The sequence below is a fragment of the Xenopus laevis genome, chromosome 2L (genome assembly GCF_017654675.1).
Source record: "Xenopus laevis strain J_2021 chromosome 2L, Xenopus_laevis_v10.1, whole genome shotgun sequence".
NCBI lineage: Eukaryota > Metazoa > Chordata > Amphibia > Anura > Pipidae > Xenopus > Xenopus laevis.
This window is the reverse complement of record NC_054373.1, coordinates 183,285,589-183,341,760: the sequence shown is the minus strand read 5'-3', so window position 1 is coordinate 183,341,760 and position 56,172 is coordinate 183,285,589. Positions and strand designations below refer to the sequence as shown.

Here is a 56,172-nt window from a genome sequence, read left to right as displayed (position 1 = left end):
AACTGGGGGAATGTGGGGAGAGCGGTGACATGTAGGAAGTGCTGAATGGAAAGTGAAAGTAATTGTCTGCCCCGCCTCTATGCCACTGGCATAGAGGAGGGGTAGGCAATACTTGATTGACAGCTGATATTTTTAAATGAGTTTACAACAGCTATGAATGCTTTAATAAAAAAAAGAAATTGGATTTCATATTTAATTTAAGAAGGACTTTTATTATACAGATTTTTATGTCTGGGTGACAGGTCCACTTTAAGAACCTCTACAAGAGGGATCCCTTCTCCCACAAGCATTACCTCATGGTTGTAATTGATTATAAAAGTACATGATGGTATGGTTGTGAATAAATATTGCCTTTTTATTCATCTATATGTTTTGATTACTCGTAAAATTGTGATTACTTATGGGTTCATGTTTGGTGGACCAATTTTTGTAAATAAAGTCCCAATTTTTGTAAATATATTTCAACTAGGTTGTTTATGGACATCCCAAACGGTGTAGCCTTCAGACATTGGTACTTTAATTAGAAATACATTCTGGAAGGTTTAAAGGTCTGGACTAATGGATTTGGATCTCTCTGTTCCCAGAATTTCTTATCCAAGTGAAGAAGTTGCTCTGAAAGGTTCGGTGTTCTGTATTTTAAACATTTCTGTTAGATGGGCCAGTGTGTTTGAGCCTCTAACACTAGAGTCCCTGCGCGGGTCCATTTTTTGGAACCCGTACCCGACCCGTACCCCCAAACAGCAACCCGGACCCGCATTCTTACCCGCTTGGACCCAGTACCAGACCCGCAAGTACCTTATCTGCAACCCGGACCCGCTGACCATCAAGAATCAGGAAGTGCTGTCATTGTACACCGGAAGTGACATCATCAGAAGTGGGCGTGATCAGGGGGGGAAAAGAGTAAAACAGGAAGTGCTGTCATTGTAAACTGGAAATGACATCATTGGAAGTAGGCGTGATCAGAAAAAAGGAGTAAAAATCTCTATTAAGAAAACCCACGACCCTGCAGAACCGCCGATCTGCGTCTATACCTGCACGAACCCACAGGTTTTTTCAGGTAACCCGACCCGCTGCAGGACTCAAACACTGAGAAGGTTGGCAAAACTGGGTATTTTCTTGGATAACCACCAGGCAAAAGGATATACTTGTATCCATGGCCTGAACCTGATCTTCTCTTCTTATAATACTTGTATTATATAGTGAATAAAGTACCCCCTCTTGTAAAATATAAGGATATTATAAGTTACCGAGGAGTTTCATGACCATATAAAAGTACGAGGCCGAAGGCCGAGTGTTTTTATACAGGTCATGGAACTCCGAGGTAACTTCTAATATCCTCATATTTTACAACTGGGGGTACTTTATTTATTATAATACACAAATTTTAGTGAGTCATGTGACAGAAATGACATCAGAACTCACCGTTTATAACTGATGACATCAGAACTCACCGTTTCTAACACTATTCACAGCAAATTCATGGCTTTTGTGTATTATAACTGAATATCTTCCCTAGTGATAAAAACTCTCCACTGACAACTTCTAGGAACCTTTATGCGCAAGAGTCTCCGGGGGAAGAGAATAGGGTGACACAGGAATATCAGGTAACAAACTGCAGACAAACTGTAGGCCTCTACTACTCATTGCAATAATAATAATATTGAATAAGGCCTTTTCTATGGAATTGGCAATTGTATAACATACAAAGTTAATTTAAAGGTGAACCAGCCCTTTCAGTCAGCCTCAGAAAGGTAAGATGGTGGTGCTGCACGGTTTTTGCCCCAGCCCAATGCATTTTTATTTTGTAAAAGGAAAAACCTTAGCAGTTGAATTCACTGGGGGTGTTATAACACATTCCACGCTATTTCCACTAGTGGGCAATGGTCAGCTGTGTGTGATGATTCTTATCTGCTTTAAAGCTTCATTTGGTTTCCCTGCACAGCTTTAAAGAACAAGAGAAATTAAACCAAAGAAGTAGCTAGAAATATTGTACATTGTGTTTTGTGCTTCTGTACCAGCCCAAGGCAACCACAGCCCTTTAGCAGTAAAGATCTGTCTCCAAAGATGCCCCAGTAGCTCCCCATCTTCTTTTCTGCTGATTCACTGCACATGCTCTGTGCTGCTGTCACTTACTGAGCTTAGGGAGCCACTCACAATATACAGTACACATAGAATAGAAATGTCACAATATAAGGCTGATTAGTAATTAATACACATAATTACTACATGGCAGCACAGAAACCAGTGCAATTAGCATCAGAATTGAATAATCAGCAAACCTGTAGCATCAGCTTATATTACAGCCAGGGAAGCTCATTTTCTGCTGGATAATTAGTGACAAGCCCTAAGCTTAGCTTCTCAACAGCCAATCAGAGCCCACTGAGCATGTGAGTGTCACAGACACTTTCCAAGATGGTGACCCCCTGTGACAAGTTTGAAGTCCTGGATCATTGCTGCTATTGACAAGCTCAAACTTTAGCCTCGTGCAATAAGTTCACTATATAAAATAGGACATTTTTAGCCACATTCATTTTTAGGGTTTAGTTCTCCTTTAAGGGCTGTTGTTGCCCCCCACTGACTCCTGCCTTCAGTTTCAGATAGAGATGTTCAAAATTCAACTTAGAAACAGATGCAGAACCACTTTTAATAAAGGCCTCCAAACATTTACAGTGAGGTTACAACCCGCTGCAGCAAGAGAATCATTTACCTGCAGCTGCTTTATGTTCCTATGGCCAAATGCATTGGCAACAAATAAGAGAAGAGTGAATTCCAGCCAGATCTTTACACCCTCGATCATTCAGCAGAAACAGCCTCTTTGCATCTATTCCTTCCTTTTATTGGAAAACAGACGTAGAAAACGGCAGATGAGAAAGACGTGCTTCAGCAGAGGTCGGAATGCGACAAAAAGGGGGACAAAACCAAAACAGTAACAGATATAAAAATTCCTTTTTTATTGGCCTAAAGAGAACGCTGAGCTTTTACATCGGTTTTGTCTCTCAGACAGTGAACAGAAACAACACAAGCTTTTATTCCACCAAATAAATATAAAAAATAAAGAATGGACAGATTTCTGCAAAGCGAAGGTTTTGTCCTGAGCTCCATATAAATACACATGATTGCGGAGAAATTAAACTATAAAGGTTGGTGAAGGTGTATCCCCCCACCTGAAAAAGGGAAACGTGTCTGTCGCAGTAGGAGCTATTCTGGCCTTGCACTGAATCATTTTCCCGGCCAAATTCTGGGATTTTCGTGCAATGATGTGACCCGCGAGGCTCGACTGCCTTGTCAGAACCATGTGATTCTCAGCCGTCCCACACACTGGTTTATCAGATATGTGTTTTATAGGCAATAAAGTCTGTTGTAATTAATGTTAATTATACTAAGCCGAGGCCCAAAACACAAACAATCAATCACGCAGTTCATAGGAATGTGTGTGGCCTCTTTTCTGCACACAATTCCTGCACATTGTAACAAAATGACAGATGGAATAACTACTTCTAATAGGTGGACCCCTGGAGTATTTCAGGACAAAACCTTAGCGTTGGCCCTTTCGCTGCCCGTGGCTCCTCCCATTGAGGACATTAGAAGAGCAAAGCGCTACAAGCTCCACCCCCCGAGGCAGGGAAAGAACGCACATTCCTTTACTGTATCACCTCTGGGGGTTCCCTCTAAGCATAAGAAAGGCCCTGGGTCCAAAGCTTATTTGGTCTTCTTCTCCATGGCCAAACTGTCATGGAGCTTGGAGACTTCTGGCTCAAACAAGTCCATCACTAACGTGCCGTTCTCATCGAAGAATCTGGCAATGGATTTGGTGAATTCCGCATCTCGATAGGCCTTGGTTTTCCCATTAATGTAAGTAACCTTCAGGGTGTACTTGTCATCAAACCTGCGGGTGACAAAGGTAGTAAGATCTGATGTCAAAAGGCCAAACACAGCAGCTCTGCAATTTAATTTTAGGTATGTACATCAGGACTGTTGGGGGGGTCTCAATGGTGCAGGTGGAAAGTGGGCCTATAGCTAAAGGTTCTCTTTCTCCTTGAAGCTTGAGAAAATCTGCTCAAATGAAATCTATCCCTGTTCATGCAGTTCACACCAGCTAGGCATACGAGGACGGGAACGGGAACATGGAGGCCATTAAACACTGATAAGTAGTCTTGTGATTGGCACTCGCATGTGTAGCTGCAGAAGGGCACATGCACATTCCCCACCCATCAATTTCCACATTTTCTGTTCTTAAGCCAGATGTTACCGTTTGAGGTTGGAGGAGAGATGCCAGATATCGTCAGGGTCCATTCCCGCAGGATCCTTTCTGTGAGCCACCAGGAATATACTCTTCTCTTTATATGAGGTATAAACGGTCAGGATTCCCATCATCAAGAAATAAGTGCAAGGGGGTTAAGGAAATGATTTGTAAAGTCTGGGCACCCAGAGAGCAATATCTGTCTATCTATCTATCTATCTAGTTATATATACGTCTCTATATGGCTGCCCACAACAGGATACAATAAGTTCCCCATAACAAGTTAATATATAACTGATTACAGATAAATAGAAACATTGGGTTAACAGTCACCCTGCTATAGTTCCAGGGGTACCCAGGGTACAAATAATCACTCACCCCAAATCTCCCCCTAACTGACCTTCAGACTGGGCCCCCTTAGCTCATAACAAGGTTACAGATATATAGAAACATTGGGGTGTCACCCTGCTATAGTTCCAGGGGTACCCAGGGTACAAATAAGCACTCACCCCAAATCTCCCCCTAACTGACCTTCAGACTGTGCCCCCTTAGCTCATAACAAGGTTACAGATATATAGAAACATTGGGGTGTCACCCTGCTATAGTTCCAGGGGTACCCAGGGTACAAATAAACACTCACCCCAAATCTCCCCCTAACTGACCTTCAGACTGGACCCCCTTAGCTCATAACAAGGTTACAGGTATATAGAAACATTGGGGTAACAGTCACCCTGCTATAGTTCCAGGGGTACCCAGGGTACAAATAAGCACTCACCCCAAATCTCCCCCTAACTGACCTTCAGACTGGGCCCCCTTAGCCCATAACAAGGTTACAGATATATAGAAACATTGGGGTGTCACCCTGCTATAGTTCCAGGGGTACCCAGGGTACAAATAAACACTCACCCCAAATCTCCCCCTAACTGACCTTCAGACTGGGCCCCCTTAGCTCATAAAAAGGTTACAGAAACATTGGGGTGCAAGGATATGATATGACGCAGAAGGCCAGGACAGGTTTGGATTCGGGGAACGGGTGCAAATAATCCCACACTAAGGCGACAACAGCAAAGACGCAGGAGATGGTGCAGATAATGAGTCGGCCATCAATAAGACAAAAGTTTTCCACATACTTGTATTTCTCCAATAAAACCTGGGATAAAAGAAGGAAGAGACTTCCATTAGTGGATTGAGTACTGGGATTAGTGTAAGGATTCTGTGTTGTGCTGGATTCATAAATATAACCCATATACACTCAAATCTGAGTTGGATAGTGAGAACTGGCAGTACATGGAAGTCAGACTTCAGAGATACAGGAGGGGAAGAGAGAGACGTGGATGGGACTGGAGAAGACAGAGCAGGAGGGCAGCAACTTAGAACGGTCTCTCTATATCTGCCAGGCACAGAAATGCTCAGTGGAGAAGCTGTGTGCATGGGCAGTGTAATTATGTGACACCCAGGAGGATACTGGGAGCTCGCGGGAGAAAGAGTTTCATCAGAAAGCTCGCCGATGACATCATACCTTTTTGGCTGCATCATCCAAAGAGTTTTTCACAGCGGATCCGTCCCATTTGTCAATTTTTACGGGTTTATCATCGATCTTCCACTGCAGGGACAAAAAAAAGGAGAAACTATTATCCCCATTGCAAATATACAACCATTAACTCTTAAAATCCCGAGAAGCAAAGATGATTTTAACCCACAAATAAACAATCTCAGACTTTCCCAGGTGGATAAGCAACAAGAACATCAGCCAATCAAGTCTCTGGTTTGTTGCTCGGGCAGAGTTATCTTAGAATTCTATAGTTTAAAAAAAAAAAAAAAACCTCCCTGTTTCTAATTCCTGCCTGTGTCTCAGATTTATAGATATGGAGGAGAGTGTTTTACTAAGGAGTAAATTAGCTTTAAGTGCCTTCTCCTTCTCTCACTATTACCCTGCAGAGGAGATGGGACCAAGTGCAAAATGAAAGTGTCTTCAGTGCCACTGTTCTGCCACTATACTGGGCTCCAGTTAAACACCAGTATACATTCCCTGTGCCCTGTCCATGGTGCTGAAATGCTCAGGCTGAAAGTGTGGGCACTTCTCCACCGGCCCGAAAGCCCAGAGACTACACCATGTGCCAGAAGCATTAAAGGGACACTGGCTGCCCACCCCCTCTTGAACAAGCCAGCAACCTACTGGCCAATGTAGAGTTACAAATTGGTCCAGCCCTGGCTCAAACACATACGGAATGTGAAAAGTCCCATTATCCATCGTAACAATTAGACCAGAGATTGTCTACCCAACAACCTCAAAATTTATATACCACTTGTGTAGTATAACTGAAGAATATGATACATGGAATTGGCACTGTATTTATCTGCTGTGTGTTCTGGGGTATTATACATGGAATTGGCACTGTATTTATCTGCTGTATGTTCTGGGGTATTATACATGGAATTGGCCCTGTATTTATCTGCTCTGTGTTCTGGGGTATTATACATGGAATTGGCACTGTATTTATCTGCTGTATGTTCTGGGGTATTATACATGGAATTGGCCCTGTATTTATCTGCTGTGTGTTCTGGGGTATTATACATGGAATTGGCCCTGTATTTATCTGCTGTGTGTTCTGGGGTATTATACATGGAATTGGCACTGTATTTATCTGCTGTGTGTTCTGGGGTATTATACATGGAATTGGCACTGTATTTATCTGCTGTGTGTTCTGGGTATTATACATGGAATTGGCACTGTATTTATCTGCTGTGTGTTCTGGGGTATTATACATGGAATTGGCACTGTATTTATCTGCTGTATGTTCTGGGGTATTATACATGGAATTGGCCCTGTATTTATCTGCTCTGTGTTCTGGGGTATTATACATGGAATTGGCCCTGTATTTATCTGCTGTATGTTCTGGGGTATTATACATGGAATTGGCCCTGTATTTATCTGCTGTGTGTTCTGGGGTATTATTCGTGGAATTGGCACTGTATTTATCTGCCGTGTGTTCTGGGGTATTATTCGTGGAATTGGCACTGTATTTATCTGCTGTGTGTTCTGGGGTATTATACATGGAATTGGCCCTGTATTTATCTGCTGTGTGTTCTGGGGTATTATACATGGAATTGGCACTGTATTTATCTGCTGTATGTTCTGGGGTATTATACATGGAATTGGCCCTGTATTTATCTGCCGTGTGTTCTGGGGTATTATTCGTGGAATTGGCACTGTATTTATCTGCCGTGTGTTCTGGGGTATTATTCGTGGAATTGGCACTGTATTTATCTGCTGTGTGTTCTGGGGTATTATACATGGAATTGGCTCTGTATTTATCTGCTGTATGTTCTGGGGTATTATACATGGAATTGGCACTGTATTTATCTGCTGTGTGTTCTGGGGTATTATACATGGAATTGGCCCTGTATTTATCTGCGGTGTGTTCTGGGGTATTATACATGGAATTGGCCCTGTATTTATCTGCTGTGTGTTCTGGGGTATTATACATGGAATTGGCCCTGTATTTATCTGCGGTGTGTTCTGGGGTATTATACATGGAATTGGCTCTGTATTTATCTGCTGTGTGTTCTGGGGTATTATACATGGAATTGGCACTGTATTTATCTGCTGTGTGTTCTGGGGTATTATACATGGAATTGGCCCTGTATTTATCTGCTGTGTGTTCTGGGGTATTATACATGGAATTGGCTCTGTATTTATCTGCTGTGTGTTCTGGGGTATTATACATGGAATTGGCTCTGTATTTATCTGCTGTGTGTTCTGGGGTATAATACATGGAATTGGCACTGTATTTATCTGCTGTGTGTTCTGGGGTATTATACATGGAATTGGCTCTGTATTTATCTGCTGTGAGTTCTGGGGTATTATACATGGAATTGGCTCTGTATTTATCTGCTGTGTGTTCTGGGGTATTATACATGGAATTGGCTCTGTATTTATCTGCTGTGTGTTCTGGGGTATTATACATGGAATTGGCACTGTATTTATCTGCTGTGTGTTCTGGGGTATTATACATGGAATTGGCACTGTATTTATCTGCTGTGTGTTCTGGGGTACCAGTAAACCCCCGATTCTCTAAAGAATCGTTAATGAAAGAATGGTAACAACAGTGAGGCAGCAAAATGCGATGGGTGCTGATTCACTCGGCATCCCCAGGCAGCAACTGGCGACGCTAATTTGTGGGGATGTAGAGTGAATCTGTGCCTATTGCTTGTTATTACCTATCTGCTATTAGAATTCTTAAATTTTGAGTTTATTGGTAGTAAAGTGTTACTGAAAAATTTCTTTATAAACAACATTTTTTGTGAAAATGTTCTCCTGTCCTTGAATGAGTTCTCCCTGGTGAGCTGTACTTAAAATCTTGACTTTAACATCAGATGAACGCTGCACTCTTGAAAATGCAACATAAAGTTGACCATGACCAAACACAGGCTCAGATAGGTAAATGCCGACTTTATCCAATGTTTGTCCTTGTGATTTGTTGATTGTCATGGCAAATGCAGCCTTAATGGGGAATTGTCGTCGTTTAAGTTTAAAAGGTAATTCCTGGTCAGAACTGGTAAGGTCAATTCTGGGAATCAAAACAGTATCACCGCTATGGGATCCTGTAAGCACTTCTGCCTTGATAACATTTTGTCTCATGCTCTTCACAACCAACCGTGTACCGTTACATAAACCTTGCTTAGTGTTAGGGTAGGGGCACACGGCGTGATTTCGCCGCGATTCTGCGCTGGGCGAGTTGTCGCTGCGTTTTTTAAGCCGAAATAGCTTTGCTAACTTTGGCGCTGGCGTCAATGCAAATCGCGGCGAAATCGCTGCGCTAATTCACACGCGGCGATTCTTTTTCTACTGTCGCCCGGAAACGCTCAGCGAGGCAACTTCGGACGACAATAGAAAACGAATCGCCGCGTGTGAATTAGCGCAGCGATTTTGCCGCGATTTGCATTGACGCCAGCGCCAAAGTTAGCAAAGCTATTTCGGCTTAAAAAACGCAGCGACAACTCGCTTAGCGCAGAATCGCGGCGAAATCGCGCCGTGTGCCCCTACCCTTAAGGTTTCTTAACAGCATGACTATTGTTCCTACTTTGAGTATAAGATTGTGTTGTGGTAATCCAGCATTGTTGATAGTGTTTAAATATTCTAATGGGAAGTTAAGTTTCTCACTTTCGTCTTCAGAATCAATACAGTCAGTACTCAGAAAGACACAGCTTTGTCCAGGAAGTAATGCAATCACTTGGTTGTTTATCATGTCAACATCAATATTTTTTGGAGATAATATAGCCCGTTTTGCTAAAAATGGCCACCCACGCAGGTACGCAACCGGTTCCCCTCCTAGAGTGACGCTAGCGCCGCCATTAGACAAACTTGCAAAGGAGTAGCAAGATGGCCGACGCTTATACAGACTTTAGTGGGCGGATGACAAACTCGCAGAGGAGTAGCAAGATGGCCGACGCTTATACAGACTTTAGTGGGCGGATTTGGCAGTGGGCGGATGACAAAGTCGCAGAGGAGTAGCAAGATGGCCGACGCTTATACAGACTTTCGTGCAGGTACGCAACCGGTTCCCCTCCTAGAGTGACGCTAGCGCCGCCATTAGACAAACTTGCAAAGGAGTAGCAAGATGGCCGATGCTTATACAGACTTTAGTGGGCGGATGACAAACTCGCAGAGGAGTAGCAAGATGGCCGACGCTTATACAGACTTTAGTGGGCGGATTTGGCAGTGGGCGGATGACAAAGTCGCAGAGGAGTAGCAAGATGGCCGACGCTTATACAGACTTTCGTGCAGGTACGCAACCGGTTCCCCTAGTGTGACGGTGAGCGCATCTGCCTCCCTAGATCCTAACCTTCCAGCGGTCGCCGCCTGAGTGAGCAGGAAAGAAGAGGCGGCGGGAGGCAGAAGGAGACGGTGAGCGCATCTGCCTCCCTAGATCCTAACCTTCCAGCGCATCTGCCTCCCCGATCCTAACCTGTTCTGATCCTAACCTTCCAGCACATCTGCTAATCGAAGGCCGCATCTATGTCTTTCGGCTGAAGTTGCGCGCGCATCTCATAGATCCTAACCGAAGTTGCGTGCGCATCTGCCTCCCCTCCACTCGGGACATAGATAGGCCTTCGGTTAGTATATAGGATAATACATGGAATTGGCCCTGTATTTATCTGCTGTGTGTTCTGGGGTATTCTACATGGAATTGGCACTGTATTTATCTGCTGTGGGTTCTGGGGTATTATACATGGAATTGGCACTGTATTTATCTGCTGTGTGTTCTGGGGTATTATACATGGAATTGGCTCTGTATTTATCTGCTGTGTGTTCTGGGGTATTATACATGGAATTGGCTCTGTATTTATCTGCTGTGTGTTCTGGGGTATTATACATGGAATTGGCACTGTATTTATCTGCTGTGTGTTCTGGGGTATTATACATGGAATTGGCGCTGTATTTATCTGCTGTGTGTTCTGGGGTATTATACATTGAATTGGCACTGTATATATCTGCTGTATATATAAACATATATTATGTTTAGACAATTTAATAATTTTTGCTTTTTGGTGTGACTGGTCCTTCAAAGAATCTGATTTTCTATTAATAACTAAAAACGGACGTTTCAGACGTGGAAATAAAATAGACAAATAATAGAAGAAAAAAAACCTGATAATTATCCTTTACTTATGAAATGTTCAAATTTGCACACCGACACATGAAGCACAAATGAAAAGTGTGGGGGAGATTGGTGAAGCCTCCATTGCTTCCCCCGAGCAGTGAAACTATGAAGCAGAATGAGTGAGCAGATACCTGACTGGGAAAGCGAATCAGCAGACAATCCCGGCTCTAAATAATCAGCACTTTATGCCCCAGCCCATAAATAACCCACATTATGGCCATTTGCATTGGCAGTAATAGGCCTTTCCCGGGGAACACGGAGCTTCGGGGAGGATTAGAAGCATTCAGATGCGTCTGCCCAGGTAATGAAAGCGCCACTAAATTTTCTGCCGTCGCTTTCTTCAAACAACGCAATTTATTCTGATTACATTTAATGTGCCAGGGAAGGTTTCCGTCTCGCTGCCGATACCTGGCTCGGGGCCACAATTAAACAAGTGACTGACAGACTCACACATGAGACTTTGCTGTGAAATCACTTAGCGTAAAGAGGGGGAAAAGGGGGTGCTACAAATGGACACAACACTGGGAATAAATACACAGTGCTACGTTATATGTTGGCGCTATATAAATACATGATAATAATAATAATAATAATATGTTCTGCATGGAGGTGTCTTTGTTCAACCTCATTCATTATTATTATTATTATTTATCAGGGGTTTCTCTCTCTTTTAATGGGGTTGAAGGGGAACAGGCAACACAATGAGATTGCTCCACAGGCACCTCATTTCTGCTCTTCCCTAGCGAGGGATTGATTCGGTGGTGAACAGCCGGCACCCAAAAAATCCTGCCCATAACCATAACAGCTGTGCAGGTAATTAGTACAGGGAGAAAATAATCATCTTGCCAAGTCCTATGGGGAAAGACACAACAGGGCAACTTAGGGAGCTTTGTGCCTCTGTTAAGCTCCCCATAGACGCGACGATTCTTCTTGCCGAACGACCGATTTTAGAAAAGTCCGACCAATCCTTCGAAATTATCGTGCGGTCAGTGGTATTCGAACGATCGTACATCTTACGATTTTTCGGCCGACATCTGTCAGGAAATTGATCGGCCAGGTTTAAAAATCTTTGTGGGTCCCAGTACAATCTCTCTATGTTTGCAGGGCCAAGCAGGCAGCTCCCCTTTGTTTTCCTGGCAAATTGGTCTTTTTAGTTGATGGTCAATTCGTACGATCGTTCCGAGAAGATCGTGGTCTCACGATGAGGATCGGATCTTTTAAAAATCTCAACATCTATGGCCAGCTTTAGGGATGCACTGAATCCTTCTGCCTGGTCAAACCAAATCCTAATTTGCATATGCAAATTAGGAAGGGAAATCACGTGACTTTTTTTCACAAAACAAGGAAGTAAAAAATGTTTTCCCCTTCTCACCCCTAATTTGCATATGCAAATTAGGATTCAGATTCGGTATTCGGCTGAATCTTTCGTGAAGGGTTTGGCGGAATCCAAAATAGTGGAGTCGGTTCATCCCTAGCAGTGTCGGACTGGGGCCCACCAGAAAACCATAGACCATGAACTCACTTTCCAAACTATTATTCATTCTTTTCTCACTTAACCTCCTTATTCTCCTAGTTTTTTATATCTACTAAATATATTCTTCCATTATTATGAATTTATTCCCATGAAGAAATAGGGAATGAGCATGAAATAGGCCAAATGTTTAGAAGCAAAAGGGTCCACTTACACCTGGGCCCACCGGGAGTTTTCCTGGTCTCCCAATGGGCCAGTCCAACACTGATCCCAAGTCTCTGTAGGTGGGGGGAAAATGCTTCAAATTGCCCCAAATGTCCCTCCATTGATAATACTCAAATAGAGAGGAAGGTGCCCAGATGGTGGATGGCAAGTTTGAGACATAACAGCCCATGAGACAAATGTTGTTCATTTAAAGGGGTGGTTCAATTTTAAATTAACCGTTAGTATGAATAAGACAATCTGCAATTGGTGTTCATTTTTTATTATTTGTGGTTTTTGAGTTATTTAGCTTTTTATTCAGCAGATCTCCAGTTTGCAATTTCAGCCATCTGGTTTCTAGGGTCCAAATTCCCCTAGCAACCGTACGCTGATTTGAATAAGAGACAGGAATATGAATAGGAGATGCCTGAATAGAAAGAGGAGTAATAAAAAGTAGCAATAACAATACATTTGTAGCCTTACAGAGCATTTGTTTTTTAGACGGGGTCAGTGACCCCCCCATTTGAAAGCAGGGGGAAGCGTCGGAAGAAGAAGGCACGTAATTAAAAAGCTATATGAGATAAATAATGAAGACCAATTGCAAAAAACAGCTTAGAATTAGCCACTGTATAAGATAGCAGTTTGCGGGAGCCTCTGGGACAGTAGAGATGCAGGGAGTTGGTAGGAGTGGAACATATGGGACAGTAGAGATGCAGGGAGTTGGTAGGAGTGGAACATATGGGACAGTAGAGATGCAGGGAGTTGGTAGGAGTGGAACATATGGGACAGTAGAGATGCAGGGAGTTGGTAGGAGTGGAACATATGGGACAGTAGAGATGCAGGGAGTTGGTAGGAGTGGAACATATGGGACAGTAGAGATGCAGGGAGTTGGTAGGAGTGGAACATATGGGACAGTAGAGATGCAGGGAGTTGGTAGAAGTGGAACATATGGGACAGTAGAGATGCAGGGAGTTGGTAGAAGTGGAACATATGGGACAGTAGAGATGCAGGGAGTTGGTAGGAGTGGAACATATGGTACAGCAGAGATGCAGGGAGTTGGTAGGAGTGGAACATATGGGACAGTAGAGATGCAGGGAGTTGGTAGGAGTGGAACATATGGGACAGTAGAGATGCAGGGAGTTGGTAGGAGTGGAACATATGGGACAGTAGAGATGCAGGGAGTTGGTAGAAGTGGAACATATGGGACAGTAGAGATGCAGGGAGTTGGTAGGAGTGGAACATATGGGACAGTAGAGATGCAGGGAGTTGGTAGGAGTGGAACATATGGGACAGTAGAGATGCAGGGAGTTGGTAGGAGTGGAACATATGGGACAGTAGAGATGCAGGGAGTTGGTAGGAGTGGAACATATGGGACAGTAGAGATGCAGGGAGTTGGTAGGAGTGGAACATATGGGACAGCAGAGACTGGAAGCCACTTACAGAATGGGACACTACAACTCCCACAATCCCCTGTGCTAAAACACTCTAGGGACACCGTTACACAAAACCACATGGAAACATTTCCAGCCCCCAAGCAATGGTACATTCCAGCCTGCCAGGGTCCAACTACAATTCCCAGAATCCCCTGTAAGACACAAGTGTCTCGATGTCACAGAGGGAGCCCCCAGCTACAGAGTCACACGAGGGTCAGTACTGGGGGGACTATACCGTTTCAGACAATAACAAGGGGACGGGACCAGTGATTTCTAATCCCAATAAGAACTGACGTCCCTCAGAGACAACAAGTCGGCGTCACATTCCCCTGGGCCAATGATATTAGAGAAACCCGTGTATTCGGCGCATGCTGAGGAGTAACAGCTGCCTCTATACAACCCACTGACCCCCAAGCACGAGTCCAGCACTGACCCCGCTTACTTTCTCCAGCAGCCCGTTCTTTCCACCTCTCGTCGCCATTTTCTCTCATCCCGCGGATCCCTTGACCTGGCGCCCACCGGTTGGTCGGCCCCAGGCTGTGACGTGGAGTCCTTCATCCACTGATTGGTCAAAGCAAATCATCGGTCCCGCCTTCCATTCTCCGTTTCACGTCAGATGGTATAAACGACAATTCCCATGGGCGCTTGCGCGAGGAATCCAGTTTAGGCTGCTGTGAAAATGGACCCTTGGCATGCCGGGAATTGTAGTCTACACCGCCTGTCCATGTGCTGGAATGTAAAATGATAGCGTCCGCCGGTTGCTAGGAGACAAGGACTCCCGGGACGGACAGGCAGCGAGAAACGGGAGCTGAGAGAGAGAGACAGTCGGGCAATGAGTCCTCACCGGTAATTGTTACACATCTCATTAGTACTTGTAACCTAAACGATAGCATCGCTGTACTATGTGAGGTCCCTTATGTGCAGTGTGGACAGAGAGGATGCTGGGAAGAACCCTAAGAGTTTACAGTCATCTCTCAGATTATTCGCATCTTGTGACTGGGCTGTCTGTTCCCTAAGGACAATCACTAATGTCTAAAACTTATACACTGTGTCCCTCTCCTGCACTCTCTGCTCTACACCTGCCATTGGCTCCTTTATACTGATGTCACAGCAATGCTCATCTGCATAATCCTACCCACAATGCCCCTGTCTGAATCCCACATACAACCCCAACATTTTGGTATTGGGGTGCAACCTCCACCTGCCATAGAAAGGATACCGTGAACACTTTGACCCCTTACAACTATGGCAGCATAGGTATTCCCTGTACTAAGCACAATTCAGCAGGAACAGTCCCCTAAGTTTGCTCATAGTCTGTACAGAGAGATCCCATAAAACTATGGCAGCATAGGTATTCCTCTGTACTAAGCACAATTCAGCAGGAACAGTCCCTAAGTTTGCTCATAGTCTGTACAGAGAGATCCCATAAAACTATGGCAGCATAGGTATTCCCTGTACTAAGCACAATTCAGCAGGAACAGTCCCTAAGTTTGCTCATAGTCTGTACAGAGAGATCCCATAAAACTATGGCAGCATAGGTATTCCCTGTACTAAGCACAATTCAGCAGGAACAGTCCCTAAGTTTGCTCATAGTCTGTACAGAGAGATCCCATAAAACTATGGCAGCATAGGTATTCCTTGTACTAAGCACAATTCAGCAGGAACAGTCCCTAAGTTTGCTCATAGTCTGTACAGAGAGATCCCATAAAACTATGGCAGCATAGGTATTCCCTGTACTAAGCACAATTCAGCAGGAACAGTCCCTAAGTTTGCTCATAGTCTGTACAGAGAGATCCCATAAAACTATGGCAGCATAGGTATTCCCTGTACTAAGCACAATTCAGCAGGAACAGTCCCTAAGTTTGCTCATAGTCTGTACAGAGAGATCCCATAAAACTATGGCAGCATAGGTATTCCTCTGTACTAAGCACAATTCAGCAGGAACAGTCCCCTAAGTTTGCTCATAGTCTGTACAGAGAGATCCCATAAAACTATGGCAGTATAGGTATTCCCCTGTACTAAGCACAATTCAGCAGGAACAGCCCCTAAGTTTGCTCATAGCCTGTTAAAAGAACAAAGCATAAGCTGCACAGGGATACATAGGGTACACAAGAAGTGATACATACGTCTGTGCATTAATATAAATTCTTTAACGAATACAGGGTTGAATTTCCCAGACCACAGACTCTTCCTTCCATCCAATCGTGAGGCTCGTTGCACAGAGCAGGCCCATGTGATGGTCCCTCATTGGCTCGTTGCTCTCCCCTCTATCAGACATGGCTGCCTCCTGGCTCTACAGAATGGACACTGGAGATTTATTCACAAGCAACAGTTTCCCTGCTAGAAGCCTCCTTCAGTCTAATCACAGAGGTAACTTTTCTCAAATCTGCCGTTTATAATTCAGATAATTTATATTAAATTTATTTTGGGGAAAGGGGAGCTGGAGCCTGAAACTCTCCGCCTGTCTCTGTATTCAATGCTGCTTATGCCTGTCAGGGTACAGGCGGCAGAACTGGGGTACCCCATGACATGCTCTATATTATATGGTGGGCTCTGCTCCTTGCATGACATACATGGATTAAGGGGTGACAGAATCAGGTTTAGGGGGTCAAGCCTAATAAGAGCTGCTGTTCAACCACAGGAGGCCGCTGGGTAAAGACTCAGAGAGTTTGGAGCAACGGGAGAATAAAGTTAGTGAAGTCGGCAGCATCAAGTACATTTCGGAGCAACCAGGACACCGTACTTACAGAACCAACATCAAGTGGGTCGTCAAGCCTGAATCATCAGCAGAATGTCCTGAACACCTCATTCCTGGTAAGGGGCCCAGTAATATCCAAATCTCATATACTGTGCTTGTTATTTACCATGAGTAACTGCTATAAGGTTGGTTTTGATTTCAGCTGAAGACTCATTATGTGAAGACCCCAGCGGATCTGTGTTCTGTAGATGTGAGTGACAGGAACCTGACTTCTGTAAGTAATTCTGCTACTGTATTACTCCCCTGAGCATACCTCCCAACTGTCCAGTTTTGAGCGGGACAGTCCCGCTATTGACAGCTCAACCCGCTGTCACAGATTTATACTGATAAGTCCCGGGTTTCTCTTTGATCTGCTGCACTGAACAGCCAGAAACAGATACAAAGTTTCTAACTTAATTGCATCTTGGCAGAGAGCCCAGAATAGATACTTGATATACTTTTGTGAAAGTTTGATAAGATAAGAAGTTAGACAGTTTAAAGGGCAATTCACCTTCATTTGCAAAACTGTAATAACATAAAAAACACAGAAATGTGTTCACACAATCATGACCTGCCAAATTATGTAAAATGAACATGGTAATTAGGGGGTGTGGCCACAAAAATCGGCATGTCAAATATTTTTGTCCCTCTTTCTGTTTCCTAAATGTTGGGAGGTATGCCCTGAGTACCCCATTACATACTGAATTATGTTAGGGTCACACCACTATGCACTCACCCCAAATCTCCCCCTAACTGGCCTTCAGACTGGGCCCCCTTAGCTCATAACAAGGTTACAGATATATAGAAACATTGGGGTGTCACCCTGCTATAGTTCCAGGGGTACCCAGGGTACAAATAATCACTCACCCCAAATCTCCCCCTAACTGACCTTCAGACTGGGCCCCCTTAGCTCATAACAAGGTTACAGATATATAGAAACATTGGGGTGTCACCCTGCTATAGTTCCAGGGGTACCCAGGGTACAAATAAGCACTCACCCCAAATCTCCCCCTAACTGGCCTTCACGCTGGGCCCCTTTAGCTCATAGCAAGGTTACAGATATATAGAAACATTGGGGTGTCACCCTGCTATAGTTCCAGGGGTACCCAGGGTACAAATAAGCACTCACCCCAAATCTCCCCCAACTGACCTTCAGACTGTGCCCACTGTGAGAAGGATGCTGTGAGTTTTTTGATGGGAAAGACATGTATCAGAATGTATTTACTGTGCAAGTTAAAATAATATGACATTACAGCAGTGGAACAGCGCCCCCCTCAGTAGACAGACATAAATAAGGATATGCGATTCCTTTAAGAATAAGAGACTTGGCTGTTTATTATACGAGAATTTTGGCAGATTGAGCTGCACCTCCAATTCTCTGTACTGTATGTCTATCCCCCACAGGCGCAGGAGGAGGAATTGGTGCAGTTTAATTGCGTGGTGTACATAAATGCGGCAGAGAATTCGCTGACTCTCGGTAAGAACGACCTCCTGTCTCCTGGCACTTTATGAGTAATTCATCAGGGAAGGGGAGGGGGGATACAGTCAGCAGCACAGTGCGACCTCAGATCTCAAGGTGACTGAACAAACTGCCCGCAGGTACCAGAGCTTTATTCCCACAGGCGTCGTTACATTTCATTACAATTTACAATGGAACAATGACTCTGGTTCTGAACAGCACACTGGGCTTTCACATAACAGAAGTTCTTGGCTGTTATTTCGTTACACAGGGCACCCAGCCAGGGGATAATAATGGGCACCCAGACAAAGAACAAATAAATGAGTGACCCATCTCGTCTCGAGCAGAATACATTGCTCACTAATGTAACTTCTTCTGACAGTCTCTTTCTTAAAGAGACACAAGACCCCCTAGTTGAACAAATGCAGCAGTATAATATGTATGTACAATGGCTGCCCCCCGACAAATATGTCTCATAGGGTCTCCTGGGATCAGAGTGTTATTGCTGTAGCTATTTGGCAGTAAATGAACCAGGGTGGGGTCACATGACACCCTATACCTATGACGAATGCTAGCTCCATGGCTGTAGGGGGTACCAGGACCACCATCAGAAATCGCAGGGCCCCATACGACAAAATTTCCTGGGCCCCCTGGGCTGCGCCCACTGCAAGCCCCACTACAGGTCTGCCCTCCCCACCCCACAGGTCCGCCCCCCACCACACAGTAAAAAAACAAAAAAAATATTGGTGGCTAGGGTTCCCACATGTTAATAAAAAGATATTGGTGGTCAGAGCCCCCCATAAAAAAACATTTGTGTCGAGGCCCCCCCATTAAAAAATATTGGTGGCTAGGACCCCACATGAGAAAAAAATATTTGGTGGCCAAAATTGGTGGCCAGCCCCCCCCCACACACACACATTATAAGAAAATTGGTGGCCAGGGCCCCTTAAACGTCCATGCCTTCCCGAAGTCAGCAGCTCTCACAAAGATGGGGGCCCAGCTAATCAAGTAAGTGTGGCGTGGCCGGGCCCCTCTTACCCTCGGGGCCCCCTACAACTTTCCCCCCCGTCCCCCCCTGATAGCTGCCCTGGGGGGTACCACTATACATCTGTTGTCCCCCTAGATCCATATCTTGTCCATATTTTGGCTTTCTCTCACCCCCAGGGTCTGGTCAGGGGTCTGATTATCTTATAAGTAACAAATATCAGTTTCGGAGAAGGTTAGTCTTGTTAGATCAAACAGAAGAAACCTCAGCCTATAAAAGCCTCACACTGGTTATTAATTATACTATAGACAGGGATAGGGGAAAGCACAGGACTATAGGGGGACTTGGGAGGGGTTTCTTGCTCCCCTTAGAGACATATTTGGCTTCCATGTGGGTAACGATGTCTTTTTACCTTTAGGAACTTTCCGCAGCTTTTCTGCACTCAGGGAACTGGATCTTTCCATGAACAATATCCGCAACGTGTGTCTGGAGCCCGGCGACCTCCCAAAACTGGAAGTGAGTCTGAAATCTTTTAGTCTTTCCACTTTGGAGGAGTTTGTGGTATAAGGGATACGACTCATTTCCATTCTTTAGATAAAGCAATAGCTCCACCTGGGGCTATATTGTGATATATAAATATTTTAAGGCTTGTGTTGTACGGGTTCAAGGACTGGAGCAATAAGGGGCATAAAACTGTGCCCATTTACAGAACCCTTATGCCCAGAGCTAAGCTTTTTCCAGCTCACACAGACACATGTATTAATGCTTCTCCTGACTGGTGTGCCCACATAATGCCCATGAGATGCCCCTGTAGCAGCAGCTGATACTGCAAGTCCCATATAATAGAGCATTCTGTCCCAGTGGCTGCACAGATCCTATCTGATCCTCATTGTAAGCAGCAGTCCTGTCCTGCTTTATGGCAGCTGAGATTCTAGCTATCTGTATAACAGAACATTCTGTCCCAGTGGCTGCACAGATCCTATCTGATCCCCATTGTAAGCAGCAGTCCTGTCCTGCTTTATGGCAGCTGAGATTCTAGCTATCTGTATAACAGAACATTCTGTCCCAGTGGCTGCACAGATCCTATCTGATCCCCATTGTAAGCAGCAGTCCTGCCCTGCTTTATGGCCAGTAGATGGTTGGACAGCAGCAAATAGAGAAAATGAAGCTGCAGGCACAGTTATATATTTTGCTTTATGGTTTATTGCAGGTGCTGGATCTGTGCTATAACAATCTGACTCCTGATGACGTCACACGACTTGGAGTTCTGTCCCACCTACGGGTGCTTCACCTTTCAGGGAATGGCCTCACCCATCTCCCTCCTGACATGAGTGTGTCCCACATGTAAGTAAAGTGAGAGGTGAGACTGTTATGTGTAACATGCCCTGTGCCATGTTTGCATGGAAGCTGCCAGTTTCACAAGTGCCATTTATTCATTTTAATGGATTTATATATAATTGTAATGCAGGGATAGTATAATGGGCACATTGGCATCAGGCAGTAGAAAATGTAAGAGCTTTGTGTATTGGGGTAACTCTGATAAATGTATCTTTGTACAGAGAGGATTTAGCTCTGCCCCTGTTCCCAGCGCTGGAAATCCTTATGTTGGATGAGAACAACCTCTCCCACCCTGCAGTGTTCCTGAGTGTAGCCAATCTAATAAGGTAAGTACTTGAGCTCTGCAGTGTTCCTGAGTGTAGCCAATCTAATAAGGTAAGTACTTGAGCTCTGCAGTGTTCCTGAGTGTAGCCAATCTAATAAGGTAAGTACTTGAGCTCTGCAGTGTTCCTGAGTGTAGCCAATCTAATAAGGTAAGTACTTGAGCTCTGCAGTGTTCCTGAGTGTAGCCAATCTAATAAGGTAAGTACTTGAGTTCTGCAGTGTTCCTGAGTGTAGCCAATCTAATAAGGTAAGTACTTGAGTTCTGCAGTGTTCCTGAGTGTAGCCAATCTAATAAGGTAAGTACTTGAGCTCTGCAGTGTTCCTGAGTGTAGCCAATCTAATAAGGTAAGTACTTGAGCTCTGCAGTGTTCCTGAGTGTAGCCAATCTAATAAGGTAAGTACTTGAGTTCTGCAGTGTTCCTGAGTGTAGCCAATCTAATAAGGTAAGTACTTGAGTTCTGCAGTGTTCCTGAGTGTAGCCAATCTAATAAGGTAAGTACTTGAGTTCTGCAGTGTTCCTGAGTGTAGCCAATCTAATAAGGTAAGTACTTGAGTTCTGCAGTGTTCCTGAGTGTAGCCAATCTAATAAGGTAAGTACTTGAGCTCTGCAGTGTTCCTGAGTGTAGCCAATCTAATAAGGTAAGTACTTGAGCTCTGCAGTGTTCCTGAGTGTAGCCAATCTAATAAGGTAAGTACTTGAGTTCTGCAGTGTTCCTGAGTGTAGCCAATCTAATAAGGTAAGTACTTGAGCTCTGCAGTGCTCCTGAGTGTAGCCAATCTAATAAGGTAAGTACTTGAGTTCTGCAGTGTTCCTGAGTGTAGCCAATCTAATAAGGTAAGTACTTGAGCTCTGCAGTGTTCCTGAGTGTAGCCAATCTAATAAGGTAAGTACTTGAGCTCTGCAGTGTTCCTGAGTGTAGCCAATCTAATAAGGTAAGTACTTGAGTTCTGCAGTGTTCCTGAGTGTAGCCAATCTAATAAGGTAAGTACTTGAGCTCTGCAGTGTTCCTGAGTGTAGCCAATCTAATAAGGTAAGTACTTGAGCCCAGTAAGTACTTGAGTCAGTTTCAAGCTGTATATCCGGGTGTCAAGGTGCCTTGTGGCTGCTCATTGGTCAAATCTTGGGCAAAGAGTCAAAGGCTTTGGCACACCTCCCAACATTTTGGAAATAGAAAGAGGGACAAAAAGATTTGCCGAACAGAGTGCAGCGAAAAGTTTTTGACCATGCACATTATTACCATGCCCTAATTACCATTTCCATTTCACAAAAATTGGCAGGTTATGAAAGTCACATTCCTGGGGGTTTTCTGAGTTATTACAGTTTTGCTGAAGGTGAATTGCCCTTTAAGCTGCAAGTCACAGTTTCCCCAAGAGACCTGCTTATCTTAAATTGTTACAATCGTTTCTTTGCTTATCTTAAATTCTTACAATCTTTTGGAAACGTTGTATCTTTTTCTGGCTGTTCAGTGCCTGAGATCAAAGAGAAAGTCTGGACTTTTCAGTAACAATTTGGGACTGTGGGTTGAGCTGTCAAAATCGGGACTGTCCCACAAAAAACGGGAAAGTTGGGAGGTATGCTTTGGGCAGTGTAATGATCTAATGCTGATTCTGTTTTGGATGAAACCACTGAGCAGCCCAAAGGAACTGTGGCAGTTTCTCGTTTATTTAGTAACATTTTCCTAATTCTTTGTAACCAACAAGGAGTTTCCCTTTACATTGGGAAGAATAAACCCTCCTTCCATTGTGCTCTGCAGGCTGCGGCTGCTCAATCTGGACAACAACAGTATTTCGGGGATCCCCTACCTGTATCCGGCCGACACCACTCCCAGGAATAACCCACCCAATAAGGAGTGTGAGGAGAAAGGAGCGGAGGATGGGCTGAAGACATTCCATTACACTGTGATTCCCAGTAAAGATGATCCTGACAGAACAGGTTCATGTTGTTCCTTTCAATGGAAATAGAATCAATATCAGAATATGGAGAATTCCTTTTGATTTGCCCCAAAACAAATGCAGATCAAACAGGTGAAACGTTTCTCTGGCAGGAACCCTTAGAGAATAAAGGATCGGTAACTTGTAACCGGTTATAGAACGGCTAATTCTAAGCAACTTTTCAACTGGTCTTCATTATTTATCTTTTATAGTTTCTGAATGATTTGTCTTCTTCTTCTGACCCTTTCCAGCTTTCAGATGGGGGTCACTGACCCCATCTTAAAAACAAATGCTCTGTAAGGCTACAAATGTATTGCAATAAAATTACAGTTATGGGACCTGTTATCCAGAATGCTCGGGACCTGGGGTTTTCCAGATAACAGATTGTTCCATTATTTGGATCTTCATACTTTAAGGGCCAGATTTATCAAAGGTCGATGTGAAATTAGAATAAAAAAAAAAAAAATTGAATTTCGAGCGTTTGTGTACTTCGACTAGGGAATAGTCCAAATGCAATCCAAATTTGAAAAAAAAAATCAAAATTTATGATGTACTGTCTCTTCGACTTCGACAATTCGCCATCTAAAACCTGGCGAATTGCTGTTTTAGCCTATGGGGACCTCCTAGAACCTATTGGTGGACTTTGAAAAAGTTTTTTTTGGGAAAACTTTGATTCGTATGATTCAAATTTGGACAAATTCAAACGAATACGGACTATTCATCTGCAAAAAAAACCAAAAACTTTGATTTTTTTTATGAATTTCAGTTGGTCTATTTTAATTTGAATTTCGAAGTTTTTCAAATATGAAATTTGACTCTTGATAAATCTGCCCCTAAGTCTACTAGAAAATCATGTAAACATTAAATAAAGCCAATAGGCTGGTTTTGCTTCCAATAAGGATTAATTATATCTTAGTTGGGATCAAGTACAAGCGACTGTTTTATTATTACACAGAAAAAGGAAATCGTTTTGAAAATTTTGATTATTTGGATAAAATGGAATCTATGGGAGACAGCCTTTCCGTAATTCAGTTTCTAGATAATGGATCCCGTACCTGTACTCATCTTTCTATTTAGGCCTCTTCTATTCATATTCCAGTCAAATCAATGCATGGTTGCTAGGGGAATTGGGATCCTAGCAACCAGATGGCTGAAATTACAAACTGGAGAGCTGCTGAATAAAAAGCTAAATAAGTCAAAAACCACAAACAACAAAAAATGAAAACCAATTGCAAATTGTCTCACAATATCACTCTCTGCATCATAATATAAGTTTTAATAGGGACACATTGGGCAGGAGTTATTGACTTATATTTTATAATAATGCATAAAAATATAATAATAATAATAATTTATAAAAATATAATAATAATAATAATAATAATGATAATAATAATTTATAAAAATATAATAATAATAATAATGATAATAATACTAACAATAATAACTATATTAATAATAATAATGTATAAAAATATAATAATAATAATGTATAAAATAATATATAATAATGATAATAATAAAGTATACAAATAATATATAATAATAATAATAAAAATAAATATTTAAGGCTGTTCTTCACCAGACTTGTTCCTGTTTCTCTTCTTCACAGAAGTTATATTTACTGACCAGGAAAACTCACAGAAGGACGATCATGTGACGGTGAGTTTTCTTTCTGCAAATCACAGGGAAATGCTTTGTTTTTTAGAAATAGTTTGTTATGTCGAATTTGGTTGCTAAGGTGCCACATTCCCTAGCAACAAGGCAGATAATTAATAAAGATAATTTAAGAAAAGAAATCATAGTCAGTGTGGTACATTAACCCTTCATTTATATCTCCCCAGTGTCAGCGTGGGGCATTAACCCTTCATTTATATCTCCCCAGTGTCAGCGTGGGGCATTAACCCTTAACCCTTCATTTTTATCTCCCCAGTGTCAGCGTGGGGCATTAACCCTTCATTTTTATCTCCCCAGTGTCAGCGTGGGGCATTAACATTTCATTTTTATATCCCCAGTGTCAGCGTGGGGCATTAACCCTTCATTTATACCTCCCCAGTGTCAATGTGGGGCATTAACCCTTCATTTATATCTTCCCAGTGTCAGTGTGGGGGCATTAACCCTTCATTTATACCTCCCCAGTGTCAGCGTGGGGCATTAACCCTTCATTGATACCTCCCCAGTGTCAGTGTGGGGGCATTAACCCTTCATTTATATCTCCCCAGTGTCAGTGTGGGGCATTAACCCTTCATTTATATCTTCCCAGTGTCAGTGTGGGGGCATTAACCCTTCATTTATATCTTCCCAGTGTCAGTGTGGGGGCATTAACCCTTCATTTATATCTTCCCAGTGTCAGTGTGGGGGCATTAACCCTTCATTTATATCTCCCCAGAGTCAGTGTGGGGCATTAACCTTTCTTTTAAATTCCTGTATTTACCCAGAAAGCCTCCGATGCCACAGAAAGCTTCAGGTTCCACAGTCACATGAGTGAAGATGGGTCGAGTCAAGCATTGGTGCCGCTGCCGAGCCTGAGATACCTGAGCCTGGCCAATAACAAGGTAAGATTGGCAGGATAAGGGTCAGATCTGGAAATGTCAGGGACTATTTTGAATCGAAGTTCGGACCTGCCAGATCAATACAAAAGGGGTGGAGTTTCCCATGAAAGGGGTGAGGCTTGGGTCAAGGTGGAGTTCTGGCACATTGGGTGGGTTCCCCTTGTTTTTCATGGCAACCCTGACCCTACATGCTGCATATAGTGACCTGTGTCATGTTACCTGTATGGAACCCCCCAATACCTGAACCCCTTTAGACTGAAATCCCAGCAGCATCACCCTCTATCCCTGCCCTTTCCTAGTCCTTAATCTGATTCCCAACTCGGTCCACAACTGAGAAGTTATACCTCCCAACTGTCCTGTTTTCTGCGGGACAGTCCCGATTTTGACAGCTCAACCCACAGTCCAGGATTGTTACTGAAATGTCCCAACTTTCTCTCCTGCACCGACACAAGAAAACGTTTCTGAAACATAATTAAATGAGGCTTTTTGGCAGAGAGCCCAAGGCACACAGCAGCTGCTCTTCGATACATTTGTAACAATTTAAGATAAGCAAAGAAACAATTGTAACAATTTAAGATAAGCAGAGATACAATTGTAACTATTTAAGATAAGCAGAGAAACAATTGTAACAATTTAAGATAAGCAGAGATACAATTGTAACTATTTAAGATAAGTAGAGATACAATTGTAACTATTTAAGATAAGTAGAGATACAATTGTAACTATTTAAGATAAGTAGAGATACAATTGTAACTATTTAAGATAAGTAGAGATACAATTGTAACTATTTAAGATAAGTAGAGATACAATTGTAACTATTTAAGATAAGTAGAGATACAATTGTAACTATTTAAGATAAGCAGGTCTCTTGGGGAAACAGTGACTTGTAGCTTAAAAGTAAGGATGCACCGAATCCAGGATTCGGCCAGGATTCGGCCTTTTTCAGCAGAATTCGGATTTAGTCGAATACTTCTGCCGATAAAAATTAAATTCAACTTTGCGCAGATGCAACCAGTGGATTCGCAAAACAAAATGGGGATTCTGCCCCAAAAAAATTAAGAATAAAAAACAGTATGCGCTTCCTATATTAAATAAACTCCCACCAACAAAGTACTTTTCCTCACAACAGTTCGACTTCTTTACGGAACTGTTTTTTTTCAAAAGTCGAACTGTTGTGAGGAAAAGTACTTTGTTGGTGGGAGTTTATTTAATATAGGAAGCGCATACTGTTTTTTATTCTGAATACTTCTGCCGGGCTGAACCGAATCCAAATCCTAATTTGCATAAGCAAGTTAGGGGCAGGGAGGGAAATAGCGTGACTTTTTGTCACAAAAGAAGGAAGTAAAAAATGTTTTCGCCTTCCCACCCCTAAGTTGCATATGCAAATTAGGATTTGGTATTCGGCCAAATCTTTCACAAAGGATTCGGCCGAATCCAAAATAGTGGATTCGGTGCATCCCTACTTAAAAGGGTCATTTACCTTCATTATCAAAACTGAAATAACTCATAAAACCTGACCCTAATCCCCCAGAAATGTGCTCAGACTTTCCATAACCTGCCAAATCTTGTAAAATGATCATGGTAATTAGGGGGTGTGGTCACAAAATGGGTGTGGCCAAAACAAATTTTGCAGCAGAAATCGTTTTGTCCCTCTTTCAATATTCCAGATGTTGGGATGTTTGAGAAGATACTTACACCCGAGCCGCCCTCTCTGATGACATCGCAGAGGGGTGGAGCCTCCAGTTACAGAAAGGGTTAAAGGCACCATCGTGGGAATCATCATTCCCTGGAATAAATAATCAGCCAATAGAAAATAATATTTTATATCATGTTCCAGATTCGGCACCAGGAGAAGCTTTTAGCCGCCGCCCTGTTCCCCTCCCTCGAAGAACTGGTGATCCACGGGAATCCTCTCACCACTCTCAGAAAAGGTAGCGCAGATTAACTCCTTGAGCGCCAAGGACAATCTATGGTGCTGCCATGAGGGTGACATCTGATATGTGCTGGGATGTGCGTTACAGGCAACGTAGGTGCTCAAAGAGAAAAGCGGCAGTGAAAGAGTTAAAGCTTCATTATTAGAAATCAAGCGGCATCATTGAAACAACCAATAACCATTTCTCTGTTGCTTTATTGTGTTATATTCTTTGTCAATGTGATCCTGGGAGTCGTATATAAAGGTATGAGATCCGTTATCCAGAAAGCTCCAAATTATGGAAAGCCCGTCTCCCATAGGCTCCATTTTATCCAAATAATCCGAATATTTAAAAATGATTTCCTTTTTCTCTGTAATAATAAAACAGTCGCTTGTACTTGATCCCAACTAAGATATAATTAATCCTTCTTGGAAGCAAAACCAGTCTATTGGGTTTATTTCATGTTTATATGATTTTCTAGTAGACTTAAGGTATGAAGAGCCAAATTACATAAAGGTCCGTTATCTGGAAAACCCCAGGTCCCAAGCATTCTGGATAACAGGTCCCATAGCTGTACTTGATCCCAACTAAGATATAATTAATCCTTATTGGAAGCAAAACCAGCCTATTGAGTTTATTTAATGTTTATATGATTTTCTAGTAGACTTAAGGTATTAAGATCCAAATTGCGGAAACTTCTGTTATCTGGAAAACCCCAGGTCCCGAGCATTCTGAATAATGGATCCCTGTACTTCGCTATTGCAGCGCCACTGCTAACTTAGTGTCTGAGTCACCCTCATTTGATTCTTTACTTTTGATGTAAGACTTTAACATTGTCAGTATCAGTTATCTATGACATCATAGGGCTCTAATGTGTTGCAGGGGATCCGCCTTTGCTCAGTGACGTCCTGCAGCAGCGCCTGGGGATCCACATCACAACCAAAAAACCCCCTGAGATTAGGAAACTGCCCCTGTTTATTCCAGTGAACGAGGGGAGAAAGGTGAGCGCCAGGCCCCGCCCACATACCCATCATTCTGCATGTGTCACATGATACAGGGGCAAACCAGCCCGAGATACCAGGAGCAGGTCATGCCTTACAGGCCCCGCCCACTTACCCAGAATTGTGTCACATGGTACAAGTGAATGCCTCCAATGTTAATAAATACGTGAATAGAGGAAGAAGTGATATAAAGTAGCTGTAGGTAATGGTATAGGGCTGATTACAGGTAAGTGCACATCAGTAGTTGATATTCCTATATTTCCAGGTACAGTCAGTTATCCCCAAGGTGCCCAAACAGCCTCTGATAGTGGAACCCCCGTTCTCCCCCAAACTCCCGTTTGATAGACGTCACCCGCTGAGCGACGGGAAGGAATTCACTCCCCTTCCACCAATCACACCCTCCTCTGAGAGGCGGAGTCAGGACAGCGAGCAGAGCTCAGAGATGACGGTGGAAGTAGAAACAAGTTCCGGCTCAGGTGACGCGGCCGAGTCCATATTTATGACACAGGTTAGTACATCTGGGGGGAAACCAATGTATGTTGTGCCCAGGAGCAGCGCTGTTTACTGTACTTGCAGAGGGGTAATACCCTGTTAAAGGAGTTGTTTGCCTTTAAACTAACTTAATTAGTCTATTTGCAATTGGTTTTCATTTTTTATTATTTGTGGTTTTTGAGTTATTTGGCTTTTTATTCAGTAGCTCTCCAGTTTGTAATTTTACCAAATTCCCCTAGCAACCACGCATTGATGTGAATAAGAGACTAGAATATGAATAGGAGAGGCCTGAATAGAAAGATGAGTACAGGTATGGGACCCGTTATCCAGAAATTATGGAAAGGCCGTCTCCCATAGTCTCCATTTTATCTAAATAAATATGTTTTCTGTGTAATAATAAAACAGTCGCTTGTACTTGATCCCAACTAAGATATAATTAATCCTTATTGGAGGCAAAACCAGCCTATTGGGTTTATTTCATGTTTATATGATTTTCTAGTAGACTTAACCCTTTGCCTGGCAAGCACGTACGCTGTACATTCTGGCAGGCAAGGGCTTTAACTGGCAAGAACGTACCTAGTACGTTTTGAGGTGATTTTAGAAAATGGCACCAAAATTGCCAAATTTAGGAAGGGTTTGCGGCTTGGTGCTTTGGAGTAGAAAGACATGCATACCCAATTTAGATTCGGGGGAATGTGTGCGTTCCGAAAATATATGGTTTTCTGGGGTGAACGTACTTTTTTCTAACTTTGCCCCCCCCCCAACTATGTAAATGTGTTGATTTTGCAGTATCTGGAATTACAGAACTAATAGCTCAAATGAGGTGTCTACATTATAGGACCCCTATATGCCACGTGCTTGGGTACACCTATACATATTGGGCATCAAACTGTTCAGTGGACCCCAGGCTTTCATATTTGGGGTGTTTTACATTGATACCTAATGATGTGCGGGAGATATGATGCTGTAGATTGGAAGCTTTGAGGTCATTTTTCAAAAAATTCACCAATTTCTATAAAACATTATAACTTTAGGAAACCATTGCAACTTGGCAGTTTGGAGTACAAAGATATATTTACCCATTTTTAATTCACCAGAATCTGTTCTTTCTAATAATGGGTAGTTTTCTAGGGTAAACCTACTGTTAGTGGAATGTTTGGCCTTGAAATCAGAAGGATGCCGTTTGGGGAGCGGTGCTTTAGAAATTTGGTAGTGTACTGCTTGTAGATTTTGATCTATACAAGTAAGAAATCTCCATAAAACTCTATATATTTGGTATTGCCGCGTTCAGGAGACATAGACCTTTCCAAATCAGCTGTGTTCTCGTACAGAAAGTAAATGATCTTTCTGATATATGTGATTGTTCTTTGTGAAACCTGATTTTTTTCATTTTATTAGACACTTCGAAGCCTATATTTTTTTACAGAAGTAGAATTCCACCAAATTTCTTGCATATTTTGAAAGTTCAGGTTGTCCTGAAAAAAACAATATATTGTTTTCCTGGGTAAACAAAAAGACCGCCCCAGGAAAGGCCCTTAAAGTGAAAGAGTGCAAAATATCTAAAATCTGCTTGGCAGTAGATGTTCGCATCTAGGACAAACGGCTGGCAGGGAAAGGGTTAAAGGGGTGGGTTTCCTTGGTTTCAGACAGATCACCAAAAATAACGAATTTTTAAATTACTTTCTATTTTCTATGCATCATCGTTTTTCTAATATTGAAGTGTAACGTGTCAGTTTTCACCTTCTAAAGAAGCTCTGGGGGGGGGGGGGTCGCCGACCCAGTAAACTGTTCTAAATTGATACATTTAGTTAATCCATTTTTTATCTTTGTCCCTGCTGAGCAGAATCTCTGGGTTTCATTACAGGCAGCTGTTAGAATTGATACAATAGTTGCTAATACAGAAATGGATCAACTAAATGTTGCAAAAGTCTAGAACCTGCACCTGAATTACTGAGCTGCCAGATACCAACATTCAACTTTAAACTTAGATTTTGGGAAAAACAGTAAAAAATAAACAATGGAAAGTAATTGAAAAAAGTCTTTATTTCTGGGGAACAATCTGAAAACAACTGAACTGAAAAAAGTGTTGGGAAGGTGAACAACCCCTTTAAGACATGGAGATCCAAATTACGGAAAGATCCGTTATCCGGAAAACCCCAGGTCCATATATATATACATCAGTCTTTGGCTCCTGTGAGTGCAGATCCTTTTGGAGGTATTATATATATGCCTAAATACATGGGATCAGTTATCTGGAAACCTGTTATCCAGAAGGCTCCGAATTATGGAAAGGCCTATCTTTTTATTAAATGTTCCAAATGTTTAAAAGTGATTTCCTTTTTCTGTGTAATAGTAAAAAAGTTGCTTGTACTTGATCCCAACTAAGATATAATTAATCCTTATTGGAAGCCAAACCAGAAGCAATAACAATACATTTGTAGCCTTACAGAGCATTTGTTTTTGAGATGGGGTCGGTGACCCCCGTTTGAAAGCTGGAAAGAGTCAGGAGAAGAAGGCACATGATTCAAAAACTATAAAGAATGAATGAAGACCAATTGAAAAGTTGTTTAGAATGAGTCATTCTGTAACATGCTAAAAGTTGAAGGTGAAGCAGCCCTTTTATTGGTATATGGTATAGCTGGCTTATCTCCCTAGTAATGTATAGGGCTGCTGTACACTCCTCCTGGGTTTGTGTAACTGAATAGCACTGGCTGCTCAGTGTTCCTACAAGCAGAACCCCAGGGGTGTCCATCACAGGGGGAAATTAGGGTCCGGGGAAGTCCACTTTTTTGGATTTGTCCGAATCCTTTGCAAAAGATTCGGCCGAATACCGAACCAAACCCTAATTTGCATATGCAAATTAGGGGTGGGAAGGGGAAAACATTTTTTACTTCCTTGTTTTGTGAAAAAAATTACGTGATTTCCCTCCCCGCCCCTTATTTACATATCCAAATTAGGGTTCCGTTCGGCCAGGCAGAAGGATTGGCCGAATCCAAATCTTGCTGAAAAAGGCAGAATCCCGAACCGAATCCTGGATTCGGTGCATCCCTAGTAATGACATGAGGGGTTAGTGAGAGAGACATTCCTGCTTGAATCACTCATTGATTGTCCACAGCTCATTGCTGTTTATTTAGCCTGTATACACGGTAGTGCAAGGGTTAAACACGAGACAGCACCCCATTGATGTTGATTTTCCTTCTGTTAAAGGGGTGATTCACCTTTAGGTTAATTTCTAGTATATTCAAATCTAAGCAAACTTTCACCTATTTGTTATTTTTTTTTATAGTTTATTTATGATTTGTCTTATTCTTCTGACTCTTTCCAGCTTTCAAATGAGGGGTCACTGACCCCATCTAAAAAACAAATACTCTGTAAGGCTACAAATGTATTGTTATTTGTTAGTTTTTATTACTCGTCGTTCTATTCAGGCCTCTCCTTTTCATGTTTCAGTCTCTTATTCACAGCAATGCACGGTTGCTAGGGGAATTTGGACCCTAGTAACCAGATGGCTGAAATTACAAACTGGAGAGCTGCTGAATAAAAAAGTCAATAACCACAAATAATAAAAAATGAAAACCAATGACAAATTGTCTCAGAATATCCCTCTGTACATCATAAGAAAACTTAACTCAAAGATAAACAACCCCTTTAAGGTGGACGACCTGCCAGAATCAGCCCACGTCTCTCAGTCAGGGAGCCCGAGTCAGCCCGAGGCGGAGGAAGAAGAGGAGGAGGAGGAGGAAATCCCCAAGAAATTTAAGGGCTATGAAGAATTGTTCCATGTCCAAACTGACCCGGAGTTTATAGACCCAGTGGGTAAGTCATAAGCAAAACCCAAAACAGATCAACCGCTATATATTATTATTTATTCATAGTTCTTATTGGAGCCTTTTATTGGTAGCCCCCCCCCCCAAGCAAAAACTGTTAGACTCCTCCCTCAGGCAGAGGTATGTTAATGGTTAAATGTTACCGAGTATAAAACTGTCATATATATATATATATATATATATATTAATGGCATAGAGTATTGTGTTTGTATTACAGGAATACAGAGCAATGTCAGGGCCCTGCAGAATGCGCTGAGCCACCTGCTGGTCTATAGAGACTCTAAGCCGAGGCTGTCGGGCCTACACAAGCCGTATATCCCCACAGAGAGTAAGGTACAGTCACACAAGAGCATTGTGGCCCTAGCTCAGCATGGGAGTGGCTACAAGGTCCCATTGAATTATGAAAGTACAGAGCCAAGCTACGAAATAAATAAAGGGACTGAATGATTTTAACAAGAGCTTTGCATGGAACAAGGGTTATATTAGGCAGAATGGGGAGTGTCCGGAAGGTCAATAATTCACTGGATCTCTTTCAGGTTGGAAAGCTTCTGACCCCACTGCCCAGGAAGGACAAAAAGGAGATTTTGGGGGAAATCTTAGCGGGCATGCGAGAGTCACGGAATCTGAGCCAGGTTCCACTGAGTGAGTAGCCACAGTCAGAGCCACCATCAGAAATCACAGGGGCCCATACGACAACATTTCCTGGGCTGCGCCCCCCCCACAGAAAAAAACAAAACATTGGTGGCTAGTGTCCCCCACGTGTAGAGTTGCCACCTGGCCGGTATTTCACCAGCCTAGCCAGTAAAATCCCAGCCAAGGCTGTAGCCTGTAAATTTGTGATCACCAGTCAAACTGCTCCCGGCCTGCCTCCGATGCACCCCCAGCCCACTAGTGATGTGTGGATTGGCCCAATAACCGCAGGAGCTGTGAGTTGGGCGGGTTCGGGCCAACCTCGCACCCCCATTTGCGGGTTGAGCTCTTCTTCCTGCTCTCCCCGCCCACCACCTTTCACTGCTCACCCAGCCCCTTTCGTGATGTCATTAGCAGGGTCTATAAAAGCAACCGGAAATTGGGCGCGGCTGAGGGAGGCCGGATCATGACCCCGCCCCTGTGACATCACAACCCTGCCCCATGACATTATGATCCTCCACCTGGTGGACCCGCCCCTTTCCTGGCCAGTAAAACTCTCTCAAAAAGGTGGCAACCCCCCCACATGTTATAAAAACATCGGTGGCCGGTATGGATGCACCAAATCCAGGATTCACTTTGGGATTCGGCCAGGATTTGGCCTTTTACAGCAGGATTCGGCCGAATCCTTCTGCTTGGCTGAACTGAATCCTAATTTGAATATACAAATTAGGCACAGGGAGGGAACTCGCGTCACTTTTTGTCACAAAATGAAGTAAAAAATGTTTTACCCTTCCCATCCCTAATTTGCATATGTAAGTTAGGATTCGGTTTGGTATTCGCCCGAATATTTCGTGAAGGGTTCGGCCAAAACAAAAATAGTTGATTTGGTGCATCCCTAGTGGCCAGGGTCACTGGGCCCTGCTATGTTGCACTTGATTAGCAGGGAGTTGCAAACTTTGCAAGGGAGCACAGGTGGTGCATCTTCTACCAGCGACAGCCTTTTCTTAACTTATTGGTCACAGAATTTTAAGTCCCGGTAAAGCTGTATGGTGATTGGTTGAGCTGGAGGGGAAGTTCAAACCTTAGCTATCCAATCCCTGAGCATCTCAACCGAGACTTAAACTCTGGGACCAATAAGGGAAGGGACAGAAGATGCCTCCATCTGTTCTTCCACACCCAAAAGCAGGGGGGCCGACTAATCAAGTAAGTGCAGCACAGCCGGCCCCCCCTTACCCTCCGGCCCAGTACAACACTCCCCCCCCCAATGGCTTCTTCATCACAGACAGTAGTACCGCACTCTGGACACTGCAATACGATCCCAGCTGTGAGTGGCAAACCAACATTACAATGGAACGCCCTGCACCTGATTGGTTCATTCCAAAATATGAGGAAGGCTTCTGTGCTCTGATAGGCCAAATAAACTCCCCCATAGAAATATCTGTAATATTTGTATTTCTCTTTCCCCACCCTACAGATTCCATCCTGGGGCAGAAGCAGCCCACGCTGGAGAAGAGAGAAGCGCAGACATTGCTGCGGGAGTTGCAGTTCAGGTACAAGGCATTGCAGGCGGAATCAGCGACAAGAGCCCAAGAGATGGAAAGATGTTCCGGGAGGGCCGGGGCCACAGTTGATAACAAGTGGAATGCTGGGAATGTTACTGACCCTTCAACTCAGAATTGATAATAAACTGGACTTTCCAATAAAGCTCAGTAGAAATTCATCCATTTAAGGCGACTGCTTCATTGGCTATACACATTTAGCTGCAGGTCTGTGATTGGATGTTGCTGAACGATATATATATAAATAGTCTGCTGACTCATGAGAGTATACTTAGAATTCCTGCCATAAAGCAAGACAGCGCTACCGCTCCTGGGTTGCCAGTATTACAGGAGCCCCTTGATGGAGGAGGGGAGAGGTTGCTAAAAGGACAGATTATAATGGTTATAAGTGGACATTTTGGATGCTGCCATATTGTTTTCCTATGGGGTATAGCTTATTGTGTGCCCAGAGCATTCCTTCTCTGTATATTTGTATTTATACATATGGGAGGAGGAGGTGCCATATTGATTCCCTTAGACAGTACAGTATGAGGATATAGCTTATTGTGTGCCCAGGGCATTCCTTCTCTGTATATTTGTATTTATACATATGGGAGGAGGAGGTGCCATATTGATTCCCTTAGACAGTACAGTATGAGGGTATAGCTTATTGTGTGCCCAGAACATTCCTTCTCTGTATATTTGTATTTATACATATGGGAGGAGGAGGTGCCATATTGATTCCCATAGACAGTACAGTATGAGGGTATAGCTTATTGTGTGCCCAGAACATTCCTTCTCTGTATATTTGTATTTATACATATGGGAGGAGAAGGTGCCATATTGATTCCCTTAGACAGTACAGTATGAGGGTATAGCTTATTGTGTGCCCAGAACATTCCTTCTCTGTATATTTGTATTTATACATATGGGAGGAGGGAGGTGCCATATTGATTCCCTTAGACAGTACAGTATGAGGGTATAGCTTATTGTGTGCCCAGAACATTCCTTCTCTGCATATTTGTATTTATACATGAGGTATAAAGAGGGGGGAAAAAATCACATATCTTCATTTAACTACAAAAAGCAAACACCCATTTATTTCCCAGCAGGCATCACTTTAGGACAGAGATTATTCTTGGCAAAATGTAGCTTTTAACCCTTCAATAATAACATCATAAATTCATGCCCCGATCGGGGTTACCGGGAGTTACTCACTGAAGGCCTAAGCTGTTAGCAGTGACTCACCTCATAATATAGAGGAGCTTTGATATATAGTGACATAAATCTTTATTATTGCTTCTCAGTGATGTCAGAGAGACTGATATCCAGATGCATTTCCCAGCATGCATCACTGGCAGTAACCTCTATTTCAGGGACAGACCAACCAATGATCTCTGAGATTGCTGCACAGCGGATACCAATATCAAGCCACGCCCAACAATTAATTGTGTAGGGCAGAGCTGTGCAACTGGAGACCCATGGGAAGGATTTTGGCCCTGTCAGAAATTTGTATGGTCCCATGGACTGTCCAAGAGCATCACTAGCCCCTGGGCACATTGTATATTGACTGACTGGACAGGGGATGGTCCCTGAGTACTACAGAGGGGTTGGTCTTGTCCTTGATATAGAAGTTAGTTCACTAATTACACCTCAGACATAGAAAGAGGGTCTTTCTATCACCAAACAATTGCAAACATCTCATATTGTTTTTCAATATCCTTATATGAAACACTTGGGGGCACCATCGGACTGGGGGGCCGGGGCTGCTGCATCAGAGGTCGGGAGCAGCAAAGAAGGCATTTTGCAAGGAGCAGCTCTAATATAGTCAATAAAGTACCCCCTAGTGTAATATATAAGGATATCATAAATTACAGAGGAGTTCCATGACAATATAAAAGCACTTGGCCAAAGTGTTTTTATACAGGTCATGGAACTCCGAGGTGACTTCTAATATCCTCATATTTTGCAACCGAGGGTACTTTATTTATTATAATACATGAGTCATGTGACATCACTAAGTACCGATTTTAAGGATATCATTTACAGGATATTCATGGCTTGTGTATTAGATAATTTCGGTCACATATTAAGCTCCGTCACTGCAACTTCACAAAATAATCTAAATGTTTTCCCCTTCTTAGTGTTGTCTGGAGGGGCCACAGAAACGCAGGGTCCCTCTCTCTGGATGCTGTATGCATAAACACTGCATAGTAACATAGAAGAGCCCTTGCTTAAATATCACTAAGCTATAGCGATGCCCACGTTAGCAGTTAGTTAGAGGCAATTACTCGATAACCAGGGAGCAGCTATCAGATATAGAGAGAGATAAGCGAGTTTGGGAACAGGACAATGAAAGATACATATTCACCCAATGACAAGGATGGACAAAGTTCTTCTAAAGACTAAAAGTTGCTGCCATCATCCATCTGAACTGGTCATGGTCCTGCTGCCATCATCCATCTTGGCTAGTCATGGTTCTGCTTATGTTGTCCATTTGAACTGGTCATGGTTTATCCATCTTGGCTGGTTTTGATTCTGTTGATGTTGTCCACCTGAACTAGTCATGGTTCTGCTGCCATCATCTATCTTGGCTGGTCTTGAATCTGCTGATGTTGTCCATCTGAATTGGTCATGGTCCTGCTGCCATCATCCATCTTGGCTGGTCTCGATTCTTCTGATGTTGTCCATCTGAATTGGTCATGGTCCTGCTGCCATCATCCATCTTGGCTGGTCTCGATTCTGCTGATGTTGTCTATCCCAACTGGTCATGGTTCTGCTACCATCATCCATCTTGGCTGGTCATGGTTCTGCTACTATTATCCACCCTAACAGGTCATGGTTCTGCTGACAAAATCCATTTGGATTGGCCATGGCTCTGCTACCACTTTAATCCACCGTGGTTCTACATCAAATGCCCACCTACCCACTTATGGATTATTCATGACAAAAATACAGGGAGAACAAAAATAGTAATCTCTATAATCACTGTTTTTTCTTTTAGATTGGATCTTAATAGAAAATGCAAAAATAAGAAAGTGCTAATTTGCGCCGGCCGTGCTTTTGGAACGCAAGGGGTATTCATCCCGGCTCCCCTTGCATCGGTTTACCGTCCTTGTTTCTTTGTCGAATATCTGTTGGAGTTTAAGTGCCAGCTTTTTATCCTCCTCCTCCTGGGCCAGTCTCTGTTCTGTGTCTTTCCGCCGCAGGTCCAACCCCTGAACACATTTGCCCCCGCGTGTGACCTTTAACCTCTTAAAGGAGCCATTCTGTTCCAAGTGCTTGGTTTTACATCTCTTCTTCTGGCCTCTGCGTTGGGGAATCTGGGGGCTGATGTTCTCGGCAGCTCTAAAGCATGCTCCATTTTGCATATTCACTAGTTGGGTGCTGATTCTGTGAGGGCGTTTAATTGCCGTTTTGAGTGACTTTACCCGAAGACACTTGGAATGGGGTTCCTTGGAATCAGCTTCTATAGGTTTGGAGCCTCTACGTAAATTTGAATTGAGATCAGTAAAGTCTGTGGCCCCACCCGTCTCAGTAAGTGGCCCAGTGCTCACAAGGCTATCGTTGTTGGACAAAACTAGGTTCTTCCCTTCATCTCTCATTTCCAAATGAACACTTTTGCTAGAAGAGGGTAAAAGTTCCACATCCCCCAGTAAAGTGTTGCGCTTCCCACTGCGACTGTTCTTGCAAGCGGACAGTTCCCTGCTGGACGGCACTTGCTTATTTTTGGAGGAAGCATCTTCATCAGGTTCAGCAGAAGATGTCAGCGTCCCTTTGGAGAGAGTCTTTTTCATCTGTCGGTCCTGAAACACTTGCTCCCACTTTTTCAGGATCATGGGGCTGGCCTCATAGGTGGTGGGCTTCTGGAGGCTTTTCCTTAGGTTTCTGGGCGTTGACTTGATAATGACGGGGCTTAAAATTCTGCCATCGGGCAGTCTCTTGGGAGGTGTGCAAGGAGAGCACACGATTGGCTTGAAGTGGTTGAGCTCCTCTGAAATGCTGTCATTGCTCTCCGGGCTGATGGATCGATCGGGCTTATGCAGCGGCACAAAGGAGGTCAGAGGGTTTAGGGACAGGCGTTTTTCCGCTGTCAGAACAGGGGCGGAAAACGAGCGGCTGTTCTCTGTAGACAACAGGACTCCAACAACGGCTGAAGATAGGCATCCTCCAAGGGGGACCTGCAAAATGAATGTATTAGCATAGGTATTCTCTTGTATTAAGCACATTTAAGCAGGAACAGCCCCAAGTTTGATCATAGCTTGTGTAGAAAGATACCATAGAACTATTCCTCCATAGGTATTACTAAGCACGATTCCTCAAGAACAAGAATTCACCTACGGGGAGACGATGAGGACCACATCAATGTGTATTCAAACCTAATCAATAGATATCTGGCCGATTTTCTGGCAAGCATCAGTTGGGCAGCAGTTGTCAGCAGCTTTAATTAGGCAGCTTTATATGTTCATATATAGAGTCTGATCAATTTTAGGGGCATAACAGTAGGGGCTTCAGACACAGCTACTGCTGGCGAGCCCAGAAATGCAAGGGGCCCAAATTTTTAATGTACTTTTAATGAACAGGACATCTTCCTGAAAATTTGGAGATGGGGAGGAGCTATTAATGTTTCACAAAGGAACCTGTTAACTAATGCCTATATCGCTGGTTTCAATAATTGCCGTTTCCTGCGAATTAAAGTGTGCAGACAAAACTAATATACAAAAATAAGACCACCCAATAGGTACACCTGTCGTGTCTTACCTTGGCTTTTGGGGGATGTGCTGCTCTCCTCCTGCCCAGCGTGATGCTCTCATTTACTGTTGTATCAGTGCAGCTCTGGCTCCGCTCCACCTTACTTTGACGACCCCTAGCAAAACAAAGAGGGTAAAATAAGAAACAAACATTCACAAGAGAAGCCACCAGCAAGTCATGTAACTGAAAACAAAAAGTGCAGCCAATCATGCAGTAAACATGTGACCTTCTCCTGATGGAGCGGTCTCCTTACCAGGCCAAGGAGGTCAGGGAGTTGGCACTGCTTTTGGAAACAAAGGCTGATCGGTGAGGGATCCTGTCTGGGACTGGCTCTTCATTCTCAGAGTCAGAGAGGCGCTGTGGGTGCTGTGGGGAAAGAGTACAAGCTAGAGTTAAAGGGGAGAACGACCGCAATACTAAAAAAAATTAGAAACAGAGAAACAAGGGTCATAGGAGAAAGACAAATATGCCCACAGTACCATGGAAACCAAGGAGAAAGAATGACTTTAAATGAACAGAGCAATAAAGTATTCATTATAAGTGTGTGTGTGTGTGTGTGGGGGGGTGTTTGTACCTCAATACCCAAAAGCTGCCCACCAGTGCTGCCATTACGACGTGTCGGTTCGAGACGCACTGTCGAGTTCTACCCTAAGGGTGGCAGGCTGAAAACCCCTAGATTAACCCGTCTGGAACATTGGTCCCCTCAATTTTTTCAGTTCTGTTTTTGTGTAACCTTCAGTGCCAACATGTTTTACCGCTTTTTATTCTTTCCACTATGTAACGTTACTTTCATGCAGTGATATAGTGAATAAAGTACCCCTTATTGTAAAATATAAGGATATTATAAGTCACAAGCATAAGCATAAATCATTTGTTTGATTAGGCTTGTGATGCAGTTCATGTTTATGTTTAGTATACAAAATACAGCATTTCTAGCCTTATTCTATTTTACACTTTCCTTGTCCTTTAATGTATGTATCCACCACAACTCTCTTTATTTCAACTTAAGTTCTCTATAGAGATTATGGCTTATATCTGTTTTTGTAAATAATATTAATGGTTTATAATACTCTGATGTGTTTGGCTAAAGATTTGAGTCAAACAAAAGGAGATGTAATGAGGTTTATAGAGGTGCTATATCCATTACTAGAAGACTTCGATGTCACTTCCTGCCTGAGTCTTTTAAATGTTAGGAATATACCCGAGATATGCGACTATCTGATAAGCTTGAGAAAGGGCACATCGCATGCCTGAAATGTTGCTGATGGAAACATTGTGACATGCAGGTTGTAGTGTTTTGCACTTTTTGTGAACTACAATAAAGTTTTTGCTATTTTTGATAATTGAATGGCGACTTTTCTTGTTTGGACATGTTCTATATGTATGGCAAAATCACAGCGCTTGTATGAGATGTGATGTAGATGAAATATAATCTAGAATTCCAAGCAAAAGAGTGCCCCCTAGTGGTGAAACCAGCAATGGAACAAATAGAAGGGGTCGCCATATATTGTGCTGATGTTGGGTTTCAAGGACTGAAAACAGGAGACCAAGAACGTGTCCTTACCTGACTCAGCTTAATGGCTAAACCTTCTGCCTCCGCCTGGTGCAGCCTCTGGCTCCGGTCCTCCGAATCTTTTTCCTCTTTTTCTTCATTTATCTTTAAAAGAAGGGAAAATGGATTAAAATAAATTAATAACTGGGAATTTGGACCCTAGCAACCGGACTGCTGAAATTACAAACTGGAGAGTTGCTGAATAAAAAGTTGAATAACCCAAAAACCACTAATAATAAAAAATGAAAAACAATTGCAAATTGTCTCAGAATATCCCTCTCTACATCCTACTAACAGTTCATTTAAAGGAGAACAATCCCTGTAACATGGGTGGTCTTATTTGGGAAGTGATTACTTGACAATAGCTGTGCTCTTCCTCATGGACCAAAACTAGTTCCTGAATGAGTGTGATATACATATGTGTATATATATATATATATATATATATATATATATATATATATATATATATATATATATATATATATACACACACACACACACACACACACACACACACACACACACACACACACACATATATATAGATATAGATATATATATATAGTCTTTATATGAGTGTCATATATATATAGATATAGATATATATATCAAACAAGGGAAAGTTGTGCTCACCACTAATTTTTAAACCCATTAGGCGGGGGTGCAATGAGGGTGTGACCACAAAATACATATAGTCAAACACAAGAGTCCTCTGCACTCAACCCATTATCAATATATTTAAGACAGACATTTTGTGCTACTGCTACTGAAAAATGCCTTCCCCTTTAAACAACACAGGGATTGTTTGTCCATATATTACAATATATTTAAGCTGAACAACTACGTCACAGTCATCCCATATCTGGCCAGTCCTACGCTCAATTTTCATCTGATTCATTAAGAATTCTATTGCTTCATTATACAATTTACACAGGGACTTAGTTTTACCTGCTAGTAAATGACAGGTAAAACTTAGTCCCTGTGTAAAATGTATAATGAAGCAATAGAATTCTTAATGAATCAGATGAAAATTGAGCGTAGGTCTGGCCAGATATGGGATGACTGTGACGTAGTTGTTCAGCTTAAATATATTGTAATATATGGACAAACAATCCCTGTGTTGTTTAAAGGGGAAGACATTTTTCAGTAGCTGTATGTGTTGGTGGGAGTTGCAGTTAGACAGGAGGACACAAGTTCAGCAGGACAAATTGACATGAGTTAGGAGTAATCACATGATGCACCAAAAGTGTCACTGACCCCCCATATAAATACTCAGCCCTCAGTCTGTCACTGACCCCCATATAAATACTCACCCCTCAGTCTGTCACTGACCCCCCCCCCATATAAATACTCACCCCTCAGTCTGTCACTTTCCCCCATATTAAATACTCGCCCCTCAGTCTGTCACTGACCCCCCTCCACTATAAATACTCACACCCTCAGTCTGTCACTGACCCCCCATATTAAATACTCACCCTCAGTCTGTCCACTGACCCCCATATAAATACTCAGCCCTCAGTCTGTCACTGACCCCCCCCCCATATAAATACTCAGCCCTCAGTCTGTCACTGACCCCCCATATAAATACTCACCCCTCAGTCTGTCACTGACCCCCCATATAATACTCACCCCTCAGTCTGTCACTGACCCCCATATTAAATACTCACCCCTCAGTCTGTCACTGACCCCCCATATAAATACTCAGCCTCAGTCTGTCACTGACCCCCCCCATATAAATACTCAGCCCTCAGTCTGTCACTGACCCCCCATATTAAATTACTCACCCCCTCAGTCTGTCACTGACCCCCATATAAATACTCACCCCTCAGTCTGTCACTGACCCCCCATATAAATACTCAGCCCGTCAGTCTGTCACTGACCCCCCCCCATATAAATACTCAGCCCTCAGTCTGTCACTGACCCCCCATATAATATACTCACCCCTCAGTCTGTCACTGACCCCCCATGATAAATACTCACCCTCTCAGTCTGTCACTTTCCCCCCATATAAATACTCGCCCTCAGTCTGTCACTTTCCCCCCATATAAATACTCGCCCCTCAGTCTGTCACTGACCCCCTCCATATAAATACTCACCCCTCAGTCTGTCACTTTCCCCCCATATAAATACTCGCCCCTCAGTCTGTCACTGACCCCCCACTATAAATACTCACCCCTCAGTCTGTCACTGACCCCCATATAAATACTCACCCCCTCAGTCTGTCACTGACCCCCCATATAAATACTCAGCCCTCAGTCTGTCACTGGACCCCCCATATAAATACTCAGCCCTCAGTCTGTCACTGACCCCCCATATAATACTCGCCCCTCAGTCTGTCACTGACCCCCTCCATATAAATACTCACCCCTCAGTCTGTCACTTTCCCCCCATATAAATACTCACCCCTCAGTCTGTCACTGACCCCCCATATAAATACTCACCCCTCAGTGTGTCACTGACCCCCCCCCATATAAATACTCACCCCTCAGTCTGTCACTTTCCCCCATATAAATACTCGCCCCTCAGTCTTTCACTGACCCCCTCCATATAAATACTCACCCCTCAGTCTGTCACTGACCCCCCATATAAATACTCACCCCTCAGTCTGTCACTGACCCCCATATAAATACTCACCCCTCAGTCTGTCACTTTCCCCCCATATAAATACTCGCCCCTCAGTCTGTCACTGACCCCCTCCATATAAATACTCACCCCTCAGTCTGTCACTTTCCCCCCATATAAATACTCACCCCTCAGTCTGTCACTGACCCCCCATATAAATACTCACCCCTCAGTGTGTCACTGACCCCCCCCATATAAATACTCACCCCTCAGTCTGTCACTTTCCCCCCATATAAATACTCGCCCCTCAGTCTTTCACTGACCCCCTCCATATAAATACTCACCCCTCAGTCCTGTCACTGACCCCCCATATAAATACTCACCCCTCAGTCTGTCACTGACCCCCCATATAAATACTCACCCCTCAGTCTGTCACTGACCCCCCCATATAAATACTCACCCCTCAGTCGGTCACTGACCCCCATATAAATACTCAGCCCTCAGTCTGTCACTGACCCCCCATATAAATACTCACCCCTCAGTCTGTCACTGACCCCCATATAAATACTCACCCCTCAGTCTGTCACTGACCCCCCATATAAATACTCAGCCCTCAGTCTGTCACTGACCCCCCATATAAATACTCAGCCCTCAGTCTGTCACTGACCCCCCATATAAATACTCACCCCTCAGTCTGTCACTGACCCCCCATATAAATACTCACCCCTCAGTCTGTCACTGACCCCCCATATAAATACTCAGCCCTCAGTGTGTGAGTGACACATAAAGAGAGAGAGGGTCAGTGTCAGACACAGAGAGAAGCCCAGTGTGTCGGTCTCATTATAAAGAGACTGAGTGTCAGTAGCGGAGGTGTATAAAGAAAGAGTCCGTCAGTGAGTTATCGCCCATTACATATATATAAACACTTCCTCAGCCCCCTCACAGTAACACTAACCTGGGCCGATCTCCCACTCACTTTCCGGACCCGAGACATCGCCTCAAGACGGGGCCGAGCCCGGGAAATCCCCGATTTGTTTGCGCCACAGTCCGAGCGGGAATCACATCCCCGGACACAGGGGGCGTGTCTCAGACCGGATATCCTCCTGCCCCCCACTCCCGAGAAGGAGGGGCAGGGAGGAGGCGCTGGGTCCCATATGTCAGTGAGGAGATGAAACCAATGTCCGTCCTGTCACTTCCCTCCGTCCGATACATCGTATCCTTCCGCCGACAAATGACTCCTTGTACCTTATTATTCCGCACTCCGGTCACGTGTCTCGTCACCCTGTCCCTCCCCCTGAGACCCGGCAGCGCAGCCCCAAAGCCTCAGAGTCACGTGCTGCAGCTCAATAGATATTGTCTCACACACGGCTAGTGACAGGCTCTTATAATGGCTTTGTGTTTGTTTCTCCCGCTGTAACAATGACAAGAGGAGCCTATAAAGTTCTATAAAAGTTACAGGGGTTGTTCACCTTTAAATTAACTCTTAGTAGGATGTAGAGCGGGATATTCTGAGACAATTTGTAATTGGTTTTCCTTTTTTATTATTGGTGGGTTTTTTATTCAGCAGCTCTCCAGTTTGTAATGTCAGCAGTCTGGTTGCTAGGGTCCAAATTCCCCTAGCAACCATGCACTGATTTTAATAAGAGACTGGAATATGAATAGGGGAGACCTGAATACAAAGATGGGGAATAAAAAGTAACAATACATTTGTAGTAGAGATGTGCGGGACAACCTTACTCTCCTCTTCTTCGCGGGTTCTGCTCCTGCCACCTTCTAATTCCGATTTACGGGTTCTTCTTTTATAGATGCTGCACCTGCTTGCCCCGCCCTTTTGTGATGTCATCGGCAGGGCGGGTCTATAAAAGGAACCTGGAAGTCGGGGAAATCCCGACCCGCACATCACTAATCTGACCCCCATTTGAAAGCTGGAAAGTGTCAGAAGTCAAAAAAACTATAGAAAATAAATAATGAAGACCAATTAAAAAGTTGCTGAGTATTGGTCGTTCTAATACATAATGAAAAGTTAATTTAAGGGCAGAGACATACGGTCAGATTCGGGGGGATTAGTCGCCAGCGACAAATCTCTTCTTCGGGCGACTAATCTCCCCGAACTGCCTTACCGTCGCCTAGAATGTAAATCGCTGGCAGTATGGCACTCGGTGCACTTTGTTTTGCAAAATTGCCTCACGAGGAAACTTCAGACGACTTCGGAAAACAAACAAACGCGCTCCGAGTGCCAACCTGCCGGTGATTTTCATTCTAGCTGACGGGAAGGCAGTTCGGAGGGAGATTAATTCCCCCGAAAAAGAAATTTGTCGCCGGGCGACTAATCTCCCCGAATCTTACCCCTTTAAAGGGGCCAACTACCCCTTTAACTTGACCTAATGCTAAATGGAAGAGAATTGGAGAGAGAAATGAAGACCCCCCGGCCACTGCATGATATTAATACAGAGATGTGCAACTATATACAGGGCAGGGAAAACAGGGCCCTTGTGATTCAGGAAACTGAGCAACAAACAGAGGATGTACAAATAGAATCTCTTGTTGTACTACAACTCCCAAATTCTGGCAGTTGAGGGTTTCTGGGAGTTTCAGCCCAAAATCAGCAGGAGGGTTACAGTTTGCACTTACGGAATACATGAAAAAAAGAGTTGCACAACTGGTTCATGGGGGTCTCTGGACTGTACCATAAACTGCTCCCCCCTCTGCTCCCCTGTTCTCTATATATCTATGTTATCTGTAGGAAATAAGAATTAATTATCAGTGGTAAATAAGAAGAAATGTGAGACTTACATGAAGTGGAGCCATAGTGCCTTCCTCTAGTGACTCCTCTAGTGAATCCTCTAGTGACTCCCGTATTGACTCCTCTAGTGACTTCTGTAGTGACTCCTGTATTGACTCCTCTAGTGACTTCTGTAGTGACTCCTGTATTGACTCCTCTAGTGACTTCTGTAGTGACTCCTGTATTGACTCCTCTAGTTACTTCTGTAGTAACTGCTCTAGTGACTCCTGTATTGACTCCTCTAGTGACTTCTGTAGTGACTCCTGTATTGACTCCTCTAGTGACTTCTGTAGTGACTCCTGTATTGACTCCTCTAGTGATTTCTGTAGTAACTGCTCTAGTGACTCCTGTATTGACTCCTCTAGTGACTTCTGTAGTGACTCCTGTATTGACGCCCTTATTGACTCCTCTAGTGACTTCTGTAGTGACTCCTGTATTGACTCCTCTAGTGACTCCTGTATTGACTCCTCTAGTGACTTCTGTAGTGACTCCTGTATTGACTCCCTTATTGACTCCTCTAGTGACTCCTGTATTGACTCCTCTAGTGACTCCTGTAGTACATCCTGTAGTGAGCAGCAGGGAGTGAGTGCTGCACTGTAGTGTCATACAATCTAGTGCTTGTAGCAGGACATGTCTGCACTTGTTTGTGCTATAGGGAATCCTGTGTGACAGTGCAGCAGCTCCACTACATTCATGGGTCGAGGCATCTAGTGATAATAGTGACCGGCACAGGAGGAAAACTGACAGCTGCTAAAAAATGGGTTCTGGGAAGTATAAGGGCAAGTCTACGGATTCCTATTGCCACCACTTGTGCAATAAAGGGTGGAAGGTGCATTGGTACAAAAAAAAGTACCGAGTACAGAGGTAGTGATTGTGCCTATGTGTATTATATACAAAATTGGGGGGTTGTGGAAGCACTCCTAAGGCTAAATCAAAGTATATTTAAGTATAATGGAAGTGCTACTTACAATGCACTTCCCTGGGCCCCTGTCTCATAAGTAATTCAATATAAATGCAAGTGCATGTGTTTACAAAAACAGGGGTTTTTTAGTTACAAAGTTATGATCATAAAGTTGAAAAGCCACCTATGTGTATTATATAGTGAATAAAGTACCCCCTCTTGTAAAATATAAGGATATTATAAGTTACCGAGGAGTTTCATGACCATATAAAAACACGAGGCCGAAGGCCGAGTGTTTTTATACAGGTCATGGAACTCCGAGGTAACTTCTAATATCCTCATATTTTACAACTGGGGGTACTTTATTTATTATAATACACAAATTTTAGTGAGTCATGTGACAGAAATGACATCACTACTCACCGTTTATAACTGATGACATCACTACTCACCGTTTATAAGGATATAATTTACAGGATATTCATGGCTTTTGTGTATTATATGCTTATATATATCAGTGGAGTTATAGTTCAGCTGACGGAGCACAGGGTGAAAATCACTGTCTGAGATATAAACCAATATTGTCACTTCTACAGCTCTGGCAAACTGTCTCCTTGCACAACAGGGCTGTAACAATGTGCAGATTATACAGCAGACAGGATGGAGCTGTTATATACATTTACACTGTCCCTACCATCTCCCCTGGGGTATTATACATGGAATTTGCACTGTATTTATCTGCTGTGTGTTCTGGGGTATTATACATGGAATTGGCACTGTATTTATCTGCTGTGTGTTCTGGGGTATTATACATGGAATTGGCACTGTATTTATCTGCTGTGTGTTCTGGGGTATTATACATGGAATTGGCACTGTATTTATCTGCTGTGTGTTCTGGGGTATTATACATGGAATTGGCCCTGTATTTATCTGCTGTGTGTTCTGGGGTATTATACATGGAATTGGCCCTGTATTTATCTGCTGTGTGTTCTGGGGTATTATACATGGAATTGGCCCTGTATTTATCTGCCGTGTGTTCTGGGGTATTATACATGGAATTGGCACTGTATTTATCTGCCGTGTGTTCTGGGGTATTATACATGGAATTGGCACTGTATTTATCTGTTGTGTGTTCTGGGGTATTATACATGGAATTGGCACTGTATTTATCTGATGTGTGTTCTGGGGCATTATACATGGAATTGGCACTGTATTTATCTGTTGTGTGTTCTGGGGTATTATACATGGAATTGGCTCTGTATTTATCTGATGTGTGTTCTGGGGTATTATACATGGAATTGGCTCTGTATTTATCTGATGTGTGTTCTGGGGTATTATACATGGAATTGGCTCTGTATTTATCTGATGTGTGTTCTGGGGTATTATACATGGAATTGCCACTGTATTTATCTGCTGTGTGTTCTGGGGTATTATACATGGAATTGGCTCTGTATTTATCTGATGTGTGTTCTGGGGTATTATACATGGAATTGGCACTGTATTTATCTGTTGTGTGTTCTGGGGTATTATACATGGAATTGGCTCTGTATTTATCTGATGTGTGTTCTGGGGCATTATACATGGAATTGGCTCTGTATTTATCTGCTGTATGTTCTGGGGTATTATACAGGGAATTGGCACTGTATTTATCTGCCGTGTGTTCTGGGGTATTATACATGGAATTGGCACTGTATTTATCTGCCGTGTGTTCTGGGGTATTATACATGGAATTGGCACTGTATTTATCTGTTGTGTGTTCTGGGGTATTATACATGGAATTGGCACTGTATTTATCTGATGTGTGTTCTGGGGCATTATACATGGAATTGGCACTGTATTTATCTGTTGTGTGTTCTGGGGTATTATACATGGAATTGCCACTGTATTTATCTGCTGTGTGTTCTGGGGTATTATACATGGAATTGCCACTGTATTTATCTGCTGTGTGTTCTGGGGTATTATACATGGAATTGCCACTGTATTTATCTGTTGTGTGTTCTGGGGCATTATACATGGAATTGGCTCTGTATTTATCTGCTGTATGTTCTGGGGTATTATACATGGAATTGGCTCTGTATTTATCTGATGTGTGTTCTGGGGTATTATACATGGAATTGGCTCTGTATTTATCTGATGTGTGTTCTGGGGTATTATACATGGAATTGGCTCTGTATTTATCTGATGTGTGTTCTGGGGTATTATACATGGAATTGCCACTGTATTTATCTGTTGTGTGTTCTGGGGTATTATACATGGAATTGGCTCTGTATTTATCTGATGTGTGTTCTGGGGTATTATACATGGAATTGGCACTGTATTTATCTGTTGTGTGTTCTGGGGTATTATACATGGAATTGGCTCTGTATTTATCTGATGTGTGTTCTGGGGCATTATACATGGAATTGGCTCTGTATTTATCTGCTGTATGTTCTGGGGTATTATACAGGGAATTGGCACTGTATTTATCTGCCGTGTGTTCTGGGGTATTATACATGGAATTGGCACTGTATTTATCTGCCGTGTGTTCTGGGGTATTATACATGGAATTGGCACTGTATTTATCTGTTGTGTGTTCTGGGGTATTATACATGGAATTGGCACTGTATTTATCTGATGTGTGTTCTGGGGCATTATACATGGAATTGGCACTGTATTTATCTGTTGTGTGTTCTGGGGTATTATACATGGAATTGCCACTGTATTTATCTGCTGTGTGTTCTGGGGTATTATACATGGAATTGCCACTGTATTTATCTGCTGTGTGTTCTGGGGTATTATACATGGAATTGCCACTGTATTTATCTGTTGTGTGTTCTGGGGCATTATACATGGAATTGGCTCTGTATTTATCTGCTGTATGTTCTGGGGTATTATACAGGGAATTGGCACTGTATTTATCTGCTGTGTGTTCTGGGGTATTATACATGGAATTGGCACTGTATTTATCTGCTGTGTGTTCTGGGGTATTATACATGGAATTGGCACTGTATTTATCTGCTGTATGTTCTGGGGTATTATACAGGGAATTGGCACTGTATTTATCTGCTGTGTGTTCTGGGGTATTATACATGGAATTGGCACTGTATTTATCCTGCTGTGTGTTCTGGGGTATTATACATGGAATTGGCCCTGTATTTATCTGCTGTGTGTTCTGGGGTATTATACATGGAATTGGCACTGTATTTATCTGCTGTGTGTTCTGGGGTATTATACATGGAATTGGCACTGTATTTATCTGCTGTGAGTTCTGGGTATTATACATGGAATTGGCACTGTATTTATTAGGGAATTGACCCTGTGATATTATGAAGGGATCAATATAAAATATTTCCTTAATTACCCTCAGCAAACACTAAAATCCTCCCTCCCCACACCTAATGATTATAACTTATATTTTAGGCGACTATTGAACTGGCAGTGAGAGGGAGAGAGTGGCCACACCCCTTTGCACATGTAAAGTAATTCCTGGTGAAATCCCTGTGAGACACACACGGTGCCGTTACACTAAGACACAAGTCTGGGCATGTTCAGCAGTGAGATCAGTGTGCTGGGACTCTATGTGGCTCATTTATTAATGTTCCAATGTTAACATGTTATTTTTAAGAAAAGGGTATTTCTTTCAGCGTTAGGTTTTTACACCTAAAAGATTGTCAGTTAACAGGCACCGGTATGCAGAAAAGCAAATAGCAGAAAATATCATTTAAATATACGTAAAGGTGAAGAAAATGCTTTACAATGGAAGTAAATGAATATGAATATGGAAAACTTCGAAATTCAAAAAGACCAACCAAAATTTAGTTTTTTTTGGCGAAATAGGTTTGTTTTTGATCAAATTGGTCTGTATTCGGTTGAATTCGAATCGTACGAATTGCAGTAATAGCGCATACGATTGAATTTGATTCAAAGTTTTTCCCAAAAAAACTTAGATTTTTCAAAGTCCACCAATTGACTCCAAATAGGTTCTAGGAGGTCCCCCATAGGCTAAAACAGCAATCCGGCAGGTTTTAGATGGCAAATGGGCAAAGTCAAAATTTTAAAAAGACAGTACATGATGAATTTCGATGTTCAAATTTTCCAATTTGAATCAAATTTGAACTATTCCCTAGTCGAAGTACACAAAAATAGCTTTAAATTTGCATTTTTTGAATTTGAAAATTCACCTTGACCTTTGATAAATCTGCCCCTTGATATGTTGTAGAATGTTTAAGTTTAAGAAACTTTCAACTGGCCAGGGAGGTCACTGACCCCATGTAAAAACAAATGCTCTGTAAGGCTACAAATATATTGTTATTGCTACTTTTTATTATTCCTCTTTCTATTCAGACCTCTCCTATTCAGATTCCAGTCTCGTATTCATATCAATTCATGGTTTCTAGGGTCATTTGGACTCTAGCAACCAGATTGCTGAAATTGAAAACTGGAGAGCCGCTAAATTAAAAAAAATGAAGAACAACTGCAAATTGTCTCAGAATGCACCCTACTTTCAGCTTGGTATCGATAAAGTGACAACTCAACATAGGGGAGATGACTTCTATATTAAAATATCCCATTATCAAAATCACAAACAAATAAAAATCGTGGAACTAATTCAAATGAGAATACCTTGAAATCCTCAATTATGTGAGAATAAAAATTTTTAAAACCTGTAAAGTTCTAAATGCTCAAAGCAAAGAAATATTTTATGAATTGCAAAGAACAGCTCCCACTGACTTCTACATGACTTTTGTCATTCCAACCCGCACACCCTTCTGATGCTTGCATGGTTGCTAGGGGAAATTGAACCCTAGCAACCAGAATGCAAACTGGAGAGCTGCAGAAGAAAAAGCTAAATAAGTCAAAAAACCACAAATAATAAAAAATGAAAACCAATTGCAAATTGTCTCACAATATCACTCGCTACATCATACTAACAATTAATTTAAAGGAGAACTAAACAAACCCTAAAAATTAATATGGTTAAAAATGGCATATTTTATACAGTGAACTTATTGCACGAGGCTAAAGTTTCAGCTTGTCAATAGCAGCAATAATCCAGGACTTCAAACTTGTCACAGGGGGTCACCATCTTGGAAAGTGTCTGTGACACTCACATGCTCAGTGGGCTCTGATTGGCTGTTGAGAAGCTAAGCTTAGGGCTCGTCACTAATTATCCAGCAGAAAATGAGCTTCCCTGGCTGTAATATAAGCTGATGCTACAGGTTTGCTGATTATTCAATTCTGATGCTAATTGCACTGGTTTCTGTGCTGCCATGTAGTAATTATCTGTATTAATTACTAATCGGCCTTATATTGTGACATTTCTATTCTATGTGTACTGTATATTGTGAGTGGGTCCCTAAGCTCAGTAAGTGACAGCAGCACAGAGCATGTGCAGTGAATCAGCAGAAAAGAAGATGGGGAGCTACTGGGGCATCTTTGGAGACAGATCTTTACTGCTAAAGGGCTGTGGTTGTCTTGGGCTGGTACAGAAGCACGAAACATCATGTACAACATTTCTACCTACTTCTTTAGTTAGGCTTTAGTTCTCCTTTAAAGGTGAACAACCCTTTTATTATAATGTCTCTGTAACACTGCATCTTTTTTCCTGGGGGAGATTTTCTGCTGAGATGAAACATTGAGGGAATGGTTTAATGGAAGAAAAAGAGACAAAACCAAGTTTATTTGTAATAAAAAAAAAGATTTTCTGGGTTAAAGGACCAGTAACCTAAATGAAAATTATTTTTATGAATTTACAATTAATTTATTTACAAATATTTTTTTCCCCATCACGTGCAAATGACCCATCCCATTGTGTGTGTGTGTGGGGGGGATCATAAACTTAAAGTTTGCAAAGTTTGGATTGGTCAGAATCCTTATCACAAGTACAGTTGTATGACTATGGACCCGTAACCCTCCCCACGTACACCCATGGGCCCTTCAACTCACAGGAGGAATCATGGGGGGTTAATGGGTGGAAATTCTGGGTGGGGATTCCCTTTAATTGAACTAAATCTATACCTTTAAAGTAATGTTTGGCCTGACTTCTGAAATTACAGGGCCCCATTCACCCCCCTGGCCACACTCCATTATTCGTCATCCACCCCAAACTACAGCTTCCCCCCCACAATGGCAGCCATAGTGCTTTGTCTAATATATTTACTGTAAGGACAGTCAGGTTATGGGATTCCCTACCAAGAGAGGGGAATGAGTGATTCATTGGTGGGGAGGAAAGGAGATATCACCATCAGCATAGGAAGGGGTTCTTTACTGTAAGGGCAGTCAGGTTATGGGATTCCCTACCAAGAGAGGGGAATGAGTGATTCATTGGTGGAGAGGAATGGAGATCTCACCATCAGCATAGGAAGGGGTTCTTTACTGTAAAGGTAGTCAGGTTATGGGATTCCCTACCAAGAGAGGGGAATGAGTGATTCATTGGTGGGGAGGAAAGGAGATCTCACCATCAGCATAGGAAGGGGTTATTTACTGTAAGGACAGTTAGGTTATGGGATTCCCTACCAAGAGAGGGGGAATGAGTGATTCATTGGTGGAGAGGAATGGAGATCTCACCATCAGCATAGGAAGGGGTTCTTTACTGTAAAGGCAGTCAGGTTATGGGATTCCCTACCAAGAGAGGGGAATGAGTGATTCATTGGTGGGGAGGAAAGGAGATCTCACCATCAGTATAGGAAGGGGTTCTTTACTGTAAGGACAGTCAGGTTATGGGATTCCCTACCAAGAGAGGGGGAATGAGTGATTCATTGGTGGGGAGGAAAGGAGATCTCACCATCAGCATAGGAAGGGGTTATTTACTGTAAGGACAGTTAGGTTATGGGATTCCCTACCAAGAGAGGGGGAATGAGTGATTCATTGGTGGAGAGGAATGGAGATCTCACCATCAGCATAGGAAGGGGTTCTTTACTGTAAAGGCAGTCAGGTTATGGGATTCCCTACCAAGAGAGGGGAATGAGTGATTCATTGGTGGGGAGGAAAGGAGATCTCACCATCAGTATAGGAAGGGGTTCTTTACTATAAGGACAGTCAGGTTATGGGATTCCCTACCAAGAGAGGGGGAATGAGTGATTCATTGGTGGGGAGGAAAGGAGATCTCACCATCAGCATAGGGTTATTTACTGTAAGGACAGTTAGGTTATGGGATTCCCTACCAAGAGAGGGGGAATGAGTGATTCATTGGTGGAGAGGAATGGAGATCTCACCATCAGCATAGGAAGGGGTTCTTTACTGTAAAGGCAGTCAGGTTATGGGATTCCCTACCAAGAGAGGGGAATGAGTGATTCATTGGTGGGGAGGAAAGGAGATCTCACCATCAGTATAGGAAGGGGTTCTTTACTGTAAGGACAGTCAGGTTATGGGATTCCCTAACAAGAGAGGGGGAATGAGTGATTCATTGGTGGGAAGGAAATGAGATTTCATCAGCATAGTAAGGGTTGCTGGGAGTTATAGATTACAACAGTTTAGTTAGAAGGAGCTACCAGTTTACCTTTCATGTACAACAGACAGTACCTGTGACTGCCACGAGATGTCTCCACAGTCTTTGTTAACAGTTGAGTTGACTGATGTGTGTACTGGACATCCGAAAAAACAATACCATAGAAATATTATTAATCTTATTTTCCCGGCAGATACAGCGCTGGGCCACCAAAAGCCATGCCATATTAACTATTCCTTTACATTTCATTCACTTTCCCTTGTTTGCTTTTGTGCATATGAGATGGAGCTGCCATGGCCAGTGGCATTCTCCTTGGAAACTAAAAAAAAGAAAAACACATGCAGCTTGCAACTGCTGGTTTGAAAGGGTTAAACGCGAGGGGCTTGTGTCTTTATTGGGTCTGATTTATCATTTCAATCTGGGAGCCATGTGATCATTGGTGACACACGGGACAGGGGTGGTCAGATCAAGAGTTCTACTTGTATATGTAAATGGCATCATTAGTATATACCATGTATATATTAATATATGGAGAGGGGCAGGTTAGTTAGTTCCCCTTTAGCCAGATAGTCCCCTATAGTTTGGCCAGCTAAATGGGCCCTAGTCTGACTTTAGAAAAGGAGTCATTAGTATAGTTTCCCCTCTTGTGTCACAGTATGGCCTTTTGCAGTTCCTTAGTTGGCCAGAAGGTGGCACTGTTTTATAATGTATAAGCTGAGCACACATGCGCTCTGGGTCCAATTATGGAAGTCCTCACCTGAGCAGTGAAACTAGGGTTGCCACCTGTCCAGTTTTTTGAAGGGCTGCCTGGGTCAAAACTGCCTGGCCAGTTTTCCAAATTAGGAAAACTGCGCAGGATTCCCTGTGAACTGTGATAGACTCGGCGATTGGCCAATTGTTGATTGCCACGTCATAGCCCCGTTTCGATGACCCACCCACCCTGCAACGTCATTGTCCCGTCCCCAGTCCGGAGTTTATTCAGAAGAAAGGTGACGACTCTAAGTGAAGCCCAGGTTTAGTTAGACCTAGTAAGGATATTGTCACAGGTACTCTAGGAGTGATAGATAGAGTAGGGCTAGCTATATGAGCAGTATGAGCTCCACCAAAGAGAATTAGTAGGATTAGAATCCTGGGTGCACTGCTGCCCAGAGTAGGGCAGTATTGATAAATATACAATATATAGAGGCAATACTATAGTATACTGTGCCCTTAGGAAGATGCAGGTGAGTGACAAGTCTGGGGAAAGGGGATTTTGCCATCAGCACAGAAGACCTGCCCGAGTTCTAGAGGATCTCCCGGGTGGCCCCAGTCTGGGAACATTCCCTCCAGCCTCCTAATATTTGCACCACACGTTTATATAATCTCTATGCCATTAGGCTCTGTCCCCATGTAATCATGTGAGAGTGGCCCTGGATGTGAGATTCTCTGGGGCCCCAGTGAGTTTTTAAAAGCTCTA

The 56,172-nt window shown here is 42.9% G+C and overlaps 3 protein-coding genes across 7 annotated transcripts; 1 reads left to right on the top strand and 2 right to left on the bottom strand.

The window, feature by feature from the left end:
• Positions 1 to 2,927: 2,927 nt before the first annotated feature.
• On the bottom strand, positions 2,928 to 14,596 carry spcs2.L (signal peptidase complex subunit 2 L homeolog). 2 transcript variants are annotated; one of them, XM_018245651.2, is made up of 5 exons: positions 14,444 to 14,596; positions 5,760 to 5,843; positions 5,230 to 5,390; positions 4,250 to 4,384; positions 2,928 to 3,886 (listed from the first exon to the last, which is right to left on the bottom strand). In XM_018245651.2, exons 1-5 carry the CDS (start codon positions 14,489 to 14,491, stop codon positions 3,700 to 3,702), a joined length of 615 nt encoding a protein of 204 aa, XP_018101140.1. In that variant the 5' UTR covers positions 14,492 to 14,596; the 3' UTR covers positions 2,928 to 3,699. The 2 variants fall into 2 exon arrangements, with proteins under 2 accessions (XP_018101140.1, XP_018101141.1); XM_018245652.2 differs by having other exon boundaries at positions 14,453 to 14,590.
• Positions 14,597 to 14,706: 110 nt separating this feature from the next.
• xrra1.L (X-ray radiation resistance associated 1 L homeolog) lies at positions 14,707 to 34,920 on the top strand. Of its 3 annotated transcripts, none has more exons than XM_018245625.2 (18): positions 14,708 to 14,856; positions 16,173 to 16,380; positions 16,652 to 16,824; positions 16,911 to 16,982; positions 18,152 to 18,224; positions 19,610 to 19,707; positions 20,402 to 20,535; positions 20,751 to 20,855; positions 22,608 to 22,786; positions 24,398 to 24,447; positions 25,224 to 25,340; positions 27,175 to 27,268; positions 28,133 to 28,251; positions 28,517 to 28,759; positions 32,397 to 32,559; positions 32,788 to 32,903; positions 33,107 to 33,212; positions 34,675 to 34,920. In XM_018245625.2, exons 2-18 carry the CDS (start codon positions 16,287 to 16,289, stop codon positions 34,878 to 34,880), a joined length of 2,142 nt encoding a protein of 713 aa, XP_018101114.1. In that variant the 5' UTR covers positions 14,708 to 14,856; positions 16,173 to 16,286; the 3' UTR covers positions 34,881 to 34,920. The 3 variants fall into 3 exon arrangements, with proteins under 3 accessions (XP_041438726.1, XP_018101114.1, XP_018101115.1); XM_018245626.2 differs by having other exon boundaries at positions 14,725 to 14,856; positions 16,188 to 16,380; XM_041582792.1 differs by lacking the exon at positions 20,751 to 20,855 and having other exon boundaries at positions 14,707 to 14,856.
• An 896-nt stretch (positions 34,921 to 35,816) lies between these two features.
• On the bottom strand, positions 35,817 to 46,526 carry rnf169.L (ring finger protein 169 L homeolog). 2 transcript variants are annotated; one of them, XM_018245634.2, is made up of 5 exons: positions 46,401 to 46,526; positions 41,055 to 41,147; positions 39,744 to 39,856; positions 39,500 to 39,605; positions 35,817 to 38,919 (listed from the first exon to the last, which is right to left on the bottom strand). In XM_018245634.2, the coding sequence occupies exons 1-5, from the start codon at positions 46,413 to 46,415 to the stop codon at positions 37,780 to 37,782; spliced, it is 1,467 nt and encodes a 488-aa protein (XP_018101123.1). In that variant the 5' UTR covers positions 46,416 to 46,526; the 3' UTR covers positions 35,817 to 37,779. The 2 variants fall into 2 exon arrangements, with proteins under 2 accessions (XP_018101123.1, XP_018101122.1); XM_018245633.2 differs by lacking the exon at positions 46,401 to 46,526 and adding an exon at positions 44,563 to 45,087.
• Between the last annotated feature and the right edge of the window lie 9,646 nt (positions 46,527 to 56,172).

Bases quoted from the DNA above. Each gene is read 5' to 3' on its own strand.
- spcs2.L (XM_018245651.2), bottom strand. From the start codon at position 14,491: ATGGCGACGAGAGGTGGAAAGAACGGGCTGCTGGAGAAAGTAAGCGGG. The intron at 5,844-14,443 runs GTCAGTGCTGGA...TTGTCCCTGCAG, and splicing joins TGCTGGAGAAAGTAAGCGGG to TGGAAGATCGATGATAAACC. The intron at 3,887-4,249 runs GTAACATCTGGC...TGTCACCCGCAG, and splicing joins CTCTCCTCCAACCTCAAACG to GTTTGATGACAAGTACACCC.
- xrra1.L (XM_018245625.2), top strand. From the start codon at position 16,287: ATGGCTGCCTCCTGGCTCTACAGAATGGACACTGGAGATTTATTCACA. The intron at 16,381-16,651 runs GTAACTTTTCTC...GTTCAACCACAG, and splicing joins CCTTCAGTCTAATCACAGAG to GAGGCCGCTGGGTAAAGACT. The intron at 20,856-22,607 runs GTAAGTACTTGA...TGTGCTCTGCAG, and splicing joins AGTGTAGCCAATCTAATAAG to GCTGCGGCTGCTCAATCTGG.
- rnf169.L (XM_018245633.2), bottom strand. From the start codon at position 44,601: ATGTCTCGGGTCCGGAAAGTGAGTGGGAGATCGGCCCAG. The intron at 41,148-44,562 runs GTTAGTGTTACT...CTTCTTTTAAAG, and splicing joins TGAGTGGGAGATCGGCCCAG to ATAAATGAAGAAAAAGAGGA. The intron at 39,606-39,743 runs GTAAGGAGACCG...TTGTTTTGCTAG, and splicing joins TCCCTGACCTCCTTGGCCTG to GGGTCGTCAAAGTAAGGTGG.